Genomic DNA, 68,054 nt, shown 5'->3' with positions numbered 1-68,054 from the left:
CTGAGAAGCTAAATTGAAGGGAGAGTGATAACTATTTGTATTTCCTTTGCATAATTGGAGTAGTGGTCTTCACTTTTTTATCAGTGATGAATAGATTATAAGGAATGGGGTCCAAGTTGCAGGACCACATTTATGACTAATTGCTTGTTTAGTCTATGTTTTTTTCTCCCTCTCATGTACTCATTTTGAATTCTTATCTTATCTAGCGTATTATGTTTGTGACTTGGGTAGTGATTATTTAAATGATGATATCTGTAAAGAACAAAGCATTTTTTTAAGGTTATTTTTATTCTAGCGTAGAACTATGTTTGTGACTTGGGTAGTGATTATTTAAATGATGATATCTGTAAAGAACAAAGCATTTTTTTAAGGTTATTTTTATTTCTACCTACTTTAAGTGAAGGAACTTTATCTTTTCATACCATCAAAAGACAAGTCATTTTAGGCTATGGAGTACCACCTTGTTCCATTGGCAGGGGAAACGTTTATACAATGATATTTATATAAATACCATCGTCTACATCATCAGTTACTTGGTGCAAACTTCATTTGTTTTTTAGGTAATTAAATAAATAAAACTATAAAAGTACAGTGCATGATAGAATTATCCTGTAAATTATTTTTTATTACTATTTGCTAGTTTTTTTTTTGGTGAATTAATATTTGCTAGTTTGTTTTTTAAAAGACCGTAAAACTATATTAATAAAAAACTATGCAAGGTACAAGATACTTAATTGGCCACAAGGGTTTGAACATTAGGTTTGAGCACACGTACAAAATTGAAAAAATATAGAGAAAGAAAATAATTAAATGATATTTTTTTAAATAATTAAATGAAATATTCTTTTGTGTGTGGGTGTCTAAATTATGTGTCTAAATGCTTGTGCCCAAACAAATCTTTTTCGTGTCATGCGAAAAAAATACAACTACAAGCCACAATACAACCAACCGTTGTGTATTTATGTTTGTTTTTAGAAATGACAATTCTTTAAACCTAATAAAAATAACTTTCATTTCTTAGCAAAAGATTATTTTTTTAACAAAATGCTTTTTGAAAGGAAAAAAAAACACAAACATAAATAAAAAGGTGATTTTACCTCTGATTAATCTAAATAAACGCTCTCTATAAATAGGGCTATAGCCCTAGGTCAAAACCAGTAAGGCAAGTGTTTTGGGATTCAATTATTTATTTTTTTATTATGTTTTAGATTTCATTTTTCTTATATCTGGTTATCTTCATAAAAAAAATTACCTTTTGACTTAATAAAAAAATTTGTGTGTGGTAAGTTATCTTTCAACTATCAGTCACTTCGAAGTAAAATAATTTTATTTTAACGCCTCTTGAGTTGTCCGATCCTTTGAGTTGTCTAACCAATCAGACCTATCTTCTAATAGGTTTTTAGCTTACATAATTGATCAAACGCTAGTTTTTTAGGGGTGTTCTCACAAAATTTTGGGCAATGCAAGTAGTCTATGAAGCAATTCTCTCTACTTTTTGGTCGAAAAAGAAAAACTTGACCTATATTTAAGAAGTTATGATATATATATATATATATATATATATATATATATATATATATATATATATATATATAAGGATAAAAGATTGATGCATTTCATTTATACGAATAATGTTAGAGACATTCTCCTTTCAACATTGTCCCTAACCACTCATTCTCTTATTGTATAAAATCAATATGTGTTTTCAAAGTGTTAGATCTACATTGATCTAAATCAACAAGAGTGTGGAGGACGTATAGAAAAGAGAGTGTTGCTTGTGTTACTCTCATTCATTCAAATAAAATATTATTATTTTTAGCTAATAAAGACCTCAAGTTCCTGTCGAAAAAAAGGCTCAGGTGTATGTTCGCTTTAGGCTCTAATATCTCTTAAGATCTGCTATGACTCTAAAACCAAAATTTGTTAACACAAAGTATCTTTTTGTAAGGAAATAAAAACATTTTTTTTTTAACAATACACACATATATATAATAAATAAAATTGATACTGAGCCTCATAAATTTTTGTCAAGAAATAAAAAAGAACCTCACATAAAAAAAACAACCTAAAATCAAGAGAGATTAATACCAGTAGGGCCAAGTAAGATATACATAAATAGTTTAAACATCAAATATAAACAAAAATCTAACTATGGCAAAGTGCATAAGATTACGATGGGATGTAGCTCTCAAAACTATTTAAACATCACGTATGAGTTTGAAGGCATAATTGAATCTATGGCTTTGAGTTAAAGTTTAGATTTAAAGTGGGGAGAAGATGTCAGCCACGACATAGGTTCATGGCTCTTACTTCTTCATCCTAAAAGGGGCAATCAATGTTGCAAGACCCTATCATCAATCATATCAAGTTATTTTTTCGTTTTATGCATAGATATAATACCTCCAAGATTCCTCAGACATGGGTGCTCAAGTCATAATTTTTCATATATTGTTGTGTGGCACACTTATTAGTTTGTCGGGGGTTCCATTAAAATTAAATATATTATATAGTATATATATGAGTGATGATATTTCAATTCAACATAAAAAATGACATTATATAATTCAACATTATAAGAAAATAAAACATTGTATAAAAATAAAACATTTTTAAACAGTTAATGTGACTAGGGAAAAAACACGTTGTTCAAATAAATATAAGATAAAGTATATGGTTCAGTCGTTTTATGGTTGTTTTATTGTTAAAAAACATAAAACATTATTTTTTAAAAGTTTCTTTAAACCAAAATTAAAAGAAAATTAAAATACATCGTACACTCATTTTGTGGTTTTTGAAATCGTATTTTTATATTTCTTTTTGATTTTAAAAGTGAATTCGTTCAAAGTAAGATTTTATTTTTAATTTTCGTCTAAAAAATCCAAAATAAATATTTAAACGTGATTTCAAGAGCCTAAAAAGGTTGTTACATGTATTTTAATATTTAAACTAGAGTTCCCTATATATAAATATGTTATTGGACATAAAAAAATATCTCCATATAACATATTTCTCATGGTTAAGTGTATCTTGAGTGGGGAAGCTCCCCAGCCTTGCACTGTAGCTTGATTTGGACTGCAAAATATTCCAATCCCCAACCATTCTCACATACATGTTCATCTTTTGATTCTATATATGGTGGAGGAGGTTGGATAGAAACTCATGAAAATGATGGATGAAATGGTGACATGCATGATATCATCAGCAGTGGCAACACCATGAAATTATACGGCTTAAAGTTTGTTATCATAATTAAAAGGACCTCTTAAAGACTGAAATGACATAAATTTCAATCATGAGAAGGAAAAATACAAGCAATATATAGGAGACTAGAAGTAAATGACATTGTGGGAGTATTCAGAAAGTCTATTACTTGCAGTTTGGTTTGAAAAAGAAAGGGATATCAAAGAATGTAAAAGGGAAAAATTCGAAAATAAGATATATTTTTAAGTTTTATTTTTTAAACAACAAATTTTATTAAGCAATACCCGCACAAGGTACGCAGAGCAACAACAATACAAGAGGTGCTGGAAATATGCGGAACACCCCACCCAAAAGAACCCAACCCGGAAATGACAAAAGCTATGGCCCTGCAATTCGAATAACACCCTGAATTTCAGAGGCATAGCAATATTTTTAAGTTGTTTGATTGTGTATAAAGCATGAAGAAAATAAAATAATGAATTTGTGACTTAATTAAATACCCCATAGTTTGGTTTTGAAGAGAGAAGTAAGTAAGAGAGAGTGTGAGAAGAGAGAGATGCGAGAAATATTGTAGATTTGATGAATTGTTTGGTATAAGAGAAATGAAAAAGAAATAAAGAAGAGAGAAGTGTTGATTATATTTAAAAATACAAAAACATCCTTAAAAAAATGATGGTCACACATAATTAAATAATTTTTACATAAGGGCATTGATGGAAAAAAGAAGATTAATTTGTCACTTTCGTACTTTCTTCTCACTTGGAGCGAAGAAGCCAAAAACATGTGGGACTCAGCTAATTTGTTCTCTCTTTCATATTTCTTTTGTGCGCCAATGAACCGATTTATACTATCTTTTTCTCTCATTCTCTCTTCACAATCTCTCTCCCCTAAATCATTTGACTCTAATGTTTCTCTTACATAACTAACTAAGTAATAATAGCTTAATGATCTAGGATCACAAGACATGATCATATCACATCTCCATCATCTCTATTATCTATTATTCAACTTATTGTTGTACTTGATGTGTTGGTAATATTGATTTGAACGATAACAACAACCACAACTTCAAATAAATCGCAACTTCAAATAGCAACGAAGCAACTACAACTTCAAATAACAACGAAGCAACCACAACTTCTAATAACAACGAACCAGATTCTGCAAGATGAACTGGAAAGTAAACCTGCAAAATTGAACACGTTAATATTAACCTGAGGCGTCACGAGGACTGTCCTTTGAATTTATTTGCCTCAATGTGTGCAAACTCTCCAGGATTCAACATGTACTTTTCCTAGTTATGGAGGTAACAAAACAACAAGAATCACAAATTTTTATCAGGCAGATGTTTATCTCAGGAAGTAAAATGGAGGAGAAGAAAAGAAATTTTCTTATTTCTGTTTTGGGGAATACGTGTATTTTCATGTTCTATATCTTACTGATTGCAAGAATATATAGTCATGACTATATTTTCCAAAGAGAAAAATAAGGATGACGTGTTACTTGATGAGTTAGTGGCAGTTCCTACTTGTAAAAAACTATGAACTATGTTTAATATTATAATTTTACATATAATTTTTACCCCACAACATAAAATTCATGAGTTCATTCCTGCTCACACTTGAACTCGACACAAAAACTTGTGTTTATGGATTCATTTATGTATTTGTGTGTTTATTATAAAACACAACAAAATTGTTATCAATCTTTAAAAAAAATAAAATAAATTGTTATCAATGACAAAGTCGGTTTAGCTTGTCCTTTGACAGGGCCGGCCTAACATATTACGAGACCTAAAGCGAAAATTAGATTGGGGCCTTTCATATTACAAAGTAGTATTCAAATTATATTTTATAAGAAAAATTATAAAAAAATTAAAATTTGATCATTTGTATTGAAAAATATATTTACTTTTTCAAAAATAAAAATCTTAATTACTAAAGCTTAACCCTTCAAGCTATTGTTGCCCTAATATTTCCCCCCATTTTTCCCTTCACTTTTCTGAGCCATTGGATCTTGCACATTTAGGCGCCATTCAATTTTAGCCATTGATCATCTTACTTAATGCCAGCCGAATTTTGTTATCAAGTTTGCTATAATTTTGGCCAGCCGAATCCTTATTTTTTAACCTAACAAATTTCATTCCTATCCTCTTTTTTTTTTGAATCAAATATTTTCTACACTTTTAGGTTTGCAATTATTTAACATAACAAATTCCATCTAAAAAAATGCATTGCACCAATTTTATTCCTATCCTCTTGCCTTTTTTTTTATGAAGCAAATATTTTCTACCCTAACTTACTAAAGCTTAACCCCTCAAGCTATTGTTGCCCTAATATTTTCCGCCCATTTTTCCCTCCACTTTTTTGAGCCATTGGATCCTGCACATTTAGGCGCCATTCAGTTTTAGCCATTGATCATCTTACTTAATGCCAGCCGAATTTTTTTATCAAGTTTGCTATAATTTTGGCCAGCCGAATCCTTATTTTTTAACCTAACAAATTTCATTCCTATCCTACTGTTTTTTTTGAATCAAATATTTTCTACACTTTTAGGTTTGCAATTATTTAACATAACAAATTTCATCTAAAAAAATGCATCGCACCAATTTCATGCCCACCAATTTCATGCCTTTTTTATCCTTATTTATCCTTATTTATTAATTTTATTAGGTCTGCAACAACTTAACCTAATAACTTCCCTCTAAAATTCTGCATTAGATTAGCAGCAATTTAACCTAACAAATTCCATCTAAAATGCAGCGCACCAATTTAAACTAACAAATTCCTTCTAAAATGCAGCAATCCCTAATATTTCTCATCGCTGATAAGCTTTTTATTCATATCCTGTTGTGTCATCGTTTGTATATATTTATTGTTTCTGTAGACTTTTTTTTTTGACAAGTTGTTGTACACTTACTAATGATATTTTTTTCTGATACAATTATTAATGATATATTTGTACTATATTTATAAACAATAGAGGATTTTAGGCTGACTTTTGTTATTCAAACTATACCTTAAACAATTTTGTTTGTTACATTTGAAATTCATAAATATTTATGCTTATAATTTTAATCTATATAAACTTTTTTATATAAAATATCGTTCATAATCTATATGTGTTAGCGTAATACAAAAAACGAAAAGACGGCTATGTGAATGCCCGTCTTTCCACACGTTGACATAATGTAAATCAATATTTTTCTAAATTAAAAATAAATCATATTATTACGTGGTATATCCCGTGAAAATAAAACTATCACATCCCTCCCTAAAAACAAAAGAAACAAAAAACTATCACATTCCTTAAAAAAAAAAAACTATCACATGCTTGAAAAATTCTATAAAAATCCTAACGAATCTTTTTCATTTTTATAAAGGAACGAATATCTTGATATATATATATATATATATATATATATATATATATATATATATATATATATATATATATATATATATGTTAGATATTCTCCAATCAACCTTAATTAACCCTAATCCCGCCCTTTTTGGCTGGTCTAAATATGTTTTTTTTAAAAATTGTTTTGCAAGGGGAATTGAACCAACTACCCATAACAACACCTTAGAGCTTTTACAACTAGACCACTAACATTTTAATTGAAATATAGTTGCTTCTAAAATGGATATGTAATCTTGAAGGCCTTTTTTTAAGCCACTAACACTCATTTTTATTGTGTTTATTTTCATGTTTGATTAATTTCACATAATGTAATTTATGACTTTTATTCCATGTTCATTTTTGTTGATGCAAACTAATGTTATAATTTTCTTTTTTGAGATTTTGCATGTCGATCACTCTCAAACATCGCTTAGTTTCATTGTTTCTATTACTTTGAATGTAACTCTAAAATTAATAATATAGTCACTTTGATGTTTATATAAGAAACTCTACAAAACCCGTACATCGTATGGGTTAGAGTCTAGTATATAATAACAGAAAATACTAGTATTATATGAACGGGCAAAAATACAAATGAACGGGCAAAAATACAAATTTATATGTCTATAAATTTATATGTCTATAATATATTTTACGTACTAATCCAAATTTTAGCTAATATATGTCTATATTTTACGTACTAATCTAAAATTTAGCTTTAAAATATATGTTTCTACATTTAAATTGAATTTTAAAAAAATGGTGTTCAGAACAAAAAAAAAAACTAGTAACATTATTTCATTAAGAAAATGAATCCAAAAAAAAATTATAAAAGTTGCAAGCAAGCAGCCATGTTCGAACATTAAGAAAATGAATCCAAAAAAAAGTTATAAAAGTTGCAAGCAAGCAGCCATGTTCGAACCAAAGACATGACGATGATGGAGAAACACGCCTACTACCAGCTGAGCCCCTTCAGTTGAATGGAAATTTGGCGCCTATATTTGTAATATAAAGTTATTCGTTTTTTTTATTTGAGGCCTAATTTTCCTTAAAAAATAAAATTATTTTTTAGGGGCCTAAAACAAGGGTTTGGATAGCCTTATGCTTAGGCCGGCCCTGTACTTTGAGAGGTCAGTTGGTTGAAAGATTATTTTTTTAATCTCGAGATACTATGTTTAAGATGTGAGCAACGAGAGATGACAAAGTCGCTTTTTATAACTCTTTAATCCCTCATTCTACATTTTCCTATTTGTTTGAATTCTTTAAACAATATTCACAAGTATAATTGCTTATCTACTTTTGGTGTAAGTTTTTTTTTTTCCTTCATGTCAATTTTACCATTAATTTAAACTCTTTTACTTAAAATTTTATCCTTCTTTTTTTTTTTTTGAGAGAAATTTTATCCTTCTTTATCTAGTCAAATAATTGAACTTAGTCTAGTTTACATGTCTGAACAAAATCAAATTTTATCTTAATCTTTATTTTATTTTAAACGAGGAAGGGTGAAATTCTAATTAATTCAATGGATACTAATAACCATTTTATAAATTGTTTTCGAGAAGATTCAAAATCAACATCTTAAAGTTATAAGACTAAACGTTTACCATTTCGTTAACGCCTAGTTGGCTAGTTAAATTAAATTTAATTCTCAAATTAATTATAAATGAAATCACCAAATCCTTATTCAACGGGGACTTAAAAATATGATAATTATATGAAACTAACAAGACTAAGTGTAAGTGATAGAATTTTGCTCGAAACGTCAAACTTAGATTTGTCATAATGGGAGGGACTATAATATTCTTTTGAGAAAATCCTACCAAGAAATGTGTTAGTGCCCACTTTAAAAAAAAACTGCCCAACTTCATAAAATTTACCTTGGTTCCAATATTTTAATGGGTACACAATACAGTGAGAATCCGACAAAATCCACATCAATTTCACTCGATCATTTAACGAGTGTTAGAAAGAGTTTAGATAATGTGTTGTATCTATCACAATAGATTAGGCATAAAAATTCAATTCAAATCTCATAAAGATTTGAGTTTGAATCTCGCTTATAACAAATTTACTAGTTCATAAGAAGAAAGTACCTCAATAAATGCTCTTGTGACCACAAGGTTCTTCATAACACCGATGAGCACCGAAACCCTACTTACCTACATTTTACAATTATTAAAAGAAGAGTGTGTTTCTTTATTTTATTTTATAATAAATAAAAAGAAAATAAGAAAAATAAATCAAATCTATGGTTGAGTTTCTTTAGAACCAAAGACAATCCAAATCATCACAATATAATAATAATAATAAAATATATTATTACTTAAGTGTATAAACAAACTTGTTCGTACCCATCTCTTTAACATTCGTCAGCTTGTGTCTGTGTGCCACTCCTCTTCTCTTCTGTTTTTCTCTGTAAGCATTCCTTCCATTCTCAAACGTTTCGATTCTTTCTTTTACGCTGTCTCTTCTTCTGCATGACACTATCATTCACCTTCACGTTTTTCTTATTTTACAACGTTATACTAAACTGTCAATTTAATTTAACATGTTTTTATTATGATCTCTTGCCCGTGTTTTTTTTTTGTTACATCAATTTTTGTTTTTTACATCGATCGCTTCAAATTTGTGTTGTCACGATGATACCTTTTTACAATTAGAGACTCTACATGCATATATAATTTATATGTTGAATTTTGTAAAAAAGAAAATAGCTTATAGTTTATATAATTATTTTTTTTGTATACTATAGTGTTGTTATTGACTCATTTAGTCATTTAAGTTGTGTTGTGAAGTAAATTGTAAAATTATCTTATAACTATGTCTATTATATGTTCCCTTCTTGTGATTATTGTTTTAGGCTGTGAAGAAAGGATCTTAGACAATTTTGAAATCCTATTTGTATTTTAGGTTTTTTATTAGGATCAGGGCTCATTCTGTTTCAATCTCTGAAGCAAGGACAACGACATTGACACGCTGACACCGATAATAATTTGAGAAAATGACATAATTCAGTGTAATCATATGTGTCGGCGTTGTGTTGGTGTCGGACTCGGACACACCTAATTTGTGGAGTGTCCGTGGTTCAAAGCTTTTGATCAAAGGTGTGTCCAATGTCTGACACGTGTCAGCGTCCAGCAAAACACTGACACATGTGATTAAAGTCAATTAATTTATATTCTGAAGTTATTAGTGCTGTCGACGTGTCAATGTAGATGTTATGTCCTGTTTCCGTATCTATTTCTGTGCTTCATAGGTTTAAATTTCAAATTTATTACAATTCATTATTTATATATTCCTTTGTTTCATTGCTTTATTATTTATTTCTATATGAAATTGATTTGATAATCTAATTGTTGTTTTTTGTTGGTATTTATTAGAGCTATTGAAGTTTTTCAAAGCATGGCTCTCTCCGGTGATCATAAAAACAGAGGAGAGTTGAGGATTTTTGACAGTGTAGATGAGGTGAAAACTGTTTTGGCTGAGTACATTAATCAAATGTCGGACGAAGCTGTGCAGGATCATGGATTCTTTGCCCTCGCTATATCTGGTGGTTCTCTCATTGATTTAATGGGGTATCTGTATTTTAATCTTTTTCATATAATGTTTCTATGATTTTATGATTTGGTGGTTGGTTAAAAAGTTATTGTTGCAAACAGAAAACTCTTGCAACCTCCTTACAACAAGACAGTGGACTGGACCAAGTGGTATATCTTCTGGGCTGACGAGCGTGTTGTCTCGAAAAATCATGAGGATAGCAGTTTTAAGCATGCTAAAGAAGTCTTTTTGTCTAAGGTTGGCTTCTCAATTCAAATGTCTTGTGTTTTTTTACCGCTTCATTTGTGTATATAAAGTTCCGTTTACTCTCGAGACTGATTTGGAGGAGAGTAACACGAGCATTAAATTATTCTTTACTAATTAACCTTCTTTTGTGATTGTTTCTCAGAAGGGAAAACAACAAACAAAATAGGGCTAGGGTAAATTATTCTTTGAGCTTATGTATTCTTGCCACTTGGCTGAGAAAACTGAATTGTTTTAATGAATATTTATTAAGTACGCTTCGTAAAATTTTCTTGGTCACGTCACGTGGTAGATGAGATTTTTCCTTCGATGCTCCTTTATTTTGAATGTCAATTTACTCATGCAATCATTCTCTACAAAATAATAATTTGGCATTTAATACCTGCTTGTATAGTTGAATGTTATTATTTTCCCCTTCAATTCTTGATCAACAGTTTCTGTGATTTCTTATGTGGTTGTCACCTTTTTGTTCAATTGATTGTAATGGTAACAGTTGTGTTCCATTCTAAGGTTGCCTCTTAGTCATTTGCTTGAGTTACACCAGTGGTTGAATCTGCAGAAGAGATTTTGGCAACCAAGTATGTGACTGGACAGTATGACGGGATTTCTCAAAGTGGGATGACCACGCCTGGAGAGGCTAGGACCCGATTTATAGATCGGGAAAAAAAATCCCCTAATCTTACCTAGGTCACTTCTTTCTGTAGTAGAGATACGTTACAATTAGAATTTTATGCTGGCAAGGATTGATTCTGAATCCTGATAACTGCTAGTGCTAACACGTGTTAGATGACTTTCTAACCTTAGCGGGTTTGGTCCAGGAGACTAGGATAGTGCAACACCATGGAAGACCGTCTGGTAGATTTTGTGAAGTGCTGCCTACCATGGCAGCACCATAGGTCGCAATCCCACATTTATATGGTGCTCTTCTGACCTAGTTGGATTGAGATTAACCAAATCTTGAGTTGATCGTTTGAATTTTAGGTTGCCAGCGCATCAGCTTGACAGTTGTATGGCTTTCGACACATTGGTAAGATTGCAGCTTTGATACTTGGGATAATTGATGAAGCGTCACAGACTAGCAGTGAGGAACTTTGGGAAGTCTTGTTGGCATAGAGTTAAATAAGTAGCTACACTGGTCTTTATTGCCCTGAAAAAAATGTGCGCATTAGTTATTCAATAAAATGCAATTCAACTAAAATTAGACATACTTTAACTGAGTCGTATGTCTGAGGTAACGTCTCTGGATTCAAATTCAATGCCTAGATTCAACTTGTGTTTTGGCCTTTCGGGACCTTTTGCAGTTTTCTTCCAAAAATAATATCTGAAGAACTTATAGATTCCCCCACATCCTGATAATACATAAATCTTAAATCTTAGATATCAACTTGATAAACTGATTCGGATGTTGTCGGTATTCCTTTTCTATCCTTTGGCATTCATAGATATCCTTTGATTCTGCATTGAGTTATCAATTGCTTACCTAATCAGCACTTCTCTTTAATTTTTTTGATTGCTCTAAATTTGACAAAGAAGATCAAGAGTTTAAACACACCTATACCTCTTGGGGTCTCTTCTTGAAAACTGTAGGTTGAGGCACCGGATATGTCCTGTTCTATGGTTTTTGGTTTCCTTAATTGGTGCCATATATAGTTTTCTCTATAAGCCATTGTCCCCATATGTGGAAGCTCTAAAATCTTGATGACTGGGCTTGCAGAAAATCTAGTTGATTTGGAATTATAGGGTGGAAACCAGAAATGGATTGGTGGGACCCGGAAAATTAAAGAAAGCACGAACACAAGCTGTATCAAAATTAATTCAACAGAGGATATATCCCCTTCATTTTGCGATCTGAAATATGTATGAGTGAAGAAGAACATAACTACAATGCTACGCAATGGAGCCTTTGCTCCTTACAAGATCGTGACTGAAAGGAAGATAACTAATTATGAATGATAAACCTGCTGAGAGAAGAACCACTCATCCAGCCACAACCTCCGAAACCAATCCCTATTCTTCCATTCCCATTTTATTCCACGTCCCATTTCTTATACTCATCGTAGTCCGTCGAGTCCCAAAATTGAACCCGTGTTTGAAGAATTCAGTATGAGTTCCCTAAAGTGCAGAGGATAGTCTCATCTAGATGACTCCGGAACATTTTTGGGTGATTCTGAATTAAAGGATTTTTTGTCAATTCTGATTTACTTGCTAAAAGCGTTGATTCTGTTGGATTAGAGAAAACAGAGACATGAGATGGTGAAACCGTGTCTTGACTACACAAAGGTGTTTGTTTTATATAGGCTCAACCAATAAATGTTAAATAAATATACAACATACGATTCATATCTAAATGATATATAAATAATCACAAAGATCACAGCTTCAAGACTTAACATGCTCTACAACCAATTATATCCATCTTTCCACTTGTTGGTTATCTATACCAGCCAGAAAATGCAGAGAAGTTTTTACTATAAACTTTTCAGAAAGACCGAGTGGCCAAAAGACTTGGCAAGATATCAAATATCTTTGAATAGCTTCAAGATTTAGTGATGATTTCTTCATGAAAATGTCATCAATGCCAGCTAATTTAGTTTCAGAGAGGTGAAATTGAAACAGTTCCAGAGTATCATGTGTTGCACAATGGAGATTCACACAGTACAATATGTATTGTTTCAGGGTTCTGTGAAAAAACTTATCTAGATCTACATGTCTATTTCTCTTGGTCCTTTGAGTATTTTCTTAAACTTATGTAAGCATTAAAGAATGAGGAAGAATGGGTGACTATTAGATTGTTCTTTAAGCTTAGGAAAAAGAATATTAAACTGAGGTATTGTAGAACCTTGTTTAGTTTGACTACTAGATTGTTCTTTAAGCTTTATGTAACATATGGACTGTTGCTGAATGATGAATATACTCTAGCTGGAGAATTAGAGAAACCCTTTATAGTTGGATCTGTAAAATGTAATAATTAGGCTTCAAGTTTCTGCTTTCATCATTATCTTTTGTGTGTATTTGTCTTCATGTTTTGTTCTGTTCCAAGATCCATGTTCTTGGTATTCTTCTCTTGTATCCGATATTTCCTTGTGCTGTAGTAGCGCTATAACACCTAGGCGATAATTAAAAATGTAATTTTGCAACTGTTTCCCTTGTTGTTAGAGGTGCATTTTTCATGTTAGGAAGTAGGCACCATTTGGTAACCCTGAGTTGCATTTTTCTCGTGCTTGTTGATAAATTATTTCCCAACATAAAAAGAAATGATTCAGGTTTTGCTTGCTTTCCATTAAAATGTTAAGTTCAGCAAAATTAAAATGAGAATATCTGATAAATCTTTTGCTTTGGTTTCTAAGATTTACTCTCCTTTTTTTGTCTCTCCATGTCTGTCTTTTAATTCCATGAGATTGTACCTGGATCAATATTGTCATTAAATTATATTCAATTATGGTACCTTCGCTGACATGCTTGTCACATTAACAGGTGCCTATTGTTCCAAGCCATGCAGTTTCTATTAACGATTCCGTGTCAGCGGAAGAAGCAGCTGATGATTATGAGTTTGTCATCCGACAGTTGGTGAGAACCCGTGTTGTCAACGCATCTGAGATTAGTGACTGCCCAAAATTTGATCTCATTCTGCTTGAATTGGGTACTGATGGTCATGTTGCCTCTTTATTTCCTAATCACCCAGCACTCAATGAAAGAGAAGAATGGGTAACTTTCATCACTGACTCCCCTATACCCCCACCTGAGAGAATCACATTCACCTTGCCTGTTATCAATTCTGCATCCAATGTAGCGGTGGTCGCAGCAGGTGAAAGTAAAGCAGATGCTGTACTGTTGGCAGTAGATGAGATTGGACCTGATTGCCCATCAATACCGGCAAGAATGGTCCAACCAGCTAATGGGAAGTTGGTGTGGTTTTTGGACAAACTGGCTGCCACAAAACTCGAAGACTCCGACTTGAACAATTAGTATATGAAGCCCCTTGCAGAGATCTAATTTTGTATGTATTGTTGAGGGATTTGACAAATTGATCCTAAGATCCTGCTTATTTATTTTCTCTTGGATAGAAAGTCTTTGCTTTGCCTTTTTTGTTTGGAGAAGTTGAGAGCATTATTCCAATTTCCTCTTTTCCTTTCAAAACCTCGTTGGGTTATTGGTTATGAAGATGATGGCTCTTTTGTTTCAAACTTAAATAGAAAAATATACTTTTTCTTTTGCCGTTTGTGGCTATTGATGCATGCAACATTTAGTATCAAGAATTCACATATAATTTGTTCAACTTCTCCAAACAATTTGAAATTTGAAATTATGCCAAGACTTTTCAAGCTGTACAACACAACCTGTGGTCTGAGACATGCGACTCAATATGAAGCAATTTGTTCAACCTAACCAATTTGTTGGGTTGGGAATAATGAGTTGGGTTCCTTACTGCATCGATACAATTTAGCTTTTGTCGTCAAAAAATGTGGTTATGATAATTTCAGTCTTGGAAATGTTGAAACAAAGAAAGTTTATTTGTAGTCTGATGTAGTGTTGGCACACTGGTGATTTGTGAGTTCTTTAATTTATTTATGCTTCCTCGTGGGTTCTTCTGTATCGATAGATGTTACTAAAAGAGGTTTGTTTCTAACGATATACTACAATGAAGCAAATAATGTTTTTTTTTTACAAGTTATTTGACTAGGTTATTTGGTGCTAAAGTGATACATAAATTTCTAAAGATTTAATAAAAGAGAGGACAACCATCCTAAATTTGAAATTCTACCTTGTGTCATTTTAGTCCTTAGCAATAGGTTAGGTAGAATAAAACTTGTGTGGGAGCATGACACATAATCACTTAACATGCTAAAACCAAAGGAGAGACAAACATGATCAATATTTTGCTATGTCAAAGACTATTCTTAGTTATCTATAAAATAAGGGACTGAGTTGATACAGGAGTCTATTTTGAGTGACCAAATTGAGTATTTACTTAGACTTTTGGTTAATTTGTTAACAACTTGAAGCTCACAACTATAGTAGACAATTGACAATCAACATGAACACACTGGATAGGTTTTTGCAAATATGATACAAAGAGTGGCTTGTTAGTGATATAATCAGTTCTTAGTTACATTTTCTCTTATCTCTATGCTTAACAGTATCAATCGGTAATCACATACTGATATGCATATGAATGCTAATATTATTGATATTACAAGTATTTACACATTTATTGCATAATTGCTGAATATATAGTATTAATGTTTCAATTCAAAGGGGATTAGTCCCTCCTTTCAATACAGAACTATAGATTAACTTTTAAAAATGTACTACTCCAACTAATTTATGAAGCAAGCAGATAAATAGATAAACATATTGGAAAACTTTTAATTATCAAAAAGGTGAAGAGAATCTTGAAGAAAACTAAGGTGGAAGCCTCTCAGGAGAGGTTGGCTTCATAAAATGAAAAAAAAAAAAAAAAAAAACTACTAAACTAAATGAAATGAAGAAAGAAGTAAGTTGTAATCTAACATCCTTATTCTTTAGAGCATTCCTCAACTTGTAAACGCATTCATCTAATGCATTCATGACATTGGCCTTCCTTAGAAAACTATCAAGGAACTTCGTGGCCTTTGTAATTTCAGAGTTGATCTTGTCAAGTTTTTTAGAAGAGAGTTGTGATCTAAAATCCTTATTCTTTAGGGCATTCCTCAACTTGTAAATGCAGTCGTCTAATGCATTCATGGCATTGGCCTTCCTTAAAAAAAATTCATCTTTAAAACGGTAATCTTCAGCTTCCCTAATCATTTCTTTAATTTCTTGAGAAGATAATATTTCTTTGCTATTTGTTATTGCAATCTCATTCATAACACCGGCGGATTTTTCATAAGCAGAAACAACTAAGATACCATTTTCATTGATAGTGAAGCATACCTTTAGAGGGTGACCGCGGGGAGCAAGTGGGAGGCCATTAAGAACAAAAGAACCAAGCAGATTGTTGTCACTTGCTTTTGCTCTCTCACCTTCATAAACAGAAATACCAACACCAACTTGGTTATCGGAAGATGTTGCAAAAACTTTTGTTATCTTGGTAGGAATGCTAGTGTTCCTAGGAATTACCACACTCATGATTTCACCTTTCACTTTGATACCAAGAGACAAAGGTGTAACATCTTGCAGAACCAACTTCGGAACTTTTTTAAAGCCTTCACTCAACAAAGCAGCCTGCACAGCTGCACCATAAGCGACAGCCTCATCAGGGTTAATGCTCTTGCACAATTCCTTCCCTCCAAAAAATTCCTGCAATAGTTGTTGTACTTTTGGGATTCTAGAGGAGCCGCCAACAAGAACAACATCGTGTACAGCCCTCTTGTCCATATTGGCATCATTGAGACACCTCTCAACAGTTTTCAAACACTCATTGAAAAGATCCATATTGATTTCCTCAAACTTAGCACGAGTAATTGATGAAAAGAAATCAATGCCTTCAAATAAAGAATCTACCTCAATGGTGGCGACAACAGCAAAAGATAGTGTCCTTTTTGCTCTCTCACACGCTGTTCTCAACCTCCTTAAGGCTCTTGAGTTTCCAGTAATGTCCACCTTGTTCTTCTTTTTAAACTCCTCTGCGAAGTAGTTCACCATCCTACTATCAAAGTCCTCTCCCCCGAGGTGAGTGTTTCCAGCGGTGGCCTTCACTTGAAAGACCTTATCCTTTTTTATTTTAAATAAATGAGAGACCTTATCCTTAATTCTAAGGAGAGACACATCAAAAGTGCCACCACCGAGGTCAAAGATGAAAATATTTCGTTCTCCCACACACTTAGTTCTTTTGTCCAATCCATATGCAATGGCAGCAGCAGTAGGTTCATTGATTATCCTTAGAACATTAAGACCAGCAATGGTACCTGCATCTATGGTGGCTTTCCGCTGATAATCATTGAAATAAGCAGGCACAGTAACAACTGCATTCTTGACAGGCGATTCCAAAAATGCCTCTGCAATCTCGCGCATCTTTGTTAGAACCATAGATGAGATTTCTTCAGCACATAGGTGCTTCTCCTGTCCCTTGTACTTAACAGAAATCATGGGTTGGTCGTTCACTCCGGAAATGACCTTGAATGGCCACAACTTTATATCATCTTGAACAACAGAATCACTAAACTTCCTACCAATTAACCTCTTAGCATCTGAAAAAAAAAAACACACACACACACACACACATTACTAATTATATATGATAATTCAATTGTCCAACTTACATATCAAGTTGTGGAAATAATAACATTTTTTTAAAGCAAACAAAAGACATGAGGCAACCAAATGGAAAGTCATCCCATCTAGGTTGGCACCACCAACTCAAACAAACAGAACATATGAATGAAATCATGAATTATCCGACAAAGTATAACATCTAGAACTAACCCTAAAATAAGCTAATTTATGAGCACAAGAATTTACTTCTATATAAATATCAGAAAATTTAAAGCTAAAGGAAACATTAATGAAATAATAACAATAAATACACTTATTCAAAACACAACAAAATAATAGATATGTACCAAAGACAGTGTTTTGGGGGTTGCTGGCCGTTTGATTCTTAGCAGCATCGCCAATCAACCTTTCATCATCGGTGAAAGCAACAAAAGAAGGAGTTGTTTTGTTGCCTTGATCATTGTGAATAATCTCAACTCTATTGTGTTCATCTTGCCACACAGCAACACATGAATACGTTGTTCCAAGGTCTATTCCCACAGCACATCCTTGGTATTTTTTCGTCATGATCTCTCAAGTAATCGAAAGAAAGCTGGACAACAACAAAAAGAACTCAAGTCAAGATTAAGAAGTTAACTCTAATGATTTTTTTTGTTTTGTTTTAAGAAAATATTATTGAGCAAAGCTTAGGCCAAGGTACAAGAAGTACAATGGAACAAGTTACCACGCATACAAGATTACTGTAGCAGGCAACAAAAACAAACACAACAGCCACCACTGAAACATTGAAGTTTGAAGAAGCTACTAACTAGGATAAAAACTAAAACAAAGAAAATATTTAGAAAATCAAAACAGAAACATACCAACGCAACAGCACCGAAAACTCAAGTATCTATACCGTTTCGGTGTCGAATGTACAAAACAAAATACACGACACACCAAGGAATAGAGTTTATACGAGAGTTTGAATGGCTCAGTTGCATATTTAAGTACAATGATATGCCTCAGCATTAAGCGAGTGTGATAACAAACCTGGCTTATTTTAAGGTAACAACTCTTATCTTTTCTGTTTTTGGTACAAGTAACAACTTTTATCGTACAAATCAAAATTTAAATCTATAAAAATATTTATAGAATATTTTGAGTTGGTTTTTTCATTATTTCAATAATACCCATAAAAAAAATTCTTATAACAACAATGTGTTGTTTTTATATTTAAAAAAGTACTCCCTCTGTTCCTTTTTAAGTGTCTTTTTAGGGTGAATTTTTCGTTCCTATTTAACTGTCGTTTTGGTGTTTTAAGGGTACGATTTGTCAATTATACCCTTTGTCAATTACTCTTATATTTTTCGATAAAATTAATTAATGCTATATATTTGAAAAACTAAAGTTTGATTTTTTAAACAAAGTTTGTTTGTTTTGTTTTAAAACAAAATTTGTTTCTTTATCTTCAAATTTAAACAAAATTTTGTTACCATTATCATTGTTGCTCTCTTCTGTCTCCTCTTCTAAGTTATCATTATATGACTCCTCTAAATCAAATATAGGTTGGGTTGTTAAATCTGGTAAAAGAGTAATCTCAACAATCAAATCTATGTTACACGGTGCGAAATATTGGTTGAAGTCATAGTTAAAGCCTTAATTTTGATTAAAGGATTGGAGGAAAATTAATTTTTTCTTAACATTTGATTAATGTGAAATTGAAATAATTTTGATATAGACTTAAAGTAATTAAAGAGATGTGCACAATATTTAGAAAATTAAAAATTGTTTGTTATGAGAGAAAGATAAAGCGCGCAAAAAAAAAAGGAATTTGTTGGAGAATGAGAGTAGTAACTCACAATTGTTTGTTACATATTAAATTTGTTGGAAACATAAAGTGTGTGCAAAAAAATAGAAAATTATTAGTGGATTAAAATGAGGGTATAATAGGAAAAAAATGTGTAAAAAGACAATTCGTTATTTTTGTGTTAAAATTCTAAAACGACACTTAAAAAGGAACGGAGGGAGTACCTTTTAAAAAAGAAGAAATCACCACCGAAGAAGATATTAGCAAATGACAGAAGAAGTAGAAGAAAAGAAGAAGAACTCGTCAATACAAGTCGAAAGAGGGAGTCAACACAAATCGAAAGAGGGAGAAGAGAGAAAAAGTACAAGAAGCATCAATTGTATTTTTTGATGTAAAGAATAAGTGAGGCGAACTCTCCTTTTACAGGGAGAGTTCTTAACAAATCTGGAGTGACTTAATGATTAAGTTAACTTGCGGAGCTTAATCTTTAAGCAATTTGCGGATCGATTCTCAGCCGAGTGGATATATCCATAATCCGTTGGATCAGATTGTAACGAAACTTATTCGTTAATAAAGTGCTTTCGAATAATGATTAAATTAACAAAAAATTAATTTAACATTTTCAGGTGATAATTTTTTTATGACCTAAGCATAGTCGGACAGACGACAACGCGCGTGCGTGTGTGTATATATATATTCGTACCAAAACTAGTTCTTTCATAAGGGATATGTGTTTATTCTTCCAACATTCACTCAAATTCAACTAATGTTCCAACACAATCTTATATAATTGGTGTTAAAAGATAAAAACTTATATTATATTTATTAAATAGTTGATAAAGGGTGATAGGTTTTTTTTGGAGGTGCTACATAGGCACAATGCAAGAATAAGTTAGTTCAACTTTAAAATACAATATAGCTAGAAGATATAAAGAAAATATCATTTTTTTTTTTACTTTTTAGGTTGACTTTTTTTCTTTCCAAAATTACCTTCAACTTTCAATACAAATATTACATATAACAAATAGATAAGAGTAAATTCAAATATTAAAATAAAAAATGTAACAAACTAGATGAGTATATATACATATATTTACTTTTTCATTATCTCAATTATATTCTTAAACAACTTTTTCTATAATAATGATTGTTGTTGGTGTCATTAAAAAAATAAGAATTTAGATTATATTTTTTTGTTTTTTGACAAGATTGTATTTTTTTTTTGTTATATTGTTGGTGTCATTGAAATAGATAATCATGGTTGGTTTGATTTGTTATAATTTCAAAGAAAAAACATTTATATTTTTACTTTTAATCAAAATCAAAATTTCATAAAAAAAAACAGTTCATAATTTTTCGTTAGTGCAATAACACCACAAAAAAAAATGTTAGTGCAATAAAAAAGCGGAAAGATATGCACGTGAGTGCCCGTCTTTTCGCTAGTAAATATAATTTTTTAATTAAAGCTTACATACATCGACCGTTTTATAATAAATAAATGTAGATTAAAATAAATTATAATAAATAAATGTTGATTAAAATAAATATAAAATATTAACTTTTACAAATTTTTTATATTGAAAAGAATGATAATGAACAGTTTGGTTAATGAAAAACCAAAAAGCAAAAGAATGTTATATTATAGAATTGTTTTATATATGGAAACCTTTTTTATTGGTATTTTTTTAGGAGTTAGTACCATCAGACATTAAATTTATATAGTGGAGGTTATAAATAACTCATGAATTTGAAAGAATTAAAATATGAAAGGTGTCAAATTTTTAAGAAAAGGCGTGGAGGATTTTTTGTAAAAACTTTGAATAGTGAGGACACTATATATCTCTTTCAATTATTACTGTATGTAGAGTTCAAAAAATATAATACTCCATCCGTTTCAAAATTAGTGTCGCTTTAGCAAAAAAAAAATTGTTTCAAAATGAATGTCGCTTTCAGTTTCCAATGCAATAATAACTTTTTCTTTTCAATTGTACCCTCCAATTAATACTCTGCACACTACTTCCAAAGTATTACTTTTAAAACTAACCAATAGTTAATAAGGATAATTTGGTAAAATAACCATTCTTTTTCTTTTAATCATTTGGTAAAATAACCATTCTTTTTCTTTTAATCATTGCATTTCTTAATATGTGTGTAAACACCTAAAACGACACTCATTTTAAAACGGAGAGAGTAAATAATTATTTTGGTCTCTAAATATGTGAAGTATTGACACTATAATATCTAAATTTAACAAAATTACTAACATATCCTCAAATATATATATCCCTTATTAGTAATTTTATCGATCAAATTTTATAGCCAAAAATATTTGAGAGTCAAATTAACAACTAGATACGCATTTAAAGAACAAAATGAATCATATATAAAAGACACATTTTAAGTTTATTTTTGTAATTTAATGTATATAAAGACTATAAAAATTTAAAATAACGCCTCACACATTTAAAAATTACAAACAATTCACTCATGACATTGGTTGGTTCTACTAAACAATTATTATTACTTTGCGTATTTTGAAAAGCAAAGAAACATTACAATTATAATGAAGTATTAAATCACATACTACATGCTAGTATAGATTTGAACAAGTTTGAAATGTTAGTGCACACTAACCCCCCAAACATGAATAGATCTCTACGTGTGCACAATACAAGCTTAAGGTTAATTTAAGTTAGGTTGGTCTGACTGTGCTGACTTGAGACCTTAAAGTATGCTTATTTTAAGATCTTTGATTTGATTTTTCTAGTGCCAATTTCGGTGAACTAGTTTGTCCTTTTCAAAAAAAGATTAGTTAAAGTTTAGAAGACAATATAATATAGATAGATAGATAGATATAAATAGATAATAAGAGAATAGACCATCTCAATTTTTTTATCTCACATTTGTTAACAATCTCACCGTTAAATAAAAAAATGTGGGATTGATTTTTAATATAAAAAATGAGAGCAAATAAGTTCAATGGTGAGATTGTTAACTGAGACATGAGATTTTTTTTGATAGAATTCATTCATATGTCACTTTTGATAGTTTCACACAAATAATAAAATGTAATTAATGGAGAAGATAAACTATGAGTCACTTTACAAAATTGTGTTATTAATGGTATGGGAAAATAAATTAAAAGAATTAAAAAATGATAGAGTAATAAATAGTTAATGACATAATAGAGAATAAACATTAATTTTTTAGTTCTACTATAAAATGATGACATATAAATTAGAAAAACATGTTTTATTAAAATGACATATAATTAAGACAGATGAAGTATATAGTGTGGGATCTTTGAGAAAAACCTACAACAACAATGAACGAACACTTTCAAAAAAGAATTTTGCTCTACACCCAGTACAAATCACTCGCGCCCTGCAACCATTCCGAAAATACCCATGCGCTAGTTAACTAGCGCAAGTGTAAAAAAATGTAAAAAAAAGGGACTTAAATTTTACACTTACGTGACTTAAGTCACGCCGCGTGAGTTAACTCACGCAGAAATTAACACTTACGTGAGTTAACTCACGCAGAAATTAATAATTACGTGAGTTAACTCACGCAGGTTTTGCATATTCACATAGTAACCATCATCTTCTTCATCTTGTTTTATTTGTTTTTCTTCATCTTCTTCCCTCATATCTTCTTTATCTTCTTCATTAACATCTTCGTTTTGCTTAACTCTCCTCAAATCAAAGCATGGTGCAGATCTTGTTACCATTGCTCAATACACTATTGATGTGGCACATACTGAGTTGAACAACACAATTAATCTGCTAAGGAAACTAATTTCTCAAAGTGGTGGTGATCCCGAGGCAAAAGCCCATTATGAGTCTTGTTTGAGTTTGTTTGGGACCGGAGGTGGTGGTGCTCTTAGATATCTTGAGGATGCACAACAGTATTTAAAGAATGGAGACTATGTTAGCTTACGTGTGCAAGCGAATAGTATCATAGCAGATTATACATAATGAAAGTGATGAAGATGTTAATGAAGAAGATAAAGAAGATATGAGGGAAGAAGATGATGGTTACTGTGAAGAACAATAACTGCGTGAGTTAACTCACGTAAGTATTAATTTCTGCGTGAGTTAACTCACGTAAGTGTTTTGCGTGAGTTAACTCACGCGGCGTGACTTAAGTTACGCAAGTGTAAAATTTAAGTCCCGTTTTTTTTTTACACTTTTTTACACTTGCGCTAGTTAACTAGCGCAGGGGTATTTTCGGAACGGTTGCAGGGCGCGAGTGATTTGTGCTGGGTGTAGAGCAAAAATCTTCAAAAAAATCCTTGGGAGCTTGCTAAGGCAATGGAGACCCAACTTCACAGATATAGCCCAAGCAACTGACTTTGCAAGAAATTTTTTAATCTCTTCAGGCTCATGGGATCTAACATCTCTACAAAAGGGAAATTTCCATTGCCTTCGTGAACTCTTAAACGAAATTTGACTGGCATATGATGAATGGACATAAACTTCGAAGTTAGTGAAATTGAGTTTAAATTATATTGACAAGGTAGGTGTTGTGGTGTAGTTGGTTATCACGTCAGTCTAACACACTGAAGGTCTCTGGTTCAAGTCCGGGCGATGCCATCTAAAGTTTTCGTTTTTCTGTCCGGGCGACACCATCTAAAGTTTTCTATTTTTATTGAATAAACCTGTGAATCATAACAATTGAAATTTCAAGGGATAAAATGTGGTTCAAGTCCGGGCGAACGCCATCTAAAGTTTTCTTTTTTCCATTTTTATTGAAAAAACCCGTGAATCATAACAATTGAAATTTCAAGGGATAAAATGTGTATAACAAATTGGTACAACCAAAAGAGAGATACAAAAACCTAAGAACTAAATCTAAGGCAATATAACCTCTATCAATTGAAAACACATTAAAAAGCAAATCAATAAATGAAACACAGTTTTCTTCTATACAATGTGAGAAATGTAAGCTACAAAACTGATGTGTTACTTGGTGTATCACCTGGTTCAACTAACTGGCTCTAATATCGTCCGATACTCTGTTTCTGTAATCGATTTTATGCCATAAGGGTCAGGAGTAATGTCCTCCGTATCTTCCTGTGGAGGAAAGCCGCGTACTCGACCAAGTATCCATTGATCTATTACCCCACAATCAATTGCATACTTGATGCTATGCTCTAGGTATCCTTTATCAGTTATCAAATCAGGTTGAACTGTCAACATTCGCATGATAGCTGAAAAGTTAATAAGAGAACTCATAAGTGTGACCTAGCTTTAGAGAGATGTTTCATCAGAAAACACAAATTAAACTCAAGTGAATTACTGCTAGAAATTTTTATATACAACTCTTTAAAGATACAAGTAATATAAGTCCTGAGTGTTGGCTCCTTGTTATGGCATTCATTAAGCCGATTCAATCGTGATATTGTCTCCTAAAATTACTATGAAAGGAAACACAACTTAGAGCTTATTATATATAATACTATCAAATTCAGCTCCTTGCCAACAAAGTCCAATCGGCTGATTTTCCAGAAAATAAGATAGCAAAAATTTATGAAATTATAGAATAAATCTCCAGTACTTTGTTGAATTGCTTCATAAGGAGTCACGCCATCACATATTAAATGATTCTTCTCATAATAGTGGGAGACATGATTTCAACATTATTTAACAAGGGTTTCCTTTATGTTTTTCAAATGGATTGGTGAAAAAGATGAAAATGTATTTTCAATATAGCGTACCTGCAACAATGCCGTCTCCAGATGCTGACATGTCACAAGTGAAAGGGGTAATTGGGGCATCCTCCATCCCGCTAACAGCACCATCGAGCTCTGTGGTGTAGTAATGTATCTTGGAAGTTCCATTAGTCACAAACAAAACCTTAAGATTTTCATGCCATAGTGGTGCAACTACTTCAGGTTCGTAATGGACAAACTTTGACCTGGCATTGTTTTTGGTGTCAAATTCTTCAGATGGTGTTATTCCGCATAGGAACTCTAGTTCTTGCTTAGTGACTTCAATGATGTCTGCAAGATTCCACACTTGCTGAACGAACGTCTTAGTTTCTTCCTGAGAGTGCCATAGTGGCATAGGAAGGTTTACATCGTAGAAAACAACCGCTCCAAAATGCTTTGCAATCTTGATAGCTCGCAATGTCGTGGATCTCATGTGACGATCAAGGAGGGAATGTGTGTTGAAATAGAACATTTTTGCCTGCATGAGATGTGTTCTTAATAGACTCAATAACATTTGGTAACAATCTAAACTCCCAAGCAGCTAAAACAAAACAGAAAACTAAGTAGAAGCATACATTATACCGAGAATCTGACATACAATCAAACAAACATGCCTTATATGTTAACTGTTAAGTATAAAACCATTCATGAGCTTTCAACCAACAGCATTACTTTTTGGTTTATGGCTTGCAACCAAAGCTTCTATGTCCAAGTTGTCCTAGGGTTCAATCCTTATTGTCGCCACGTTTCTAAACAAATGATAGATTTCAAGAAAAAAATAGGGTACATCTAGTCGTCTTTGCTCTGTCGATAGTCAAGACCAAATGATTATTGTGTGAAAGGGCATGATACTACAACGATTGAAGTGTTTTCACTAAATAGCTTAGTTTTGGGATAGTTGGTTCAAAAAGAATGAAACCATCTACAAAATCATTCATGTTTCTACCTTTTTGCTTAAATGTATGCATGTTTGCAACTAATAATGTAATCAACGACACACCATTGCAATAGACAACATCGTTGTAAAATACTACTTCTGCCCCTAATTATAAGCACATCTTAGAACAAAAAAATTGATTTCTAAACATAAGCCCATTTCAAATTAATAGATACATTTATTACTTTATTCCAAATATACCCCTTATTATAATACTACTAATTTATATATGAGATGATAAATTAGGGTTAGACACATTTGTATACAAAAGGTTATTTTAGTAACATACACAGAATGGACATATTAGATACAATACCTATTTTTTTAATATATATGTGAAAATGATGAAAGGAGCTTATGAATAGAGATGGAGGTAATATATAACAATTACAATAGAAAGATGATGAAATTGCATATTTGTTAGAATGATGATGAAAGGGCTTACAAATACGGACAGAGGTAGTATAGAACAAAAAAAACAGTTCTATCAAGTGTAGAAAAGCACATCAATTTCAAGTTCCATAATGCTGCTATATCACCAATGATGAGACTAGAACATATAATCAACAGAGAATGCTAATTTACTTCTTTTAAAAATATTTTTCTTCGATGAGTTTCTAGTTCCGTACCTCTTTCAACACGTCAATATTTATCTCTGACTTTGTCAAACAATCTTCAGCACAGGGTTTTACACAACTCAGCTTAAGTTTCCTTTTACCAATCTTCATCAGTGAGACACCTGTAGCCCTTTTACTATCAATGCTGACCGATCGGGTTTGAACATTATTTGCGTTCATATAATACAGCATCGCTTGACCATATTCATCATCTGCAAGTTTTCCCATAAAAGCAACCTTGCCACCTAGACTAGCAAGAGCAATGGCAACACTACCGGCACAACCCCCAGGAGCCCTAACAAATTTCTCAGGGCTCCAGAGGGCATCCTTCATTCTTTCGTGGAGTTCATGATCTATAAGCCTATTGGCAGGCCTACCTGAAGGCACAAAAGCATGTTGTGCAGCTCCAAAGCAACAAACAAGAGGAGGCCAACCGTAGGTATCGCTTATGTCTTCTCCGTCATATTTTTCCAGATCCAAACCATCGTCAGTCTCATCCTCCACATTTTCAGTAAAGGAAGGTTCATCTATGTCACCGATTTCGGCTTCACCACCACCTTTATCCTCTAAAATTATATTCTCTTCTTTATTCTCCTCTTTAGGTTTCCTTCGCCTTGTAACTTTTTTCACTTCCTTAACTTCTTTCTCTTCTTCCAAAGCAGCAGAACTAGATGCATCTATAAACCATATCAACGTTTAACTAACACATATAAACAAAACAAAAACACACATAAAATTCTTAGCATTGAGACAGATAAAGAGATTAGATTACCTTTTTTTCGAGTCTTCCGTGTTTTCTTCTTAGAACCATCATCAGAGGGAGATGGGCCTTCTACAATAGAAGCACTATCTACATTTACCAACAAATCAATTGTCCCTTCTGGAGACTCGGCTTTCGATTTTTTCTTCGTAGTCTTTGCCGACACCTTCTTAGGTTTAGATGCCTTAGTTGCTTTTTTTTCCACCACAGGTTCATTTTCACTAGGCTCTTCTTCAACAGATCCTAGTGAAGCTTTCTTCCTAGCCATTGCAACATGACCAGATTTACACTGAATTTTGAGACCCCCAAGTTGAACTACGTTCATAGAAGCATAGCAATAAGACCAAGTCAAGTTACACCTGCACAATTGCAAAGACAAGAGTTACACATCCACATTCAACCAGCACAAGAATTATACACTAACATTCAATTCCAAAACTTGAACTGAAACCCAACATACTCACTTCAAAATTGAATTAAAAAAGTAACCTTTATAGAAGAATTATATTTTTATACAAATTTTGAAAACTTTTCATGATACCCATTTGATTAAAAATCAAAATTGGATAAGAAAAAAAGAAAGAAAAAGAAGAGTGTTTTTGTTACTTTTTTTAAGACTACAGATAAAGGGTACCTGGGAAGTGGAAGAAAGTGAGCAAGGGAAAGAGACGACATTGGAAAAGAAGTTGAGTTACAAAGAGAGGTTAGTGTTCTCTTTAGGCATCACACTTAACATTACTAGCTAAGGTTTTGAACAGAAGAAGATTTGTTTTGGAGAGAGAAAGTGGTGAAGGGTTTAACAAACAAAGACCAAAACGACAAGGGGTTTTTAAAAGAGATAAGGGTCTTCAGTAAAATACAAAAAATTAATAGTAATTTCTGTCAATTTTTTTTTAATAATAATTGTTATTTTATTGTAATTATTTATTTTTCAGTGAATAATAAATAAGTTCAAAGATGCGGGCGAACTTCAAAATCCAATTAATCATCTAGAGTTTCTTTAAAAAAAAAAATTCATACAAGTGAACTAGTCCAATTAATCATTTAATGTTCTTGTGAGTTGTTTAGCTCAGTTAATAGATAATACATAAAATATGTAAGGTCCGGGTTCGAGCCCCGGCCACAAAAAAAAAAAGTCTAATCATTTAATTATTATTTTTTCATTTAACTTTCTTGTTGTTTAACTTACTCAAAAAACCTTGTTATATTTTATGGTTTACATGCGTTCGAGGACATCCCCTACTATAAAACAAACGAAAAAGTGTTCTTGCATAGGTGCTTTGGAACGTTTTTTCTCTGTGCATTCCTCTTCCAAGCCAACTCAAGATTCATAAAATAATCATCAATTCAGTAAGTTATGGCCATTTCTTTTTACTTCTTATCATGCCATGTGTTTGATAATATGCCTCAAAGGCTTCTGAATCTGTTTTCATTTTCTTTTTGGTGTTATATCATATTACAAATATCCCAATCTTTTCTTATGCAATTCACTATTATTTTTTTGTGAGATTCACTAAATTGGAATAAAATGCCTTATTGTTTTTGATTGCTATTGCATGAAATTTCAATAGAAATTTGATTTTCTGGTATAATGTGAATTCTTTCTGACTCTTTTCTCTTGTGACTAATGGATAAAATTTCAGTTTGTACCAGCTCAAGAGTTTTAGGATATTGGCTTCGATACAATTCGGGAAGCCTTTCTCAGATGAGTATACTTAAGTACCTGAGCGCGCGCAGGAGTCAGCTCTGTGCTGCAAGAAACTACCTTAAAGGTAATGTAAACTGATTGTACCTAAGGAAGCTGCTATTTTGTGTACAACCCTGAAATTTCTATAATCTAATATAGGAAGAGATTAATTTCTATGCACTGACGGTGCAAAAAAAAAAAAACAAAAACATGCGTCCAATCAAATTATACTATTTCCAGAGTTTTTTTTTTTATAGGAATCAACCTTAGAAAGTGGCATCATGAGATAATTTGATTGGATGCATGTGTAAAAAAGTTTTAGACCGTCGATGTATACAAAATTAAAACCATATAGATATGGGAAAGCAAGAGAGACTGGATTGAAGTTTGTTTCTTTTCAATGCTATGTGAATCTGTGTTGAGTGATGTGGTGGTGGCATAGTGTTGCTCATAGGCAAAACCAAATATGTGTATGTGGAGTTATCAATATAAGGGGTTTGGGAGATGTAGAATTGGCTTGAGATTTGGTTCGTATGAAATATGTATGACTTACAGGAAACCAAAAAGATGAGAACAGAGTAGTAAACAGAGAGAAAGGCGCATACACTTAACTCTAGTTTAATAAATCTTCGATTACTAAACAGAAATATTCACTTTTGTTCAAATTTTCAACACGTGGATCTAACCCAGCAAGCAGACCAGGCTGTATCCAACGCTCAAAAAACCATTTAAACCCATGCTTGAGTAATTTATGGCCATTTCTATTCACTTTTCTGTAAAATAAAACCAACATCCCAAAGCCACTCACCTTTTTACCTTTTCTGTAAAATAAAATCAGCATTCCACTCCACTCTAGCCTTTTTCGTTCATTTTCGGCTAGAAATTATAATTTGTGAAGCATGCTGGCTGCAGCTTCTACCACCATTCACCATCTTCAAACTTGTATAATAACATTACATCTACAAGCCATTCCGAAACTGTCAATCTCTCTCCATGCAAGAATGAGATTTAGGGATCAAAGTCATTGTAAACTGTAAAGTTTGATTTGAAGGTTATTTTTTGAACTTTTTGAAATGTAAAGTTAGTTATTGAATTATTATAACTAAAGAGGTGAATAAAATAATATTATTTAAGAGAGAGTCGTAATAAGATGATGATACTATTTTTTAAGAAAATTTATTAACTACACATTTTTAGGGCATTGTTTTTAGAGCTGGCCTTGGTTAGTGAATATTTTTTTCTCTTTGTTTAAAGGTTCTTAAACCCAAACATTGTCATCTACCGATACTCACGGGTGGAGATATGGAGAGAGTGGTTTCTTTTCTTGGTTTTCCTACAATACTTCTATAGTTATGCGATTAAGAAATAAGTTCTTTTAGCTTTCTAATCCACAGACGTTACATAAACTGGTTTTTTGTATTGCCAAGTTTCATAATAAAAGGATATAATCAATCTAGAAAGAAGATTATCAGAGTTCATCAGTTTTGGCATACCCAATCAAAGCCTATTATTTACAAACATTATTTTATATTTTATTTTTCCTTGCAGTACTCGGATTGTCATCTCTTCACACAGCTCCAAACTCCTCTGTTGAACTTCACACTCGAGATGAGGAAGTAGTGATTGCTTTGGGAAGTAATGTTGGCGATAGACTACAAAACTTCAAGGAAGCCTTGAAATTGATGAGAAAGTCAGGCATAAACATTACAAGACATGCGAGTCTGTATGAGACAGCACCAGCGTATGTTACTGACCAACCTCGCTTCCTCAACTCAGCAGTAAGAGCTGTTACTAAACTCGGGCCACATGAATTATTGTCTGCACTCAAAAGAATTGAGAAGGACATGGGCCGTACTGACGGTATAAGGTATGGTCCAAGGCCAATGGACTTGGACATTTTATTCTATGGTAAATTTAAAGTCAGATCTGATATTCTCACAGTACCTCATGAAAGAATTTGGGAACGACCTTTTGTCATGGCCCCTTTGATGGATTTACTGGGAACAGCTATTGATAATGATACAGTTGCTAGCTGGCATTCATTTTCAGGCCATTCCGGTGGACTAAATGCATCATGGGAAAAATTAGGTGGAGAATCCCTTATTGGAGAGGAAGGTATGTATAGAGTAATGCCTGTTGCAAATGTCTTGCTTGATTGGTCGCGAAGAACATTGGTCATGGGGATTCTTAATTTGACTCCGGATAGTTTTAGTGATGGGGGAAATTTCCAGTCTGTGAAGTCTGCTGTTTCGCAGGCTCGGTTGATGATATCAGAGGGTGCTGATATAATTGATATCGGTGCTCAGTCTACTCGGCCGATGGCATCGAGAATCTCTGTCGAAGAAGAGTTAGGTAGATTAATCCCTGTCCTGGAAGCTGTAATGTCAATACCTGAGGCAGAAGGAAAACTCATATCGGTGGATACTTTCTACTCTGAAGTTGCATCAGAAGCAGTGCGCAGAGGGGCTCATCTTATAAACGATGTATCTGCTGGGAAGTTAGATTCAAATATGTTTAAGGTCATGGCAGATCTTGATGTTCCTTATGTTGCAATGCACATGAGGGGTGATCCTTGTACAATGCAGAATGATGAAAACCTGAAATATGATAATGTTTGCAAGGATATATCCTCAGAATTATACGCGCAGGTTAGAGAGGCAGAAATGTCGGGAATCCCGGCATGGAGGATTATTATGGACCCTGGAATTGGATTCTCAAAGAAAACTGAAGACAATTTAGAGGTCCTCACAGGAATACCTGATATTAGACAAGAGATTTCAAAAAGAAGTTTGGCCATCTCTCATGCTCCTATACTAATTGGACCTTCAAGAAAGAGATTTTTAGGTGATATTTGTTCTCGCCCTTCTGCAGTTGAGAGGGATCCTGCTACCATTGCTGCTGTTACTGCCGGTGTGTTGGGTGGGGCTAATATCGTTCGAGTGCATAATGTCAAAGATAATCTAGATGCTATTATGCTTTGCGATGCAATTCGGAGAAAAAAAGTTCTGTGAAATTTGGACAGTTAATTGTCTGGCTATGATGGTTTCAGTACTGGTTTGTTTTTGTTGCTGTGCCCAGCTACCTTCTAGCCTATGTATTTGGCTTCACGCAACAATACTATTACTGTTTTTTACTATGTCTCACAGCTGCTCCGTTGTCATATATAGAACACCGCAATGCTGACACTGCAATAGCAAAGAAGCATGAAGTACATTGAGTTGAAGGACATGCAGAATGAGAATAAAGTCGACATTACATCTCATAAATCATCAGCATGCCATTTTTTATTTTTTAAAATTTATGTCTCATAGTTATTTCATATTTCCCATGTATTTGATTCACAGATTATGATCCCAACATTTTGTAACTTATCAGTTCACAGATTTTTGTCATATGCAACGCAACTGCTGATCAGTCCAGGGGGTCATTTTATCAAAAGGCATCCTAATAATCAGATTTCCGTTACTTTTAAGTCTATGGAGAATCAAATTTAAGCAAAGAAGTGACAACCCCATATCATAAGTCAATACTAAAATGATCATTTTGTGGCCATGATTAGCATCTGTGTTCTATGATGTGGAGATAAAAACAAACTGTGTTAAACATGGTGAACCCTTGGCCTGAACTTGCAATGTTACTAGTAAATTACAAAATGCAAGTTTCTTTTCTTAAATTGACAGACTTGATACAATAAAATTCACTGGATGTGAGTTTTGCGTTGCCACATATGGAACAAGATCTGCAATGACCTTAAACAAATTTGTATCCAACTTTAGGGCAGATACATCATTATTGGAGGGTGGATCTGATTCAATAAATTTTTTATGTTAGGGATGTTATGAAAATTCTTAAAATTCCTCATATAATACTTTCCCAGCTGATGAAGTCGTGGAGGTTTAGTAGTAATGGCAATACTTAGTTAAGAGTGGTTATCGGCTTTGGTTCGACACTTTTATTGACCGTGAGGAGTTGAAGGTGGAACGAGAGTGACTAAAATTATGGATGGTCTTTGCAATATACCTCCAAAAGTCAAGAATTTTATGTGGCGCTTGGGTTGCAATTCTCTTTGGAACAGGCCTTATTGAGAAGGTGAATTTGTAGCACTTGTGGGAAGGAAACACGATGGACTCAGGGGGTTGTGATGGTGTTGTCAAACGAATTTGGGACTGCTTATCAATCGAGCATAGCAGCTGCATTTGTTTTGTTAGATGCGACAACTACTCGGGATATGGTTTCTGCTTGTGTGATAATGCTGATTGGTGTTATGCAGATATGTAGGCAGCAGAATGTGAGGTCTGGGGACTTATTCAAGCTCTTAAATGGATCATCAGTGTTATTTTTTAAATGGATTACAAACAAGTGATTGATGGTGTGCAGAATGAAAAACTCAATTGTACTGAATATGGTTCCCTCATACACGAGTATAGAGATTTGTTTCGTTTGTACAATAGTTTTAAAGTTGTATTTGCTAGATGATTGAACCATTTTCCAGTCTATTCCTGATTTTATTTGTCTATTATCATTAATGAAATGTTTTGAGCTTGTTAGAGTAAAACAATAAATGAAAATTTGGATCATCTTCCAATCACACTCTCTCCTTCCCCTCCCAATCCTTTCAAAACGGGTCTCTCTCTAGATCTTCTTTCCTTATGTTTTCTCTCTTGATCTTCTCTCAATATGTTTTCTCTCTCTTGATCTTCTCTCCAAAATATAGTGAGAGATTGACACAAACTATAAAATAAAAGAGCGAATGAAAGGAGAGAATCCATATCCACAAAATGCTAGCTCATTGTTGTTAAAGGGGCCCGTCCCTCTTCCCTCTCCACCTCTCCTTTACAAATAAAATTTAACCATGTTTTTCCTTTGATGATTTTCAATATTAAAAATTATTTAATTTCAGTGACATCCATTTGAATTCTAATCAATAAAGGAGATGATGTTGGGAACATTGTGTTAAAATAGTGTGTTGCTAGCTTTTCTCTAGAATATTGGCCTCAAATCCTTGAATCCTTTGACATATTTTCACAAAGTAATTTAAAATCCTATAAATTAGTTTTATATGAAACCGCCACAAGGTGATGATATCGAGTACCATTCACAGTTCCAATATGAAACCACCACAAGGACCAAATAGCAATTATATTTAATTTCATTTTATCCTACACATTCTTTAAATGAACCATGCCTTCAAAGTAAAAACTATCAGACGGCAATTGTTTCCAGATACATGAATATATTCTTCAGAATTCTCAGTTTGGTCAAATGTGAGAATTTTAACAATACAATACAAGTGAGGCAATGGACAGGTGAAAATACAATATTTCATTTCACTCACGAGTACCCCATCTATACTGTTTCATAATCTATGGAAACTTGTCTCGCCATACATTAGATTCAACTGACATTACAGAGATCAACAAATGAAAAACTGCATCAGTTTCCCTTACCAAGTGCTCCCTCTGATTTACAAATACAAGTTATCCATCTTTCTGTTGAACAACCTCTGCTTCAGCCTTTTGTCATAGGATTGTCCTTGATCTCAATTTGCAACAACCTCTGCTTCAGCCCTTGCCATAGGATCATCTTTGATCTCAATTTCATCTTTCTCTCCTTCCCGCTCTTCGGCTACTTGCTTCCTGTGCAGTTCTTCAGCAGCCAGCATTGCAGCTTTATTCTCTGCTTCGAGGCGACGCATGTCCTCTTCTTGTTGCTGTCGTTCAAACCAAGTATCCGCATCCGCCCAAACTGAAAATTGAAACAAACTTAGTCAACCACATAAGTGAAAAAATTGAACCAAGAAAGTTGAGATCATTTTATTTTCTACCTTCATATATAGCTTAAGAAATTAGAATTTTTCAAATCTCAGCCAGGTAAAACTTGTAATTTTTTTCAATACTAAACAGTCTTATAAGTTACAACAACAGTTAAGAAGCAACCAAAACATCGGATAAACAAAGATCAAACCACATTCTGTCTCTCGACTATGGCCATCATGCTCTTTCATCAGTATCACTCCTTTAAAAGGATTAAAACTGATGAAAGACAAGTTAGTACGCTTTCATGTTTTTTATGTAAAAAAGCATTTAACATAACCAGGATTCATAAGCCGCATTGGTGTCCCAGCATAATTGTGCAGATACATCATGAACTATATCATACAGGCAATGGTCATAATTATCCATCATGAATGATGGTGCAGAGGCATTTTAAGGGTGTTTGATTTCACATTATACATTCTCAGAATTGATTATGCCTTCAATATGCAATAATGTTGTCTAAGGTTTTTACTAATACTGTTGTTTAAGATTTCACAATGTACATTTTCAGTATTGATTATGCCTTCAGAATTGACTATGCCTTAAAATAATTTTTCACTTTCGTTAAAGTATTTATGTTTGTCCTCGTGAGCTTAGCTCAGTTGGTATGGACAATGCATAATATATGCGGTCCGGGGTTCGAGTTCCCAACCACCACCAAAAAAAATAAAGTATTTATGTTTTTACTAATATAGTAAGTTGAAATTATTCAACTCCATACCTTGGTTTTTCTCGTATAAAAGTAGCTTCTTCATTAAGTTGAAAAATTAATACTAGGAACTACAGCATACCCCATACTTGCTTTGAGAGAAAAAACATTCAAGCATACATAACCAAACCTATTTATTTCAAACTCAATTTTATCCGAATCAATTTAACAAAATAAAGTCTAATTCAAAATCAATTTTATTATTTTCCAAATGAGTAGCCCAATGGTTTATGCCGAGACACCAAATGAGTTATATGCAAGTCCAAGGTTCAATTCCAGCAGCTAATAACATTTCTCCTATCCCCTAACAAATTAACTAATTACATCAGAAGCTGCTAACTTTTTTCTCAACCCCTAACAAATTGGCTGCTAACATTTGCCCAATAAAATAAAGTTTCATGAAACCCTGAACTAATGACACATATTACACCACATTCTAACCAATTCCCCTAATAATGAACTTGTTTTAGTGGCAAGAGACCATCATCGTCAATCAAGCATATCAAAAACAGCAGTTTGTTCAAATTCCGAATGATATAGCTGCTATTTGACAATTATTGTAATAAATAGCTTATTGCAAAGGAGAAACTTAGATTCATTTCTTTAGGTTTTTCCATATAGTTCTTAACTTAACTAACCTTGATCTCCTCAAATCCATAATTTTCTCAAAATTTATTATGAAAACAGAAAGTATATTTTAAATTAAGAACCATAAGGAAAAGCAGCTAAGGAAATGCACCTAATGACCTAAGTTTTGTCCTATTGCAAAACCACCGCGATTTGTTCACATTATGCTATTATGCTTCGCTAGAGCCACATTGCCAGAGACTAATCTCTGGCAATTTGAAACTCTAAAATCATTCAACATAAAATCTACAATCTTGTGTTAAACCATTCAACATAAAATCATCAAGCCCTTTTATCTCATAACAACGATACCTACAAACTAAATAGAACCAATGCCTCTACCCATAAAACCTAATTCAATCCTCAAGCCCTAAACATAAACACATAATCAAAAAACAAAAATAGAGAAGAGAATTAAAGATTTACTTGGTTGAGCAGCCCATCCTTGTTCACCACCCTTAATCTTTTCAGGAAGAGCATAATTAACAGTAAGAACACGACCATATAGTTCAGCACCATCCATATTATCCATGGCGGCGGAAGCATCTTCCCTTTCAAGGAAAGTCACGAAGCCGAAGGAACGATGCTTCTGCGTTGCTTGGTCAAGCGGTGTCTTCACGTCCTTGATATCTCCGAAGGGTATGAACGCCGCATGAAGGATTGATTCGTTCACCTCTTCCGCTAAACCACCGACGTAGAGAGTGTTCTTTTGAACCCCTTGCATCATCGCCATTGTTGCTTTCAGTTCAGTTAAGAGTTAGGGTTCCTCTGCAATTACCAACTTTATTTTATTTTATTTTATTTTTCTTTGATGTGAAATTGGGCCTTTTAATGTTTTGTTTGAAATTTGCTCTATAAACCCCACTTCAATTGCTCACATACCCATCAAATAACCAAAAATACACTTGCTCTTGTTGGTTTCTCTAATAACATTCATAAATATATTCATATTATTTGGTTCAGCTGTGTGTATTTGGAAAGAATCAAACAAGCGTATCTTTCAGCACAAAGAGGATAACATGCAAATATTATGTGATCACGTCAAGTTCCAGTCATTTTGGTGGTTGAAAGCGGCATATCATATGCTCGAGTTCAACTATCACCACTGGTGGCTTAATCCTCTTCAGTACCTTAAAGATGTTTCATAGTTTTTGCTCTGTTTTTCCCTTGTTTTGGGTCCTTGTGAAATTTGTTGACAACTTTATATTGTATTGACTTTGTAGCCTTTTTCTAGTACATCTTGTGTTGGAATGAATTTTTTGGCTAAATTACATAATTAGTCTCTTAACTAATTATGAAGTCTCATGTGGGTCTCATAATTAATTACAACAGTAGTGCAGATTTGCCGTATTGTAGATTACTGTCAGTAGGATTCAAAATTATGGAAATAACGAGAACCAGTTTTTGTAACGCCCCAAAGCATTATCGCTACTGTGTTTTCCCAATTGTATTGATCCCTACGTTCATTAGGAAGAAGGAGAGGGATGAGAAGGAAGGCCGGAGCTAATGCAAACCGGAAGTCACCAAAACCCTAGCAGAGCCATTTTCAAACAATGTGGTCCACCAATTCCAATTAGATGATTAGGGTGTTGGACTTATGCCAACTTATGTCTTGTTTTTTTTTTTGGTTACAAAAAGTTTAGGTGGGTTCGGCTCCGGTCACCACCAGGGTCAGGGCACGCCTCCGGGCCCAAAGGGCACTTATAGAGGTACTTACAGATCACCCACCAACACTGCCCTCACATCGGCAGAGGGAATCGAACACACAACCTTCTGCAAGGAAGTGGCCCGTTCCTTACCAACTGAGCCAACGTGTGTTGGTCCAACTTATGTCTTGTTGAGACTTGTTGCTCATTTATGTATGAGATTTAGAATTTTATTTGGTGATGTATCATGAGACCTGAGGCATGAGACATAATTGTTGAGATTTGTTTTATGTTGTTGAGATAATTTTGTATGATGATTTTCCGCTGCAAGCTTTTCAAAAACATAGTTATGCATGTTTTGAGATAACTGAAGATATACCATCTAAACTCTTTCGAATAACTGAATTATTTGCATGATTTATGACATTAAGGGTCCGTTTGATGTCAAGATAGGATAGAGGCAGAATATGATATAAAGCCGGATAGAGATAGGATATGATAAGGACATGATAAACATTAATCCTATCATGTGTTTATGCGCACATGATAACAAACAAGATATCATTATAATTAAATGAAAAAATTGCTCTCATAATTAATTAAATATTATAAAAATGACATGTTATTAATTATTAATAGAAAATACATGCTATCATTATTTTAAAAATGACAATATTTTAAAAATGACAGAATATCAAGATAATAAATAAGGAATGATCTTCTAATCCCATCAGGATAATTTCTAACCCAGCCTATACTCTGGATAGAAATTACAAAGGAAAATTAGGATATGATAGGAAAATGGTTTATTTTATCCTATCACATTGATGCATCAAACATCAGATTTAAGCAGGATATGATTAATGTATCATATCCTGTCTCCCTATCCTGACCATCAAACGGACCCTAAGGGTTTAAGGTGTTACATTTATTATTTTAGAATCTAACATACTATAATATTCAATATTATTTTTTAAATGACATTATATCAAATTTATTTCTCGTCAAGATCTGAGAATAATAGTGTTTTTTTTTTTTGTGGTGGCGGGTTGAACCCTGGACATTGAATATATTATGCATTGTCCTTACCAACTGAGCTAAACTCGGTAGGACAGAATAATAGTGGTTTAAGTCAACTGTATCTATCTTTATTTAATAATAAAATTTTCAAAATTTAATGCGTTTCATTTTCCTTAATAAAAATACTTATTTTATTCCTCAATTATCAAATTTATTTCATAACTACAGGTATTTAATGATTTTTTAAAATTATTTTTATAGTATTGGTTATCACATTTAATACACTATATTAACAAAATATTTAAGTAATAAAAGTTAATTCCTTAAAAGAAAGTTATAAAAGTTAATTTTTTTAAAGAAATTAATTGTATTTTATTTGGTCAAAAGTAAAGTATTGACTAAAATTTAATATCTTAAAATTATACTGTGCAGCATCATATATGTGGAATTCCTTGAAAAAAAACATATATGTAGAATGAGAATCCTATAAAAACAAGCCATCAATACTTTACTAGTCATTGACTACACAATTGTATTTTCTAAACTAGTTATTTTCACAATGAGATTTTATTTGTCTCTTCTTATATTTTTTTGTTTTTGTGAAGCATCTTTCTGTGAGAATCAAAATCGTGGATTTAGCGTGGAACTTATTGGTCCTGACTCTCCAAGATCACCATTCTACATTACCACAGAGACTCTATTTAAACGAGTTTCAAATATCTTGAATCATTCCATCAACCGTGTAAGTTATCTCAACCATGCACAAAGCCCTATAACACCGTATATGGGTTTGGGTTATGTCATGAGTTATTCAATCGGTACCCCGCCATTTCAACTTTATGGTATTATTGATACAGGCAGTAACTTTGTTTGGATTCAATGTAAGGCGTGTAAACCATGCTTGAATCAAACATCACCAATGTTTGACCCTTCAAAATCCTCAACCTACAAAACTGTCCATTGCTCTTCTCCCATTTGTAAATCTGTAGAAGAAAGAAATTGCTCTTCTGATGGCAAAAGAAAATGTGAATATAATATTTTATATTTGGATAACTCATATTCACAAGGAGATGTTTTTGTTGATACTCTTACTTTGAACTCTAATAATTTCTCTCATGTCTCATTTCCAAGATTTGTGATAGGATGTGGACACAAAAATAATCTTCCAGCACTTCACGGGACTGCCTCTGGAGTAATTGGCCTTGGTCGCAGATCTTTGTCTCTGATATCTCAATTGGGTTCTTCAATTGGTGGAAAATTTTCCTATTGTTTGGTGCCATTATTTTCAAACTCTAACATCTCTAGCAAACTAAATTTTGGAGATACATCAGTGGTTTACGGGCCTGGGACTTTATCAATTCCCTTAGAATCTGATCCTTTAAATCTAGCTTACTTTACAACTTTGGAAGCATTTAGTGTTGGAGATCATGTTATAGAATTTCAGAACAACTCAACATTTGGTAATAAAGGAAACACCTTGATGGATTCAGGAACAACATTAACTTGTGTGCCAGAATATGTTTATTCTAGGTTAGAATCTGCGGTGGCATCTATGGTTAAGTTAAAGCGTGTTAAGGGTCCTATTGAAAAAATGAACCTTTGCTACAAAACCACATTAAACAAGTTGGAGGTCCCGATAATCACTGCACATTTTATTGGGGGAGATGTCCATTTGAATGCAATAAACACCTTTATTCCAATTGATCATGAGACTGTGTGCTTTGCTTTTGTTGTAGTAGGACATGGTGCTGTCATCTTTGGGAACGTAGCACAACAAAACTTCTTGGTTGGCTTTGACATACCAAAAAATATTGTCTCTTTTAAGCCCACAGATTGTACTAAACATTGAATTTTAGCTTGACTATGATTGTTTATCAATTAAATAATAGTAATAAAAGTCATATTTGTTTCAAGATTATTTGCAAATATACCATTGTTTCCCCAATTTCCCGAATCAATTTTTAAAAATTGGGTGATATTCAAGTTAAGAAATTTACCCTGAGTGCTTTTTTTTTTCTTTCAAATATTACCTAATGCCCAGAGTGTTAAGTAATCTATTAAATGGTTTACTTTGAAGATATGTTTTATTCAAAAAATAATAATTAGAATGAAAGGGAAAAGGCTAATATTGTTGTATAATTTAGATATATTAAAATTTATTTGTTTATTTATTTTATTTTGATTGATTTAATTAATCTTATTTGGAAATTAAATTTGTTGACTTCCTCTACGTTTCCGTATTGCCATAATTTTTGTAACTTATCTTGTCGTAAACTACCTATTCAATAGGTGATAATTGTTGCACTTAATTATTTTTCAATGTGTTTTACGGTCCAAACGAATTTGACTTGGTATTCTAATTCCGTTCTCCTTAAAAGTAGTAGCTGAACGCGATCCATCTTAAAAAAAAAACATTTTTTTCATTAGTTTGTTTTTTTGACAAAATTTTTTCCATTAGTTATTATCATTATTAATTAATATAGAATATTTCCTTTGAGGGAGAGATGTGGTAATCCAACGGGTGATTTGAGGGAGAGATGTGGTAATCCAACGGGTGATATATATTTTTTCTTTATAAACTTTAGAATTTGCTTTCACAGAATACACAAAATATTTTGTTCTTCCTGTCTACTTCAATTTTTCTTTCAAAAATACCAAGCGCTTGAGTCATCTGATTGTGTATTTCTCGTATCTTGATAGCCTCGGTACGATTACCGTCAAGATGAACAAGTTGTATTATGGGGAAGTTGCGCAATTCTGCAGATAATTCCTTAGTCCAGTGACGTAATCACACCTCGTGTTTATTCCACGGTTTGTTATTTTGCAGGTTAATCATTTTTCCGGTCATCCGCGACAACAATCTAAGAAAATTATCTGGCAGGGATGATTTGCAATGGTGACAATGGTCAATGTAAATGGTCCTTGGATTTGAAGAACAGTGAAGGCCGAAATGTGTCTCCTGGTAATTGTGGAATTTATTTATGAAGCTAGTATGTCTTATAAGTACGCTATATTTTTTTTTGAAGGAATTATAAGTACGCTATATATTACTTTAATTTTGCCAGTGGGTGGACATATGTGAGTAAGATCGGTTACATTCTTTTTATTGATATAAATATGTCACGGGATTGTTTAAAATAAAAATTAAAATATCAATCAACTTAGTTTCTCATTCTCAGTTTAGACGTAAAATGGGAACAATCTATAGCTATATTATATATATTTATGGGTTTTCCTCAAAGATACATATGATAGTGTTTTTCTCAATTGGCACATGGCACCTTGAGCCAAACCAAGCAATTTGGTGAGGTTTTATTTTATTTTATTTATGGGTTTTCCTCAAAGATACATATGATAGTGTTTTTCTCAATTGGCACATGGCACCTTGAGCCAAACCAAGCAATTTGGTGAGGTTTTATTTTATTTTATTTTTTGCAAAAAAGAGGGTAGTTAGCAAAGAGCTAGGCTACCAAAATATATTAGATACAAGAGAAAAACAAAACGGAGGGGGACCAAACCAAAACCTCCTTAGATATTAACAAATCTAAAGTTAGGCATACCTAACTTGTTCTCTACAAAAAAACTTCTAATGCTCATAGGTAAGTCAAGCCAAACAGTTAGACTAGTAGTTGAGAGAACAAGACTTGCAAGCATGTCGGCACACTGATTTCCCTTTTTATACACATGCGAAACAACAAAGTTTACACTAAAGAGAATTAAAATGCAACTAGATATTTGACTCGTGCTCCGCACATGTTTATTGTAAAGGGAATGACATACAAATAAGGATATAGCCAACAAGATAGGAATGAAATTGGTGCGATGCATTTTTTTAGATGGAATTTGTTAGGTTAAATTACTGCTAACCTAATACAGCAAATGAGCGAGAAAATATTAGGTTAAATTGCTGCAGACCTAACAAAATTAATAAATAAGGATTACTCCATTTGTTCCTTAGCTTCCAAGGAACTAACTTATGATTACTGAAAGCTTTCACAACTAATTCAGAGTCGGTTTCCAACCAGAGATCAGACCAATTATATTGTTTAGCTAACTCAATGTGTCTCATTGCACCAGATAATTCGACAAAGAAAGCATTACCAGGGCCTAGATTTTCCGAAAAGCAAAGGAGAAAATTAGCATCCATGTTCCTAAAAATTCCTCCACAGTAAGTTGAAGTGGAAGTAGCAGCTCCATCCATATTACATTTAGTCCAATGAAGGACAGGAAGTTGCCAAATGGCTTCTAAAATTTGAGGAGCTTTCGGAGGGTGAATCTTGACATTAAATTTCTTCATGATTACAAAGTCAGACATGCTTGAAGTGGCAAGAACATTAGTATTGTTTCCTGAAATTGCTACATTAGAAATGATGGTTGAGATTGAGCTTTTCCAATGTATCATTTTGTTTTGAAATCTTATTTGGTTTCTTGGAAATGAAACAACATTGAAAAGATTGACCAAAGCTGCAGTGACAACAACTTTGCATTAAGGATTCCATCTTCTATTGCAAACACTCCAGATGTCCTTTTTTGATTGAAATTGCAACGAAAGGTTGAGGGTAAAAGCAAGCCAGCACCAAATTTTGACAACATAAGGACATTCAAAAAATAGGTGAAATGATGTTTCCATCTGGTTAGCACATAGGGAACACACAGATGGGAGGTAACAACCTCTATGAGCAAGATTATCATATGTTGGAAGCTTATCAAGTATGATTCTCCAAACTAATAAAGATTTAGAAGGAGGGATGTCATTTGACCAAATGAGTTTTGCCCAAGAAACAGCAGGAGCTCTAGGTTTCTTAAAATTGTATGATTCTTTTAAGGTAGGTCACCTTTGGAGTTGTGTGTCTAGATCCTTTTGTCACTTGTGCTTTGATGAGGAATGATAACCTTTGTTATGATAGATTTAAGGTTTGGGAAGAGAGATTGTAAGGCATCAGGGATATGCCATTGATTGTTGTGAATAAAGCTACTGACTTTTTGAGGGAATGGAGGTAAAGTATCAACTGAGATGTTAAGAGTTTGAGTTAATGGATCACCACACATAGGATCAGTCCAGAAGTTGATTTTTTCCTCATTACCAACTAACCAGGTTGTGTTTTCTTGTACAGTTCTAAATTCAGATTTTGTGCTACTCCATAGGGATGATGAAATGTGATGAATAATACACCTATTATCTCTGATGAATATACTTCTCAAAATTCTTGCCTATTTTTCCTCTATTGCATAATATTCCAACACCGCTTTAAGTTTGTAGCGTCATTTAGACAAATTAGAGACTTTGTGCCAAGGCCTCCTTCATTCTGATTTAAGCAAACTTTTTTCCAAGCCACTGTAACCATCTTCCTTTTACTTATATCCCCACTCCAAATAAAGTTTTTTATTCAAATTTCCATTTCTCTAAGAAGCTTGATTGGCCATGAGTAAATAGACAATGTGTTTATCAACATACTTTGAATAACAGACTTAACAAGTTGTACTCTTCTTGCTATGGACAAGAGTGAAGCTTTCCAAGTTGCCAATTTGATTCTGACTCTATCAGCAATAGGTTGAAAATGAATTAATTTAGGTCTCCCTTTAAAAATAGTTTCCCCAAGATAAGTGAAAGGTAGGGTCCCAACTGAGAATCCTAGCAGATTAATAATGTTTTGCAGCCTGACAGGAGTAACTCCACCAGAATAAATGAAAATTTCCTAAGATTCATGACATGTCCTGAGCAAGCAGCATATCTGGTGAATATTTCTTTCAAAGCTTCAAGGTTCAAGAACTTACCTTTGCAATATACCATCAAATCATCTGCATAAAAGCAGTGAGAAGGTATCTGAGCATGTCTACCAGCTTTTATCAAATCTACCTTGCATTCCTCCACTAATTTGGATATGCTTCTACTCAATACTTCTTCAACTATACCAAATAACAAATGAGAAAAGAAAGTGGATCTCCCTGCCTGACACCTATATTGCATTTGAAGTATCCATGTTGGGAACCATTGATAGAGATTCAGATGGTTGCTGAATGAAGAATAACCTTGATCCAGTTGCAAAAAGTAGCATTAAAACCAAACTTCTGCATCACAATAATAAAAAAACATTCCAATTAATGGTATCAAAATCCTTTGATACATCAACTTTGAGAGCAAAGTTTCCCCCAAAGCATTTATTGTCAAGCACATTTACAGCCTCAGAAGCTAAAGCAATACAGTCTCTAATGTTCCTCCCCTTAATGAAGCTTTTCTGTTCATCCGAAATATTGAATGGAAGAATGTTAGCCAATATATCAGCCATCACCTTAGTAACAATTTTGAATTTGAAATTTGCAAGAGCAATTGGTCTATATTTCTCAATAGTGTCAGCATCAGGAGATTTAGGAATCAAGATGATGGTATTAACGTTATAGTTTTGTGGAAACCATCCAGTATTGAAAAACTCTATCACAGCTTCATAAACATCTTTTTGTATGATCTCCCAATGTGTTTAGGAAAAACAGGCGCCAAAACCATCTGGACCAGGGGCACCATCATGATTGAGGTCAAACACTGCATTTTTCACTTCACTCTATGAGGGAATTATGGTGAGTAAAATATTTGTTGATTCATCTATGATTGTTGGAATAACTCTTTCCACAAGCATCTAGTCCTGCAAAAAATAGTTAGTAGAAAAATACATATTTTTATAATGGTTAACAATATGATTAGAACTAGAATTTGGATTAGTGAGAATTTCCTCTCCCACCCTAACAGATGAAATGACTTTGGTTTTGTTTTTTATCGTTGTAATTAAGTGAAAATATATGGAGTTTCTATCACCATCCACATGCCACTTAATTTTAGCCTTTTCATGTAGTAAAGTTCTTATTTATGATGACTGATGAGCATCATCTAAAAAGCCTGTGATTTCTTTTCCTCAGTCATGAGATAATCAGTGTGACCTGTCATCTGAATTTTCCTTTGGATATCCATCAGTGTGCTCTCAGAGTCATGAACAAGGGAATGTATATTACCAAACACATATTTGTTCCACACTTTTAACTTGTTTTTGAAGTTTTTCAGTTTAGTACTAAGTATATACACGGGGAAGCCTAAGACTCTTTCATTTCAACAATCTTGTATTATGTCTTTGGAGTCTTTGTGGAGGGTCCACATCTTCTTAAACTTGAAGCTTGAACCTATACTAAGACTGTTGACTTTGAATTTAAGAAATAAAGGAAAATGGTCTGATCATGTTTTTAAAAGAGTAGAGCAGGAAATGGAGGAACAAGTATCTAACCAATTTTTGCTACAAATAGTTCTGTCTAATCTTATTTTGGTGTGTCTCCTTCCCAATCAACCATTATCCCAAGTGAAGAATGATCCTTTTGTGGGAAGGTGAATCAAATCATTATTGTCAGTCTAATTTTGAAAATCCAAAATTGCAGGTCTAGAAGGAACAAAGCAACCACTATGCTCATGAGATCCCAAAATAGAATTGAAGTCACCTATGTAACTTCAATGAGCATCAAATTGATTTTTCAAAAGGGTAAGGTTTTACCAAAGCTCTTTTCTTTTGTTGTTGTTAGCTGAGGCATAAACAACTAGCATAAAAAAAGGTATGGTTATCAAGGTCAAAAGAGAAGGAAATTTGTTAGTCATCTTTATTTATAACTACATGGTTTAGGGTGGTAGAACAAAAACACCATAAATTAGGTAGAAGATTTTCTCTGACATTGCAAGAAAAAAGCTTAAGACCTAATCTATTGAGCCAAATGGCAGGAAAGTTATCAAAATTCATCCAGGGTTCAGCTATGAATAAAAAGTCGGGTTTGTGAAGTAAAATAAGTCTTTTAAGAGTCAATTTAGAGGGAGCATGTCACGACCCAACTTCTAGCCGTGACCGGCGCACAGACCACTGATACATGAAGTCTGGCCAGCCTAAAGAACCAAACTTGACAAATAGCTTTTGAATAAATAGTACACTGTGAAACCGAAACTTGCTAGAATTTTCTTCAGAGTATCTTTTGTATCTTTAACATTTCAACATCAGAACCCTGTTTACAAACATATGCCATCAGGCAGAATTTGAAAGACTACATATCTAAGGTTTGTACATTCCAAAATGAAAGTATTCCTAGACTCGAATAGCTGCAGATACATATATGACTTAAGATATACATATACAAAAGAGTAGATCATCAAGGAGCAAAAGCCTACCCAAAGAGTGACATTGCAGGATCTTTAATCTTCTAGAAACTTACACAGTTGACTGCAAATCTTGAAAAAAAAAGATGATGGGGTAAGTCACAAAGACTTAGTGAGAAGACAACAACCACTACCAACTAGAAGGGAAACACACAAGGGCACGATTATTTTCTTTTCTCAAAATTTAATTTCAATTTACAAATCTAGTAGCCGTATAAAATTCTAATAATCCCAACCGTTTATACGCATGAAAATCCACACTTTGTAAATATTTCCAATCAAATAGGTATGCTTCAAGCAAAAGTCCAACATCGTAAAGACGTGAAAATAAAATTACAAGTCTTTAAAAATAAATTGCCGAAAATAATAATAAAAGCCTTTAAAAATAAATACAGAAAACTCCATTTAGTGAAAATAAACAAAATGGGTGAATCGAGAACTAGCTCCATCTCGTTGATAGCCCTCTCCTCCTAATGGTGGCCTTTCCATAGGGGCGGCTTCATCTAACGGATAGCTCTTTTCTCTCGACTCAAAACAAAATGTTTTTAAAGTATAGTCAACTCAATTTAGTAAAAATAATCAAAATGGGTGAATCGAGAACTAACTCCATCTCGTTGATAGCCCTCTCCTCCTAATGGTGGCCTTTTCCGTAGGGGCGGCTCCATCTAACGGATAGCTCTTTTCTCTCGACTCAAAACAAAATATAAAACATTTTCAATTAGGGAGTTTACCTCTCATTGATAGCCCTCTCCTCCTAATGGCGGCCTTTCCATAGGGGCGGCTCCATCTAAAGGGGTAATTCTACCTAATTGAAATCACATGCTAGGTGCACCTAGGTCGTCGTCATTATAACCATTTTTCTCAAAACATATAGCTTTAAAACCACAATTCATAAAATATCAAACTTGTGTCAAAGCACACAATCAAATCCCAATTTGTAATTCTTTGCTTATAAGTCATAGATAAAATCCAAATAGAGACCACAATAATATCATTGACTTTAAACATGTATCAAGACGAGAAAAATATTCGAAGGGTGTGTTCCCCATTTTTATAAACACTTTAACATATAAAATCATAAAAATATCAATAATGACGATAATGAAAATAAGTGATTATGATCGTCATCAACTCACAGTTATGGCGAATAAACCAAATTTGCTCTGTCAAAACTCCCGAAGCAGCAATGAAAGCAACAACTATCAGCTCTAGTGTTTGTTGAGAAATCAAAACAGTTTTATTGGTTTCTAGAGATGAAGAAACAACACCCACTATGCAGAAAGTACAGCAACACCTCCATTCTCCTAACCCCTTCTAAATGAACGAAATTTTTGTCTCCACACCTCTGTTCTAGCTTTGACATTCATGTATTAACCTTTCTCAAGTTTCCTTCAAGTTTACATCTCCCAAATCAACTTCTATGTGTGATAAGCAAGGACTCAATCTAGAACCCATGAACAGAAACGAAAATTTGGCTTGGCTTGAGTATTTACCCAACAAAATCTGAATGAGCAACTCTCAAGAGATGGGTATTCTTCTCCCTTCTTAAAGCACTAACCCTAGCTCTAAAATTAAACCACAACACTTGTAGAATTTGGAGGTTACTTTACTTAGATATGAAATTTTTCTCACAAGGGTTTGATTTCTAAAAAGAATTTGGTGATTCAAAGAAAGGAAGAGGAAAAAATGGAAGAAGGGTGTAGAAGAGTGTAGAAACTGAGAGGGAGAGAACATAAAAGTGGAAGTGTAAAATTGGTTAGAAGAAAGAAAAAAAAAATGAGGGGAAAAACTAGCCACGTGTGTTTTGGAAAATTGAGATTTTTATTTTTATTTTATCTTTATTTTAATAATATTTGAAATGGTGTGTTACAGAGCATTAGCTATACCCCTAATTTTCCAATATAATGCCTTCATCTAAAAGGTCTAAAGTTACCAGAATTACCTCTGGTTGCATAAACATTTTTGACAGTAATTTTCTTTGCTGCAGGTTTCCTGCTTGTTTTAACAACTTCAAAATCATCAGGGATCAAAAGCTTCCCATCTTATGCATCCATGTCTTGAAGAAGTCTTAGTTCAGCTTCCTCATTTTCAGCTATATTTGTCCATGACTTTTCAAGATTTTTTTTGTTTTTTCTCTCCAAATCAATGATATAATCTTTATCAACAACATTTAGAGTAACTTTAGCTGATTGTACTTCATTATTCACCTCATTCTCTTCTGCAATGCTTTCTGAAGATAAGTTATCATTGTTTCCAAATTGTGTACCTTCAACAAACTCAATGTTGTGAGAACTCTCCCCATTCTCGAGTGTCTAGTCAAATTCTTTCATTGCATTTCTGATTTAATCTTGATTATCTTCATCATTTACCATCAAAGCCTCAAACCTGTTATTCTGTACCATATCTTTTGTTCCACTGGTTCCTGCTTTATCTTGAGCATTTGGAATGCTAACAAATTTTCCATGATTCACTTAGACTTTAATATCACTTCTTTCATTTCTATCATTGACAACAATAGGGTTTTCAACATTGGCACCTTGTTTTGGACGACTATCTCTGACTTGTACAAAATTCTTACCAACGTCATTACTTAGTTTCTTAGGAGCAGTTGTGTCAGGATGCTTTGAGGTCAGATTTAGAAACTTGCGGTAATCAATAAAATGACCTATTTAATTGCAGTGAGTGCAATAATCAATGGATCTGACTTGTTTCACATTCCTAAGCAAAAAAAGGTAAGTTCATAGCATCCCTTCCCTAATGACATGATACCCATCTGCTTAAATTCTTCCACAGAACTAAGAGATTGGATCACACCTCAAAAACGGTGAGAGAGGTGGAACCCTTTGGCCAAATGATCCTTGCATGCAAGTTGTGCTTGTATTCATTAATTCCTGCATCATATTCTTCCTCAGGTATAGGGATGGCATAGTTATCACCTTTTAAGACTGGTTGGGGTAGCTGGGAATTTGGAATATCACATAGATTTGAAACAACTTGAGCGAAGGTTCTGGTATGTTTTTGTGCATTTTGTGGTTGTGTTTTGGTGAGATATGAGCTATCTGTACCGTATTGGAGGCATTTCCATGGTATAATCGTTGGTGGGTTAGAGTTACCGTTGATATATGGGTTAGGTTTCATGACAATTTTAGCTGGGTTTTGAGTGGAATGTGTGTGAATCGAAGCATCCTGAAGACAACACCAAAGAATGATTGTTGGTTTCATATTGACCTGTGAAAAAGGATAAGAAAAAGGATGAACGACGGTGGTAGTTGAGCTTACCTAGCGGTGAAGGAACTAAACTTGGGTGAAAAGTGAATAGTAATATTTTCTCCATAGCATTTTCACAGTTTTTTTTTCAATTCAATTTTTTAGCAATTTGGTGACTTTGACAATTAATGAGATGCCATTTCTTTTGTTTTATATTTTGATAATAATTTTTTTTGTGGTGTCCGGGGTTCGAACCTTAGATCTTGCATATATTATGCATTTTCCTTACCAACTAAGTTAACCTCTGTTAGCTGATATTTTCATCAGCCTCATTTAACGTGGTCAACATTAGTTGACTTTTACTCTTGCAGGAATCGAAGTCTTTTCCTCAGTTAAAGGAGTTTCGACGAGATGTTGGACATAGCATGAAAAAGTCTCAAAGCCATAAATTTTGACAAGATATGAGTCAAGAAGCAAAACATTCGAAGTCAAGCAACCGCCTTTGGAGCGAGAACATTCGAATTTCAAAAGAGAAGCGGTTTTCTCAACGGAGAACGTGGGAGACAAGCAGTTGTCTACATGGAAGGAGTGCTGATCGTGGGATTAGTTTCTTTCCAAGTTATTTCCTATGTATAAATAGTAGTTTTCCATAGGGAAAACGGGTCGCAAATCACTTATACAGAATTCTAAAACACTCGAAGTACCGGCGCAAGTGAGAAGAGTCATAAAGAATGTATGTAAAGGATTTGTCCAACCACCTTTATTTTTAATGCATTGTATTTTACCTTTCCTTTAAGTTTCTGCAATTTAAACTTAATGCATTTACTTTGCTTTTAAAACCCTTTTTCTATCGAAAGACGCCACACGGTCTCGCCCCGTTCATTAAGCAACCTACGGACTCGTTGAACACACAAAAACAAATGCACAATATATCCTAGGATCTCTGGTTTAGTGCTGCTCATAATAATCAAAACCAACCCATATTGTTTACCAAAAACACCGGTAAACAAATTGGCACGCCCAGTGGGACCCAGTTTGTGCATCTTTTTAAAAAACATTTTCAAAACCTTGGAAAGAGATTTCCATTGTATTTTTAAAACCTTGGAAAGTGATTTTCATTGTAGTCTTTTTCAAAACCTTGGAAAGAAATTTTCATTGTACTTTTTAAAAATCTTTTTCAAAACCTTTGGAAGCAATTTCCATTGTGCTTTTTTCAAACAAAAACTTTTGCAAGAGATTGCCATAATCTTCCAAAAAATTTCAAAACTTTTTCTACAAAATAAACCTTTTTACTAAAAAACGTTATTGTGGAAATAGTTTTTCTGAAGATTAGCAACTATTTTCAGTGAACTTTTTTCTAAGGAAGAATTCGCATTTTTTGCATGCATTTAAGAAATGGTAAAGCTTTGAAAATAATGACTAAATCTGCCAATACTGATGCTTCTATGCCATCACAATCATCGCAATCCTCTTCACAAGCACAAATTACACTAGCATCCGCCTCTGCAGTGGGTGCTAGTGTATCGACGACCATGGGGGTAACCATGGCCATGCCGGTTTCGACGGAAATGGGAGTAACCACTCCCACAATCGCTCTGGCTGTAACCACCCAAATGACACAACCAGAAATGGGGACCTATGTGCCACCATTTACTATTGGTGTATCCGTGTCTACAAGTGTCCCTACTTCTCCTAGCCTTCAAGTTAGGACCAGATTTGATGAGAGGGTCATAAATACGTAGAACTTTTCTAAGTACCAAGCATACGGTATGCCAACTTCAATGATGATGACAAATTTTCATAACAATCATGCATTTACAGAAAATGCAAATCCATTTACACCGTTTAACTCACATAGACCTTAAAGTTCTAGTGTTTTTAGCATAAATGCTCCACCAGCCTTAACTACAGAATATATGATGTTGTTTAGGGAACAAATGGATGAGAGCAATCATGAGATGGTTAATTTGTTGACACAATAAATTGGTACAATGTTTAACCCTTTGATTCAAAATGCGAATCAGTGTTACTAAGCATTAGCCACTCAAATGAAGAGAATAGAAAAATTCTTCGCCCCTCCACAAACTGTGTATCAACGGATCCCTCATATCCAAAATACCCCTCAAATCCAAAATACTCAACCTGTGCAAATTGCCGAACCGTAGGAGCCCTGACAAATTTGTCATGGCTCCATAGAGCATCCTTCATTCTATAACCCTATTTGCAGGTCCACCCGAAGGCACAAAAGCCTAATGAGCAGCTCCAATGCAAGAATAAGAGGAGATCCTCCACATTTTGAATAAAGGAAGGCTCATCCTTATTGCCGATTTTGGCTTCACCACCGCCTGTATCCTTTATAATTACACTCTCTTCTTTAAGTTTCCTTCGTATTTTTTCACTTCCTTAAGTTCTTTCTCTTCTTCCAAAGTTGCATAACTAGATCCATCTATAAACCATATCAAGGCTTAACTAACACAAATAACCAAAACAGAAACACAGAGATAAAATTCTAAGCATTTAGACAAAGATAAAGAAACTGCCTTTTTTATGAGTCTTCGGTTTTCTTCTTAGTTGCGTCCTTTTCAACCACAGGTTCATTTTCATTGGATTCTTCTTTAACATAACCTTGAGAAGCTTTCTTCTTTGCAATTGCCACATGACCAGGCCATTTTTACGCTAAAACCTAAGATCTCCAAGTTGAACTACGTTTACCGAAGCTTTAGGAATCAAAATGTCAATGTGAGATCAAAAGGGAAAATAGCAATTCTGCTACGCAAGCCCACCATGTGGAAAGTTCTCATAGGAAATATAGGAACGAGGAGAAGAGGAATGCCATGTGGCACATGGAAAGAGGAGACGTTTATCGTGTGACTTGTATCTGTTATAAAGGGAATGTTAGGAGAGGGAGGAATTTATTCAGTTAGAAACCGGATGGTTTGGGCAGAGAGTGAATTGTCTCTTCTAAGAGGAGCTTAGCTCTAGGATTGCAGGGGTTCATCTTCTGTAATAGTTACTGTTATTCAAATAATAATAAATTTTTTTGTTATCTTTAATTTGGGTTCCTGTCAGAAGCATAACAATAAGACGACGACAAGTGGCATCGACACAATTGCAAAGACGTAAGGGTTACAAATTTAACATTCAACCAATACAACAATTATACACTAACATTCGACTAACTAAACTTGAGGCTCAAGAAAGAAAAAAAAACTAATGACCCAAATCCCTCATACACATGTCATATTTGAGTTAGTCCATCCAAAATCTCAGAAAGATGAATTGGCTTAAGGACTTCTAAAAATTCTCAAACACACTATAATATCTTAATATCGATTTATGATTTTTTTTTTCAGATGGAAAAGAAGAAGAAAAATAATAATACCGATTTATGATATTATTTTCTTACGGTGATTTATAATGGAATTGAATTTACAATGTTTGTGTAAGATTAACGGTAACAGTAATAATAATACAAAAGAGTAAGGAAATTGATTTTACCTTGTGAGGAGTTAAGTGCAAGAGATCTGAGGGTGGAAGAGTCGATCGAAATTGCAAAAATGAGAAATGCAAAAGCCTATTTGCATACTATCCAAGAGGAAAGTAGTGCAATGAGGAAAGTGATGGCGAAACGACCAAAGTGTTTCCACTGAAAGAGTGGAATTCAGTAGAAGGAAGCACAACATGATGCCTACATCACCCATTCACAACTTTATAACTACTAGCAAAGCTCGATCAAAATAGTAAAACCACACCATCATTGATGATAATTGATAACGCCTTGTGTGCCTATACTCCAGCATAATCCCAGGATTACACCCAATTTCCACCGACAGCGATCAAGGCAGGCAATGCTGATCCAATCCATCCAATATAATATTACAATTATAACAAAGCAATACTAATTTCCCCCTGCATAATTCTGTCGTAAGATGAATTGAGTGATCTGTCACAAAACAAGTCTCTTTCCATCCAATATTCGCAGCCTTCATGCACCTGCACATTTGATACTCAACAACCATAATAGGCGCCACCTCCAGTACATACGTAAACACCACACTATCTAACAAGACTTAACATTCAAGAGGATTTGAAGCCCATTGAGATAGAATAACAAAAGCCCAGTTTTTTTGAGAGCAACCAGCTTTGCGACATGAGTTTTACATTTTCTACCATATACTCCATCAAAAAAAAAAATCCTTTAAAAATTCTATGGTTACATGCTTTCCAAATGCTTGCAAACCAAAAAGATTCCAACATTCTCTTGGAATTAAACCAGAGAAATTGCATATATGTTGATTCCCTTCCTACAACACTAAGTTAAGATATTGTTGATTTTACGAAAAAGAAAAGAACAACTCATAATTTGATAGTATGCCTATTCATTTACTTACTATTAAGATTAATATAGAAAATAAGGAAGAACTTAATTCTTTAATGGTAACAATTTTTAACTAATTAGAAAACTGCAATCTGATGTGGAAGTCGGACATAAAAGTCACAAGGCAAGTGTTGCTATATGAGACAGCCCTAGAGTATGTTACTGACCAACTTTGATTCATCAACTCAGCTGTAAGAGTTGTTACAAAATTCATTCCTCATGAATTATTGTCTAGACTCAAACGAATTGAGAAGGAGTTTGGCCACACTAACGGTATAAGGTATGGTCCACGGCCAATTATTGAGACATTTTACTCTATGGTCAATTTAAAGTCAAATCTGATATTCTTACAGTACCCCGAGAGAATTTGGGAACAACCATTTGTTATGGCCCCATTGATAGATTTACTAGGATCAACTATTGACAGTTTTTATACCCTAATTTTGGACCTAAAAATACTTGCTCAAAATATTTTTCCATCTCTGATATGTGTCTATTACTCTTGAGAGATTGCCAATTCGATGTTGTTTACCCTGATATTACCTTGTTTCTATTCCATGTTAAAATCCATTTCAAAGATTGCATTTGAGTCATTTTGAGTCGTTTTAGTCCCTAGGGGCATTTTGGTCATTTCACACAAAATTTTGACAGAGAGAGGTTACTTTGAAGTACCTCATTTATGTAGTTGGTTCATTTTAGTCCTTTTTGTGTTTTTTATTGGTTTCACTTTACGTTTTTTCCAATTTACCAATTTTATTCCAATTTTATTATTAATTGCATTTCAGTCCTTCAAGATTTTAAAAATTGCACTTTAGTCCTTTCTTCCATTTTATTTTCCTTTTAAAGTCTTTTTCAATTTACATTTTAGTCCTTTCGTCTTAAAAATTGCAGTCCAGTCCATTTTTTATTAATTGCAGATTGGTCCCTTAACTTTCAAAAATTGCAAAAAAGGTCCCAAGTCCAAAATTAGTCCAAGGCCGAGCCAAACAAGTCCAGTACAGGTGTCAGTAAGCTATTGGTTCAGATATCACACATGTCAGCTATAAATACGACACATCATCAATGCACAGTGCCAACAACACCATTCATTACACGCCAACTCATCAAATCACAGAAACAGAAAGAAGCTTTCTCTCTCCATTCAGTTAGATCAAAACCCTAACCGTTTCAGAAAATCACCAAGAACATTCATCAAACCCTAGATTTCCAGAACCAAAAATTGAATCGAATTGAAGCAAATTCATTGCAGTTCTCAGAGATTCGAAGGTGAATCTTCATCATCGAACCGGAATAACTGCAATTCAAGCACAAATTCAATGAATTTGTACGATCACAGTGAGAGAAGTGAGAAGAAGAAAGAATCGAAGCAAGTTTTGAACCAGCGAAGAAGAAGAAGAGAAGAACACCGATTTATTTTCGGTTCAAACTTACCAGAAGAATTAGAAGCAGTTACGAAGTTCTCTAGCGAAATCTTTGTTTGAATCTCCGATTAACTCAGGTAACTTCACAAAAACTTCTTTGTTTTCATTGCAAAAGCTCAACGAAGGTCTATTAACACAAATAAACGGTGAATCGAAGCAGATTAACAAGTTCTGAGACTTGTTCTTTCAAAGATTTAAAAAGATTGAAAAAGATTTGAAAACTGAACCCTAAAATGTAGATCTACGAAGATTCACCGTTTATTTTGTAAAACTAAGTTCAGATTCGTAATCAGCATGAAAGATAGAGCAAGTTAGGGTTTAGATCCATGTAGATCGGAGTTGTCAAGGTCTCGTCGGAATCTGGAATTCACGGCGGTGACGATGAAGATTCCGATGAATCTTCATCTTCTCCAGCCGTTTCATTCCAGAAACCGACGGTGAAGGTGATCGGAGAAGAAGAGAGATTGCAGAGCTTCTCTCACTAGGAGAGAAGTTAGAGAGAGAAAGGAGAAAGGAAATGAAGGAAACGTTGGAGAGAGGCATATATAAGCCTCTAGGTTGCCTCATCACCGTTAGATCTAGGGTTAGGAGGATCTGGATCAATCCAACGCTCCTGATGCGTTTGGATAGTCCAGATCCATACAGGATCTTGGGCCTGGGCCTCTGGTTGACTGGATTTCGTTTTCTAGCTATGTTTGTGCTATTCTCACACTGCTATTTGCTCTTTGGACCCCCTGCTTTGCCTAAAAATTCATAATAAAATTCCTAAAAAATTTCTACGTGTTCTTGACAATTTTCTTGATATTTTTGTGATAGAGTTACATGTTAAAACCTGATAAAAAATATTATGACATTTTTCTTTCTTTATTATTTGAATTCCATGTTAAAAATCCATGAAAATTGCATGATTTAATTCCAATTCTTGATAAATGTTTGTGGTTCATGATATATGGTTTTACGAAGTTTTTTTTACTACTGTTTGAATGTGTTTTTACTGAATATGTGCATGTGATGTTTGGTTGCTTGCTTTCCAAGTTTTGTTTGTGAATAAATAATGTGGAATTTGCCTAATTTTGGTCTTAGATGTTTGGTAGAGTGTATTCCTTTAATCCTCTTTGTGAAAACTGAATTGAAACTCTTTGGGAACTCTTTGAATTATGGGGATTATAGGTCATATTCAAACCTTGCATTGGTGATGAATTTTTAGGTCTATTTCACATTATTTTTGTTTGTTTTTATGTCAATTTTCTTACTTTTGTTATGATAGCTTTTACTTGCTCTATATCTTATGCTACTAACATTTTCATCTCATGTTTCATATATTCCATAAGCATATTTCATCCTTCAACTTTAGTTTCATTTCTTGTACTTTAATTCTCATGCCAAGACTTAGAATGTAAAACCTAGGGTGGTGTATTTTACTTCATGCAATTTTAATTTCTTGCAAGACCGTAGAATGTAAACTAGGCCAATGTAAAGGACAATGGACTCTAATGATGTACACCGACACAAGCACCGACACATGCACACACATCACATGGATACTTTAGATGTATGCTTAGGGAATGTATGCTTTAGATGTATGCTTAGGAATCACGATACTTAGAAAAATTCTCTTTTCCAAAAAAAAACATGAACAACTTCACTTAAATAATTTTCCAAAGAAACCTTGGGATCATAATCCCATTCAATTTTCCCTTTATTTTCTTAAACAAAAACCTTAATGAATTTTTAATCATACTTAGACTTCATTTTGCAAAATAACTAATCACACCTCACATTTTCCAAAATCCTATGCCCTTGAGGCCTCTCTCTCTTATTCTTCAAAATTCCATTTTCAAAATTAAAATCAACCAACAAAAACGAAAACATTTTTTGTGGAAGAGAACTACATGGAGTTTAATCCCTTAAAAGGGTATGTAGGCAAGAAGTCAAAACTTCTCCAAGTCCAATAAAACAAAAATTCAAACACATTCTTCTCCCTCCAATTCTTAACCTAGCAAACCCTTAGGTGTAAATAACACTTTCAAATAGCATTTAAAAATCAAGCGCACGCGTAGAAAGTAAAGACGGTTCCTATAAGATACTATAGTCGTTATGGGTGCCTAACACCTTCTCGTAGCGAAAACAACTCCCGGACCTCGATTCTCAAGGGTTTTTCTTATTTTTCCCTTCCCAAGAAAAAATGAGATATCAAAGGTTAAAAAGGTTCAAACTTAATCAATGTTTGACACCCGAAAAACCAAGATAAAACAGCTGGCGACTTCACTGGGGAGATTCGAGAGTTACGCCAAGTCTTTATTTCCACGCTTGCGCTTTTGTTTTTACTTGCTTCTTTTTGCTTTCTTATGTGAATAAATGTTTAAATTCTTGCAAACGTGTGGGGGTGAGAATGTCAAAAGTCCTACACCCGGGCTGAGTGAACTTAGGATTTAGGGGGGATATAATCGACAATTCATTCCGAGGGTTGCCTCATGTATTGGATTATGCGATCAATCCCACATAGCTGAGGCATTTTGGGGGTGATGTTGTCGGCGCGTGTTGTCGTGTTTAGGCACTTTACTTCTAATTGTTCTATGACGCTATGAACCGTAGATAACCGAACCCATCCATGGCCATTTCTTAGGATGTAGTGCAGAGGCTAAACCGAGTGTTGTCTCGAGCTTTAGTCGTCACGCGATACTACACTCAAGTTAGACCTTCTTACGGAAAATCATGGAGCGAGTGTTTGTCTCGTGACACCATGATATACGTGAGAGAGGTTGCGACTTGGGAACTTTTTAGAACCCGGTTACTATTTCCCAAAGCCCTAGTTTCACCGGACACCGTGTCCACCCATGACTCCTTGACTTTGAATTTCAACCCACCATGTTTTCTCCGTACTTGAATATGATCATGCATACATGCATACATGCATAAACTTTTTTCCATGCATTTATCGAAGGGCTTAGACAAATTGAATTTGTAAACATTGTAGGAATGGGAAAGACTAAGTCCTACAAGTTCAAGGAGGTGGATTTGGCTAGTTTGAGAGATTTGGCATTCAAGATCAAGGATCCAACTGGTTTCCGACGTCGTTACGGGGATTTACTTACTCTTCTCCGGACTAATGTGGATGAGAAGCTTGTACACACTCTAGTGCAGTTTTATGATCAGGACTATCGGTGCTTCACTTTTCCCGACTTTCAGTTAGTGCCCACACTCGAGGCTTATTCTTGCTTGATGGATCTATCTATTGCTAAGGGGGTACCTTTCACGGGTCTTGAGCATCCCCCTACTCCTTTGGTTATTGCCCATGATCTCTATCTCAAGACCTCCGATGTTTCCAAGAATCTTGTCACTAAGGCTCACATCCGAGGATTCACTTCAAAGTATCTACTTGAAAAAGCCAACCTCAAAACTACTTGTCAGGACACTCTTGAGGCTATTCTTGCACTACTCATCTATGGGCTTATTATCTTTCCAAATCTTGATGACTTCGTGGATATGAATGCCATTATGATCTTCCACTCCAAGAATCCGGTTCCTACTTTGCTAGCTGACACATACCATGCTATTCACGATCGATCTGGCAAGGGTCGTGGATACATTCTTTGCTGTGTACCTCTCCTCTATAGGTGGTTTATTTCGCACCTTCCGAAGTCTTTCGATGATAATCCAAAGAATTGGACTATTTCACAGAGGATCATGGCTCTTACCCCTAACGAAGTGGTTTGGCTCACCCCGGCTGCTAGAGTCAAAGAAATTATCTTCGGTGGTGGAAAGTTTCTTAATGTACCTCTTCTTGGTACCCGAGGTGGAATCAACTATAACCCGGAGCTTGCCTTGCGTCAATTTGGTTTCCCGATGAAAGAGAAGCCCATCTATCTTGCTACATCTCCTTACTTCTTCCATTACTCCAACGCTCCCACAGGAATAAGAGAAGATTTCATAGGGGCTTGGTCCAAGCTTCGGAAGAAATAGGTGAAGCATATGGGTGTGAGGTCCGGTATTGCTCATGAGGCCTATACTCAGTGGGTGATAAACCAGGCTGAGAAGATTGGAATGCCTTACCCCGCCATGAGATATGTGTCTGCATCTACTCCATCCATGCCTTTACCTCTACCTCTGCCTACTCAGGAGATGTATCAGGAGCATCTAGCTATGGAGAGCCGAGAGAAGCATCAGTGGAAGGCTAGATACTATGAGGCTGAGAATTTGATCATGACTTTGGATGGAAAAGATGAACAGAAGACTCATGAGGTTTTGACATTGAAGAAGGAGTTGGCTAAAGCTAGGAGAGAAATTGAAGAAAAGGATAAGTTACTTATGAGGGACTACAAGAGGGCTAGGGGTGCCCGTGACTTCTATGCCCGATATTGCAGCTACGAGTCTGAGTTTGAGGATGATCCTTCCACTTCCTATGCTTGAGGATTTCTGTTTCCTGTTGTTATTTCCAGTTGTTATTTCAAAGTCTATCCCTTAACTTAGTATTTCAAAGGGAGTTATCTTGTAAGACCTTGTGATGTTTGAATGTTTTAGTTTGTTTAGTAATGTTTACAAATTTCTAATTTGTCGAAAACCCTTCGATAACACAAAAAGAGTCTTTTTTGCATATGCATTTACACATCTCATGCATCATATGCATTCATTGGTCACAAAAGACTTCCCTCGTGCTCATTGCCTCTTGGTTTTTCCGCCGCAGTCTGAAAAGTGGCTCGTGCACGCAAGATTCACCAACCAGATAGAGTTCATCAAACAAGATTATACAAGAGAAGAAACATGGCTAACTTTGAAGAAGAAAATGCTCTGCTCCGCGCTGAATTGGCTGCTATGAAAGAAGACTTGGCTAAGGCTCATGACACTATGTCTACTCTGATGGCTGCGCAAGAACAACCAGCCACATCTGTCCCAGCTTCTACTGAGATGATTCCATCTATCCCACTGTCTACTGTGGCTTCTGATGCTCGTTTTGTCATGCCCAATGGGCGTCCCTATGGACTCTCAGCCTTCTATGCTCATAATATTGCGGCTGGTATTTCTGGTATTGCGCATCAAGGACAAATCCCTGTAACAACTTTTGCTTCTACATCTACCTCTATGCCTCAAGTGACTACTGTTGTTACAGATCCTGTTGTACACACTGTGCAACAGGTAATCGATGTCGATACTCCGCGTGGACATGACCCTATAATGGAGGCCATGAAAGAACAGTTAAGAGAACTAGCTGGAGAGCTCCGCGAGGTCAAAGCTAGCCGTGGGAACGGTGTTTTTGCTAAGGCTCGTGATCTATGCCTGGTATCCCGATTTGAAGTTCCTAAGAAGTTCAAAGTGCCAGATTTTGACAAGTACAATGGATCTTCTTGTCCACATAGCCATGTTATTTGGTACGTCCGGAAAATGGCCAACTACGCAGATAATGATGCGTTGATGATCCACTGCTTCCAGGATAGCCTGATGGAAGATGCGGCAGACTGGTACACTGGTTTGAGCAAAGACAATATCCATACTTTTGAAGAACTCGCCGCTGATTTTGAAGATCATTATGAGTTTAACACCCGCTTGAAGCCGAATAGGGACTCCCTTAAGTCTTTGTCTCAGAAGTCAGATGAAACCTTCCGTGAATATGCTCAGAGATGGAGAGGGGCAGCTGCCCGTGTTTCTCCTCGGCTCGATGAGGAAGAACTGACACAGACATTCCTGAAAACTTTGAAGAAGGAATATGTTGAAAGAATGATAGTCTCTGCTCCAAATAATTTCTCCGACATGGTTACTATGGGAACTCGTCTAGAGGAGGCTGTCAGAGAAGGTATCATTGTTCTTGAAAAAGGTGAGTCCTCAGCTAGCGCGCCAAAGAAGTATGGTAATGGTCACCATAAGAAGAAAGAATCCGAAGTAGGGATGGTATCTGGTAACCAGTCTACAGCTGCTGCTCAGTTACCTCTGCCCTACCAATATATGCAGTACTCTCAACATCCTTTCTTCCCACCATTCTACCAGCAATATCCTCTGCCACCGGGTCAACCACCAGTGCCCGTTGATGCCATCGCTCAGCAGGTACAACAGCAGCCTCCTGCTCAACAGCAACAGCAGCAACAACGGGGTCCTCGGCCCAAGACTTATTTTCCACCAATACCAATGTGGTATGCTGATCTGCTCCTAACTCTACTCGCTAAAGGCCATTGCGTCACCAGACCAGGCAAGCCTCCGCCTACGCCATTGCCTCCCAGGTTCCGACAGGATCTCACATGTGAATTCCATCAGGGCGCTCAAGGCCACAATGTGGAAGGTTGCTACGCTCTGAAGTACGTTGTAAAGGATCTGATAGACAGAGGACGGTTGACTTTTGAAAATAGTGTTCCTCATGTTCTTGACAATCCACTTCCAAACCATGCTGCCGTTAACATGATCGAGGCTTTCGAAGGAGTTCGTGTTCCTCGAGAGGCTCCCACTTTAGATGTCCGTAATGTTGCTACTCCTTTGGTGCCGCTACATGTCAAACTTTGCCAAGCTTCTTTGTTTAATCACGATCATGCTTCTTGTTCAGAATGTCTTCAAAATCCTATGGGTTGTTGTGTGGTGCAAGGTGATATACAAAGCCTAATGGATAGCAAACACTTGATTGCCAGTGATGTTTGTGTGATTGTGCCAGTGTTTCATGATTCTCCTGCTGGGGGTGTGCCACAGGCAAGGAATGTTGAACCCTTAGTAATCAGGTTACCTGGCCCGGTATCTTATGCCTCTACTATGGCAATCCCTTACAAGTGTGATGCAACTATGATTGAGAATGGGGTAGAAGTGCCTCTGGTATCCCCAACTACGGTTGATAACGTTGCTGAAGAAATTACAACTCTGAGAAGCAGAAAGGTCCGTCCACCCTTGTTCCAAAAGAAGGTGGTTACACCTGTTGCCACAATAACTCCACCAGTTGCTCCTCCTGTTGACAAGAACGCCGGCCCATCAAGCCAGTCTATTGAAGAGTCTAATATGGACGAAATTCTGAGGCTTATTAAAAAGAGCGATTATAAGATTGTAGACCAGCTGCTGCAAACTCCGTCAAAAATATCCATCTTGTCTCTGCTCCTGAGCTCAGAAGCTCACAGGAAAGTGTTAATGAAGGTACTGGAACAGGCCTATGTTGATCATGAAGTCTCCGTGGATCATTTCGATGGAATAGTGGGTAACATTACTGCTTGCAATAACTTGGGGTTTCCGAAGCAGGGAAATACCACAACTTAGCTTTGCTTATCTCAGTGCACTGTAAGTCTGACATGATATCCAATGTGCTGGTGGACACTGGATCATCCTTAAATGTAATGTCTGAGTCTACACTGAGATAGTTGGGTCATCATGGAATTTCTCTAAGGGGAAGCAGCTATTTGGTTAAGGCTTTTGACGGATCTCGTAAAGATGTTCTTGGAGAAGTAGATCTGCCAATTACCATTGGTCCTGAGACATTCCAGATCACTTTCCAGGTCATGGACATCAATGCTTCTTACAGTTGTCTCCTCAGAAGACCGTGGATTCACGACGCTGGGGCAGTAACTTCTACTCTACATCAAAAGCTCAAGTTTGTGAGGAATGGTAGGCTTGTCACTGTACATGGTGAAGAAGCATATCTGGTTAGCCAAGTGTCATCTTTCTCTTGTGTTGAAGCAGGGTCCGCTGAAGGGACGTCATTTCAAGGCTTGACTGTTGAAGGTGCGGAACCCCGGAGAGCTAGTGCTAGTATGGCTTCATTGAAAGACGCCCAGAAAGCTGTTCAAGAAGGGCAAGCTGTTGGCTGGGGCAAAGTGATACAGATTTTGGAGAACAAGCGAAAAGAGGGCCTTGGGTTCTCCCCGACCTCACGCGTTTCAACAGGAACTTTCCATAGTGCTGGGTTTATCAATGCTATTGTCGAAGATGCTGCTGAAAGTAGTTATATGCCTACGTTTGTTGTACCAGGAGGCACCATGAGAAATTGGGAAGCCATTGATGTTCCTTTAGTCATGCATGTTTCCATGTAATGTGTCTTATTGCTCATGCTTTTCTTTGTTTTCAAAATAACAATCCTTTCGCTCTGCCCAAGGCGAAAGTGATGTCTTTGTAAGGGCATGTTTGTTTCGGTATTGCCGTTATCAATACAAAGTTGTCGTCTTTCCCGCGACTCTTTGTTTTTTACTTTTAGTGCCTTTTTCTTGGAAATAATGGTAATGCCAGAAAAAACCAAAACATCTGTATTTTCTTATTAATTTTAAAAATCTGCATGAAAAACATTTTTCTAAAATCATCCCAATCATATTATGCAGATTGGACCATAATAAACCCGTTGAACACAGTGACCCTATGGTTCCTCCAAATTTTGAATTCCCTGTATATGAAGCTGAAGATGAGGAAGATGATGAAGAGATACCGTATGAGATCACTCGACTGCTTGAGCAAGAAAAGAGAGCCATTCAGCCTCACCAGGAAGAAATTGAGCTTATCAACCTGGGCACTAAAGAGAACAAGCGGGAGATCAAAATTGGTGCTGCACTTGAGCCAGAAGTGAAAAAGAAGATTACTCAGCTTCTCCGTGATTATCCAGATGTCTTTGCATGGTCCTATGAAGATATGTCGGGTCTAGATCCCAAGATTGTGGAGCATCGGATACCGACAAGGCCTGAATGCCCTCCCGTCAAGCAGAAATTGAGAAGGTCTCGCCCAGACATGGCTCTTAAGATTAAGGCTGAGGTGCAATAGCAAATTGACGCAGGTTTCCTCATGACAGCTGAATATCCTGAGTGGATCGCCAACATTGTACCAGTGCCAAAGAAAGATGGGAAAGTTCGGATGTGTGTTGATTACAGAGATTTGAATAAAGCCAGTCCGAAAGATAACTTCCCATTGCCACATATTGATGTGCTCGTTGACAGTACTGCTCAATCCAAAGTGTTCTCCTTTATGGATGGTTTCTCCGGCTATAACCAGATACAGATGTCGCCTGAAGATAGGGAAAAGACATCCTTCATCACTCCATGGGGAACGTTCTGTTATAAAGTGATGCCGTTCGGTTTGATAAATGCTGTGCTACCTATCAAAGAGGTATGACTACTCTGTTTCATGACATGATTCACAAAGAAATTGAAGTATATGTTGATAACATGATTGTGAAATCAAGTGATGAAGAGCAGCATGTTGTGTATTTGGAAAAGATGTTTGAAAGATTAAAAAAGTAAAAACTGCGGTTGAATCCCAACAAATGTACATTCGGTGTAAAATCTGGAAAGTTGCTAGGCTTCGTTGTCAGCCAAAGGGGCATTGAAGTTGATCCTGACAAAGTCCGAGCCATCAGAGAGATGCCGGCCCCTCAAACTGAAAAGCAAGTCAGAGGTTTCCTCGGACGCCTGAATTACATTTCAAGGTTTATATCTCACATGACTACTACCTGTGGACCAATTTTCAAATTGCTCAGAAAGAATCAGCCTGTTGTATGGAATGATGAATGTCGGGAAGCTTTTGATAGCATTAAAGAATACTTATTGGAACCACCTATCCTTGTCCCGCCAATGGAAGGAGGCCTTTGATTATGTACCTGTCAGTGTTACATGAGTCCGTGGGTTGTGTTCTCGGTCAACAAGATGAAACTGGAAAGAAAGAACATGCTATCTATTATCTGAGCAAGAAATTCACCGACTGTGAGACTCGGTATACAATGCTTGAAAAGACTTTTTGTGCTTTAGCTTGGGCTGCCAAACGCCTGTGTCATTATATGGTGAATCATACAACTTGGTTGATATCCCGAATGGATCCAATCAAGTACATCTTTGAAAAGCCTGCTGTTACTGGAAAGATTGCACGTTGGCAAATGTTGTTATCTGAATATGATATTGTGTACAAAGCTCAAAAAGCAATCAAAGGAAGTATCCTTGCTGAGCATCTTGCTTGTCAACCTCTTGATGATTACCAGCCGATTAAGTTTGATTTCCATGATGAAGAGATTATGTAGCTGAAAGCCAAAGACTGTGAAGAACCACTGATCAATGAAGGGCCGGATCCCAATAGCAAGTGGGGATTAGTCTTTGATGGTGCTGTCAATGCTTATGGTAAAGGAATTGAGGCCATTATTGTAACTCCGCAGGGGCACCACATTCCTTTCACTGCACGAATAACTTTTGAATGCACGAACAACGTGGCTGAATATGAAGCATGCATCTTGGGCATTGAAGAAGCCATTGATATGAGAATTAAGCACCTTGACATCTATGGAGATTCTGCACTCGTCATTAATCAGATAAAAGGTGAATGGGAGACTCATCATGAGAAGCTGATCCCTTACCGTGACTATGCAAGACGTCTGTTGACATACTTTACCAAGGTTGAGTTGCACCATATCCCTCAGGATGAAAACCAGATGGCTGATGCCCTTGCTACTCTGTCTTCCATGTTTCGTGTGAATCACTGGAATGACGTGCCCGTAATCAAGGTACAGCGTCTCGATAGACCCGCTCATGTGTTTACTATTGAAAATATGCCAGATCAGGCTGATGAAGATGTGAATGATGGAAAACCTTGGTATTATAATATCAAACAGTTCTTGCAGAATCATGAATATCCACCTGGTGCCTCCAGCAGGGATAAAAAGATCCTGAGGAGATGGGCTAGTAGATTCCTTCTGGACGGAGAAATCCTATACAAGAGGAACTACGACATGGTCTTGTTGAGATGTGTTGATGAACAGGAAGCTGAGAAATTGATGCACGATGTACATGACGGCACATTTGGGACCCATGCTACGGGTCACACAATGTCAAGAAAATTATTAAGAGCCGGTTATTACTGGATGACTATGGAGCGTGACTGCTACAGACATGCCAAGAGATGCCACAAATGTCAAATCTATGCTGACAAGATTCATGTGCCTCCACATGCCCTCAACGTTATCTCTTCCCCATGGCCTTTCTCTATGTGGGGCATTGACATGATCGGAAGAATTGAACCAAAAGCTTCCAATGGACATCGTTTCATTCTAGTGGCGATTGACTATTTCACCAAGTGGGTTGAAGCTGCTTCCTATGCAAATGTGACCAAGCAAGTGGCAGTGAAGTTTATCAAGAATAACATCATCTGTCGATATGGTGTTCCTAACAAAATCATTACTGACAATGGTTCCAATCTGAACAATAGCATGATGCAAGCTTTATGTGAAGAATTCAAGATTGAACATCACAACTCTTCTCCTTATAGACCTCAGATGAATGGTGCAGTTGAGGCCGCTAACAAGAACATCAAGAAGATTGTTCAAAAAATGGTCACTACTTACAAAGACTGGCATGAGATGCTACCTTTTGCCTTGCATGGTTATCGTACTACGGTGCGCAGTTCAACCGGGGCAACTCCTTTTTCTTTGGTATATGGTATGGAAGCAGTTCTCCCTCTGGAAGTGGAGATTCCGTCTCTTCGAGTGATCATTGAAGCAAAATTAATTGAGGCTGAATGGTGTCAAAGTCGGTATGATCAGTTGAATTTGATTGAAGAGAAACGCATGAATGATATGGCTCATGGACAGTTGTATCAAGTGCGAATGAAGAATGCTTTTGACAAGAAAGTCCAGCCTCGTGAATTCAAGGAAGGCGAACTTGTATTGAAAAGAAGGATAAGTCAGCAACCCGACCCAAGGGGCAAGTGGACACCTAACTATGAAGGTCCTTATGTTGTCAAGAAGGCTTTCTCTGGTGGTGCTTTGATCCTCACACACATGGATGGTGTTGAACTTCCGAATCCTGTAAATGCCGATATAGTCAAGAAACACTTTGTCTAAAAATGTGAAAAGAACAGCGTGGTAGGTCGAAAACCCAAAAGGGCGGCCTAGGCAAAAATGCGCTTCCCGGTGGATCGAAAACCCGAAAGGGCGATCCAGGCAAAAGTTAGGGACAAAAAAAATGAATATGAAAAAGCTCGCTGAGATTGTACGCAACTCAGGCAAAAATGAGCGTCTCGATGAGCCAAAAAC

General features: G+C 35.0%; 5 protein-coding genes, 1 non-coding gene and 1 pseudogene across 8 annotated transcripts; 4 read left to right on the top strand and 3 right to left on the bottom strand.

Moving 5' to 3' along the window:
- Positions 1-8,964: 8,964 nt before the first annotated feature.
- On the top strand, positions 8,965-14,619 carry PGL1 (6-phosphogluconolactonase 1). 2 transcript variants are annotated; one of them, XM_085715101.1, is made up of 4 exons: positions 8,965-9,018; positions 9,984-10,178; positions 10,263-10,398; positions 13,879-14,619. In XM_085715101.1, exons 2-4 carry the CDS (start codon positions 10,006-10,008, stop codon positions 14,368-14,370), a joined length of 801 nt encoding a protein of 266 aa, XP_085571227.1. In that variant the 5' UTR covers positions 8,965-9,018; positions 9,984-10,005; the 3' UTR covers positions 14,371-14,619. The 2 variants fall into 2 exon arrangements, with proteins under 2 accessions (XP_085571227.1, XP_085571228.1); XM_085715102.1 differs by having other exon boundaries at positions 8,965-9,022; positions 9,986-10,178.
- Positions 14,620-15,612: 993 nt separating this feature from the next.
- LOC146921846 (heat shock 70 kDa protein 18-like) lies at positions 15,613-18,696 on the bottom strand. The gene is made up of 3 exons (XM_085715100.1): positions 18,462-18,696; positions 17,946-18,190; positions 15,613-17,573 (listed from the first exon to the last, which is right to left on the bottom strand). Exons 2-3 carry the CDS (start codon positions 18,163-18,165, stop codon positions 15,808-15,810), a joined length of 1,986 nt encoding a protein of 661 aa, XP_085571226.1. The 5' UTR covers positions 18,166-18,190; positions 18,462-18,696; the 3' UTR covers positions 15,613-15,807.
- A 5,212-nt stretch (positions 18,697-23,908) lies between these two features.
- TRNAV-AAC (transfer RNA valine (anticodon AAC)) lies at positions 23,909-23,982 on the top strand. The gene has a single exon. It is a non-coding gene; the product is annotated as a tRNA-Val (tRNA).
- A 135-nt stretch (positions 23,983-24,117) lies between these two features.
- FLN2 (fructokinase-like protein) lies at positions 24,118-28,215 on the bottom strand. Its single transcript, XM_085715097.1, has 5 exons — positions 28,049-28,215; positions 27,427-27,773; positions 26,667-27,331; positions 25,107-25,578; positions 24,118-24,599 (listed from the first exon to the last, which is right to left on the bottom strand). Exons 1-5 carry the CDS (start codon positions 28,087-28,089, stop codon positions 24,373-24,375), a joined length of 1,752 nt encoding a protein of 583 aa, XP_085571223.1. The 5' UTR covers positions 28,090-28,215; the 3' UTR covers positions 24,118-24,372.
- A 476-nt stretch (positions 28,216-28,691) lies between these two features.
- Positions 28,692-32,539, top strand: LOC146921843 (Dihydropterin pyrophosphokinase / Dihydropteroate synthase). The gene is made up of 3 exons (XM_085715098.1): positions 28,692-28,764; positions 29,058-29,186; positions 30,650-32,539. Exons 2-3 carry the CDS (start codon positions 29,120-29,122, stop codon positions 32,110-32,112), a joined length of 1,530 nt encoding a protein of 509 aa, XP_085571224.1. The 5' UTR covers positions 28,692-28,764; positions 29,058-29,119; the 3' UTR covers positions 32,113-32,539.
- A 1,775-nt stretch (positions 32,540-34,314) lies between these two features.
- Positions 34,315-37,012, bottom strand: ATE1 (ATPase E1). The gene is made up of 2 exons (XM_085715099.1): positions 36,680-37,012; positions 34,315-34,846 (listed from the first exon to the last, which is right to left on the bottom strand). The coding sequence occupies exons 1-2, from the start codon at positions 36,984-36,986 to the stop codon at positions 34,641-34,643; spliced, it is 513 nt and encodes a 170-aa protein (XP_085571225.1). The 5' UTR covers positions 36,987-37,012; the 3' UTR covers positions 34,315-34,640.
- A 2,400-nt stretch (positions 37,013-39,412) lies between these two features.
- On the top strand, positions 39,413-40,832 carry LOC146921841 (aspartic proteinase CDR1 pseudogene; annotated as a pseudogene). The gene has a single exon (XR_015010805.1). The product of XR_015010805.1 is annotated as an aspartic proteinase CDR1 pseudogene (transcript).
- The last annotated feature ends 27,222 nt before the right edge of the window (positions 40,833-68,054 follow it).

This window comes from Medicago sativa, chromosome 5 (genome assembly GCF_051527215.1).
Source record: "Medicago sativa cultivar Bolivia chromosome 5, Bolivia_mono, whole genome shotgun sequence".
NCBI lineage: Eukaryota > Viridiplantae > Streptophyta > Magnoliopsida > Fabales > Fabaceae > Medicago > Medicago sativa.
This window is presented reverse-complemented; position numbering and strand designations above follow the sequence as displayed.

Bases quoted from the DNA above. Each gene is read 5' to 3' on its own strand.
- ATE1 (XM_085715099.1), bottom strand. From the start codon at position 36,986: ATGGCGATGATGCAAGGGGTTCAAAAGAACACTCTCTACGTCGGTGGT. The intron at 34,847-36,679 runs GTAAATCTTTAA...TTCAATTTTCAG, and splicing joins AGGATGGGCTGCTCAACCAA to TTTGGGCGGATGCGGATACT.
- LOC146921843 (XM_085715098.1), top strand. From the start codon at position 29,120: ATGAGTATACTTAAGTACCTGAGCGCGCGCAGGAGTCAGCTCTGTGCT. The intron at 29,187-30,649 runs GTAATGTAAACT...TTTTCCTTGCAG, and splicing joins TGCAAGAAACTACCTTAAAG to TACTCGGATTGTCATCTCTT.
- FLN2 (XM_085715097.1), bottom strand. From the start codon at position 28,089: ATGTCGTCTCTTTCCCTTGCTCACTTTCTTCCACTTCCCAG. The intron at 25,579-26,666 runs GTACGGAACTAG...CATCTCATGCAG, and splicing joins ATATTGACGTGTTGAAAGAG to GCAAAAATGTTCTATTTCAA. The intron at 24,600-25,106 runs GTACGCTATATT...TTAACTTTTCAG, and splicing joins TGGAGACGGCATTGTTGCAG to CTATCATGCGAATGTTGACA.
- LOC146921846 (XM_085715100.1), bottom strand. From the start codon at position 18,165: ATGACGAAAAAATACCAAGGATGTGCTGTGGGAATAGACCTTGGAACA. The intron at 17,574-17,945 runs GTACATATCTAT...TTTTTTTTTCAG, and splicing joins CCCCCAAAACACTGTCTTTG to ATGCTAAGAGGTTAATTGGT.
- PGL1 (XM_085715101.1), top strand. From the start codon at position 10,006: ATGGCTCTCTCCGGTGATCATAAAAACAGAGGAGAGTTGAGGATTTTT. The intron at 10,179-10,262 runs GTATCTGTATTT...TGTTGCAAACAG, and splicing joins TCTCTCATTGATTTAATGGG to AAAACTCTTGCAACCTCCTT. The intron at 10,399-13,878 runs GTTGGCTTCTCA...TCACATTAACAG, and splicing joins AAGAAGTCTTTTTGTCTAAG to GTGCCTATTGTTCCAAGCCA.